Source organism: Silurus aristotelis (assembly GCF_946808225.1).
Source record: "Silurus aristotelis genome assembly, chromosome: 13".
In the NCBI taxonomy this organism is placed as follows: domain Eukaryota; kingdom Metazoa; phylum Chordata; class Actinopteri; order Siluriformes; family Siluridae; genus Silurus; species Silurus aristotelis.
The window spans coordinates 17,805,224-17,863,422 of NC_139586.1; the positions used below are offsets into that span (position 1 = coordinate 17,805,224).

The 58,199-nt window shown below is 38.1% G+C and overlaps 1 long non-coding RNA gene across 2 annotated transcripts; it reads left to right on the top strand.

Moving 5' to 3' along the window:
- The first annotated feature begins 40,295 nt into the window (after positions 1-40,295).
- Positions 40,296-56,230, top strand: LOC310736138. 2 transcript variants are annotated; one of them, XR_014536477.1, is made up of 3 exons: positions 40,296-40,708; positions 40,907-41,022; positions 55,060-56,230. It is a non-coding gene; the product is annotated as an uncharacterized lncRNA (long non-coding RNA). The 2 variants fall into 2 exon arrangements; XR_014536478.1 differs by lacking the exon at positions 55,060-56,230 and adding an exon at positions 42,482-42,578.
- Positions 56,231-58,199: the final 1,969 nt, after the last annotated feature.

Here is a 58,199-nt window from a genome sequence, read left to right on the forward strand (position 1 = left end):
CCATCCTCTTAAGCGCTGCTCTCACTTCATCCTTTCTAATCCTATCCACTTCCTGCTCCTTCCTTAATGTCCAACTTTTCATTCAGTTCCTCATATGCCTTTACCTTAGCCTTTGACACATCCCGCTTTACCTGCTGCCGCATCTCCTTGTATTCCTGCATACTTTTCTCATCTCTCTGTTGATCCTAATTCTGTTTTGCCAACCTCTTTCTCCTTATGCTGTCCTGCACTTCCTCATTCCACAACCATGTCTCTTTGTCTTCCTTTCTATTTACAGATGTCACACCAAGTACCTTTCTTGCTGTCTCCCTTATCACTTTTGCAGTAGTTGCCCAATCATCCAGCACCTATTCACCAACACCGAGCCCCTTTCTGACCCTGAATCTCACACTATAGTCTTCCTCCTTCAGTTTACACCATCTTATTTTTTTTTTTAGTCCTCTTACTAAACTTTTCCTTCAGGATCACCCTACACCATTTTACTTTCCATCCACACCATGAAAGCACAGTTTAAGTCACCTCCAATGTTCCTTACCTTACTCTATTTTCACTTGGTCTCCTGAACACACAACACATCTACCTCTCTCCAGTTACCAGTCATAGTACCAACATTTAAAGTACCAACACTAACCTCCACTCTCCTACACTTCTTCTTATATTGCTGTCTCTGTGAACGTCAATAGTAGTAGCCCAAATTCCACTGGTACCCTGTTGGCTAACAATACCTGTGGCGGTCGTTGGTAACCCGGGCCGCGACCGATCTGTTATGAAATTCTGATTCGTGATCCGCATTTTTGATTTGGCACATGTTTTACGCTGGATGCCCTTTCTAACGCAACCCTCCCCATTTACCCGGGCTTGGGACCGGTACTAAGATTATTATTATTATTATTTCGTAATGATTAAGAACTAATAAGAATTGGCAGTGTAATCTATTTATTTTTCAGTATAGCTTCATCCTGGTTAGGGTTACGGTTCAAGTCGATGCATGAACACATCCTGGATGGAATTACTGTAAGCCCAGGAGGACACAGGAAGAACCATGTATCAAAACCAGGGACTTTGGATCTGTGAGAAAGCAATGCTACCCACTGAAGCATAAGACATCAATGATATAGTATATTAATTAATTACATTTTTAGTAAAAAAAAAAAAAAGATAAATACTTGTGTGTCATCTGTAATCTACAATGAGATTTTTGTTTGGCATTAGAGTAAATGTTGTCTTGCTTCTAAATGAAGGCCCAGGTGATATAAGATCCTAGCTCATCACTATATGAGGCTTCACTCCAGGGGACCTAATGTTCCCAGAAAAAGCATGCATACCTGGCATTTCCTCTCATTTACTAGGGTAATTGCTCATGGGCATGGATTCCAAACTCTGTTACTGTTTACAAAACCAGTACCACTGCAACAACATTGAAAAACGTTTCTTTCTGTGAAAAATCCCCTTTTTTCAGTGATATGTGAAGACAAATACATCACAGCTGAGATACATCAGAGACTGAAAAACAGTTTAAACAGTTTTTCACTTTTGGAGTAACGCTTTCCTTCATTACTCACAATGGTACCTGACTACTTGATGATTCCTTGTGTGTGCTTTTCAACCTAAACCTGCCATCAAAATACCATCACATGCATCATCTTGTAGATCTTGTAAATATTTTTACAAACTAAAAAAAACTAAAATGAAGCTTATTTTTTTTATATTTGATAATTTAAATTAGATTATTTTTTTTTTCAATTAAAACATTGTTGTTTAACTATGCTTATTTCACTGAATCACGAACATTTAGCACCAGGCAAAAATTAGCAATAGAGGTGCTAAACATATCCAAAACAGTTTAATCTAAAATATTTAATGTTTTTTGTGCTGGAAAAGGAAATAAAAATGCTTTGCTTATGGCCAGGCCATATTACTAAGCCCATCCATATAGTAACTATTTTATAAATAATTCTAATACATTTTGAGATTGTGTCATTGCATTTCCTTAAATATACATAACTCCAAAAAGTATTGGATTTTAAAGGAAAGGAATCCTATGGGAAACTTCACATTTTTGTCTTTGGCACTAGAAATCTGAGGTAGCTTCAGACCATGTTCTACCAGGCATGAGCTTCAAAAACAGCCTCTCAACCACTGTGTTTTTTGTTCTGATACTTCCCTTTGCCTGAATCTGTTCTATGTATTACAATAGTTGCTTGCATAACTGCACATAGCAGAAGTCTATTTTATGGATTAGTTGCTTGATTACAATTGTGGAAGCAACAGCAAAAACACTTCTGAAGTTAAATATTTTAATTTGTTTCCAGTTTCTAATGTATCTAGATTATTGGTGTGCCATATAAGCCCGTATTAGGCAAAGCTGCAATGTCTGCTTAAAAAAAAAAGTTGAAAAAAAAAGTTCTATGTTCATAAGTTCATAAAAAAACTATGCCTATGTCATGCTGATATATAAAGTCATTTTTCATTCTTACTAAAAGGTGTGTTCATATTTAAAAGGAATGCCATTCAAGTCTGAAACCTCAGGCATGACTGTTGTTTTTCAGACTTGCTTGAGTTTGTTAGTGGATTTTTCAACCCGCTGGTATGCCAGTGTTATGGAGTTTGTAGCAACACCTGAAGATTAGTGCCACATTCCTGAGGGTCAGTATTCACAATGTGAAACTCTCATGCAGCCTTGTTCCAGCTAACGCTCCTGCTTTTTACCGCTGATCTGGGACCCAAGTCAAATTCAGTCCTTAAGCAATTTAGGAGAAACAACAAAACTGATCTTTGGCTTAAGGGGCACAAAAGACCTGCTCATGCTCAGCTGTTGTTGGGATGCAGTCACTTCTCGTTGGTCTTTGACTCTAGTAGAGCCTAAAACAGAAACAATCACTAACAGGGCGGCTATTTTGGGGCCAAGACTACACAGCTCACTAATCTGTTGGCATGAATGACTTCATCAGTCAGGAAGGCTGTGGTGCAAATGGGTGTTGAACACATATCATTAAAGAGGCTTAAATAAACGCATGGTGAGAATATGAAATGCTTTTAGGCTCTTAGGGGGATTTATGGAGCACTATGGAAATGTTTTCTTTTTAAGACATCATACTCAATGGCTAAATATTTTCACATTTCCATATTACACACAAAAAAAAGATATTTCAGTTTTTTTTTTCATATTTACAATAGTGCTAATGTCAAAATTGGATATATTAAAAGAAGAAAAAGAAACAATATTCATTCTACAATAACAACACTCATGAAAGGCATTTTGTTTATAGTGCCCTCATATTTTTGTTTTCCAAAGATCAGTTTGCCAAAGATCAGTTTTGTCATGAGATGTGTGTTGGCATACTCTATAGTTCTACTTTATACTTTTAATATACTTTTATACTTTTTATACTTGTATATTAAAAGTATAAAGTAGAACTATAGAGTATGCCAATGCACATCTCATGACAGCACTCCAAAAAGCATTGAAACTGATGCCATTCTGTATCAGGTATTAAATGCATGATTAGCAGCTAAAGAATGAGTACAAGGTAAATGCCCCTCTGTACACCAGCTATGGCATTTGTGTCCTCACCAAGGGCTGAGCTGTTCTTTGTCATGACATTCTTTCATCGCTTTCAATGTGTTTGTCAACGCTGGAGTAAGACACAAAGCCTTGGGCTCCAGGTCAGATATTTGTTGATGGACAAAATCATGAAATATGACAAACTCTCTAATACACACATCCCATTGCCAGTCAAAAAATTTGGACACATATTAATGATCCAGTTATGTGATAACTTGCTAATTTATAAAAAAATATATATATTTAATACATTAAAACAAAAGGGATTATATAGTGCTCAACAAAACAAAACTCTCTTAAAATTTAAATAATAATGTTCCCAATGAAACTTTGACACTCTTGGCATCTCTTCAACCAGATTCCCGAGAGTGCTTCAGCTGTACTGTAGGTTTTTCGTAAACAAATGGGCCCACAAATTTCCAGAAAGGCCTTCTCTTAAAAACAAAAGATATTCTGGTATAAGATAGTTTATTATTTTTTCATCTACTGTACAGCCGGTTTATAGTTATATTGCTGCTAGCAGGAAATAATTTCTAGATAAAGCAGACAATGCAGCAGCACCTTTAGTGTGTCCTACTCTCTCTACATTTGTACACTCTGCTTAAGTTCAGCTTACAAAGATTCAGATTTCAAGGTATCACTGACATAATTGTGCTTGTCATCTTGTAGATTGCATCACTTCACTATAACTACTCTAGATTTCCCATTTTTCCGATGTTGTACATTGCTAAAAAAAAAATGGTAAGTGAGACTTTGCTTATTATACTTTAAGTAAAAGCTGCCTGGATTATGTAAAATCGACTTGCATCAAATACGTTTTTCAGAAACACATTTATACAGGGCTTTTAACTTCATTTTTTGTTTAACCCTTAATTATTAACCAAGATCCCTGTAATTCAATGGAGAATAGACTTTCAATCTAGTGTGGTCAAACTGTTAGTGTCTATGAGCATGCAGAACAGACAATCAGGCTATGTGTCTACTGGCTACTTGAATGTTCAAAAGTTTATTTATATATATCAACTCCTGAGTTCTAGCTCATCAGGCAGAACAACGGGACAAGTAACATTTAGAGTATTTATTAACCAAGTGATCCATCTTCACTAACAGTGCCTCAGTGGAACTCTAATGATCAATATGTACACATGCCAATAACAAAGCTTTCCATCTGGCAAAAGAAAAATTATCCAATCGGGGAACAAATGCCTAGTTAATGGTGCTAATGAGATATTACTCAATGCTAATTACTTACAAGGGATTATATAATACATTTCTGGGTGTTCTATAAAAAGACATGACTTTCGTAAGGTTAAATTTTCCTCAACATGATGTATGATCATATGACCTGATTCATATACTTATGTTTAACATTTACATTTTATTGCGCCTAAATTAGAGCAAGAAATGTCCATTTCTATTTCATGAATTGCATTGTTGTGATTAATTAAGTTAATTTTTTTAAGCAAAACTCCCAGCTTTCAAAATTACTTTGCGACAACAACGAAAGCCACGAACAGAAAACAAATCATGTTGGGAAAGCACAGTTCCAATCCTATTGCAAGAAAGGTTTCTTTCTTTCTCTCAACCCTCTAATCAAGCTGGAGAGGACAGGCAGCAGCTGGGGAGCCGATATGAAAGGGGTCATTTCATGGAAAAGCAGGTGAAAACCATCTCCTAGTCTTTAATGATGAACGTTGACTACGAAAAACAAAACATGAACCGCTGTGTTATTTTCTCTTTCCAAGCATGATATACACCACCAGTATTTGCTGTATAATTCATGTGAACTGAGTGAATCTGACACACACATACCTCTTAATGTGGATTTTAAATTGGTGCAAATGCTGCGAAACTCAGGAAGTTCATTGATCCAACAAAGCAACAATGTTTTTTTTCTAAACCTACTCTTATTCAAGGATTTTGAATCTAAAGGTATTTCAATGCATCTCTTAATAGAGGTGTAGTTGAATTTCAACAGAATAATACATAAGAAGAATGCATCAAAACTTGTCGTGATGTTTATTGATCAACACTTATGCCTCACAGGGGGGTCTTAGAACGTAACCCCCACGAGTTCTGAAAATCTGTGAATTTTGGACGCACCCCCGCAGCTCCTATGGTATCTTAGTGAATTCATCTAGACATTGTCACTTTAATACAATAATGTGTTTTAAAACATTTAATGAAATTTGTTAGTGAAAACATAGCTTAAAATGTTCCTGAACAATCGAGTCCCACGAATTTTAAAATAATCTGCAACCTGCTTTGAGTTAGGTTCCTAAATTAAAACCCGAAATTTCGGTGGTTGACTGTATACCCAAAAAAAGTTTTTTTATTTTTTTAAACACCACCTGTTACCATAGAATTGTTATTGAAAACAGCTAAAGAAATACTGGGGCTTTGCCAATTTTCATATTTTTTTTAATTTTTATTTCAGCTCCATTGGTGTAACCTTTAGGTTTGACACCTGCAAAAACAGATTTGAGCTCTGTCTTTTCCAAGAATAGTGTCAAGTGGCATTCTTGCCCCAAAAACTCACACAAGTTTGACCTCAAAAACATAGTGCTATTAGCTGTATACAGTAGTATGGCTTTGGATGTCACTGAGTCATTTATCTAATCACTGATTTTCCACTCTCACTAAACAAACCATGATTTTTATCATCATTGATTCCCAAATATCTTCTTCCAAACCACCCTTTCAGTGGTTCTTCCAAACCACCCTTTCAGTCAGTAAAACCAGGATGTTATCCAACTAAGATGTAAGTCAAGTGAGCAAATCAAGAAACAGACCACTTCATGAACCAAATGTACATGTACCAAAAATTGAGAGGGTTGATTTTGTTGTCCACCTTGAACAAAATATGCTCAAAATTAATTTCATCAGTTACCCACATATGTGACTATGCTTCAGTGTGTGTTAGAGTACCAGCCCCAACAGCTCTAATGAGTGAATTTCAAAGATATGAGGAGGTCCATGAAGGCACACACACCAACAAGACAAACCTGTTACAAATCACATTTTACTTATCCTTCTTGAAACCATTGAGTTCCCTTCTATAGATGAGGGAGCTTCAGCTCATGCTCCCCTTAATTTAGAAGGTCAACCAGCATATACAATTAAAGAGATCCTCTATGTGTTAACAGCTTAGTGGCTGTTTCTTTTTAACATGAGCAAAAGAATAAAAGAGATTAGACAAACAATGGTTTGAGGACTGCACTGATCCCAATGTGTAAGTGTCTAAAAGATTTGGTTTGTCCATATGGTCTCACCTCTTCATTTGTTAGTGATAAGAAAATTCACCTAATTCATTTCAAGTTCTGTGCTTACCTTGTTGATTTTGTTTGCTGATTGCTTGTATGCCTTCTGTTTGCATTAGATTATTGAGTTTGCTCTGAACTTTCAACTTCTGCCTTGATCAAGCCAATAAGTTTCTGCATTTGCATCCAATCATGTCATGACATATTTCACTAACCATTTAAGTGACCTCTGCCTAACAATTCTGCCTTTCACTAGCAAATAATAATTTCACTCACAATGACTAAAATTTAGCTTATTAAAAACATTTACAGTACCTCACAAAAGTGAGTGCAACCTCTCATTTTAGCAATAATTTTAGTATACCTTCTCAAGGTACTATACTGTGGAAATGAAACGAAATGGATATATTTTAGAGTAGTCAGTGTGCAGCTTGTATAGCAATTCAGATATACTGTCCTCTGAAAATGACTCAACATACAGCATTTATTGTCAGAATAGCTGGGAACAAAAGTAAATACACCCTAAGTAATAACAGCTGTATGTTGTGTAACCATGCAAAGCCATATGTCCATATGCCATATATTTTTGGTCTGCTTACAAAATACAATACAAATTTGTTTATCTTGTATTAGAGCAGTTAAAGTAATTGCTTTGAGTACAATTCTCTTATACTGGCCACTGGATGTTCAACAAAGCACCTCATGGCAAAGATCTCTCTGAGGATTTGAGATTAGAAATGAAACAGGCCACGCTAGGGTCGATTAAAGAAGTTAAGTCCTCATGCTGTACATCAGGTGCAGAAGCTGGCTTTACAAAACAGAGTGCTAAGTCCTGCCAGCATTGCTTTTGACGTTGAAGAAGCAGATGATTCACTTGTCAGTGCTCAAACCCCATGGCGCACACTGCAACAAGTAGATTTGCATATCTGTCGTCCCAGAAGGAAGCCTCTTCTGAAACTGGTTCACAAGAAAGCCCACGAAGAGTTTGGTGAAGACAACCAAGAGCATGAATTTCTGGAACCATGTCCTGTGGTCTGATGAGACTCGGATAACCTTGTCTTGCCTAAAGTCAAGCATGGTGATAATAGTACCATGGTCTGGGGCTGCATGAGTGCAGCTGGTACTGGGGATCTGCGGTCATTGAGGGAAACATGAATTCCAACAAGTACTGTGAGGGCAAAACATGGTGCCCTTCCTTCAAAAACGGTAGTTTTCCAACATGAAAGCAACAACCTGTGCAGCTCTGGTGAATTCCATGCACAGAAGGATTAAGGCAGTGCTAGATAACAATATTGGCACTTTGGACACAGTTTTGACATTCACTTTTGGTGTACAGTAATCCCCCACTTTACCACGGTTTGAACCCCCCCACAGTCATCACATTATAAATCGTTGTCTACAGGGTGTCCTAAAAGTCAACATGCATAGAAGATAGTCTTTTCATACTTCAGATGCCGTTAATGTTTCAGATAATCTTTAAGAACGCTTTTGGCGAAGTGTTTTACAACATTATGCACTTAAAAAAAATTATATAGTTTGTATTTGTTTGTAAGTATTTTGTATGTATTTAATGTAATTTGGAAGGCAAGAAGGACTAAGATATTGAAGATTTAACCCAGAAAGGAATCAACAAAAAGTGTGGCATACAAAAGTGAGGGAGGGAGAGATAAATTAAGTTAGAAAGCTGACTGGTAAATGGATTGAATTGGCAAAGCAAAGCTGGATTCCTGAAGACCATCTCTTAGGCCAAAGTTTGGACTGGTTTGTGAGGGGAATACCAAGCAAGAGGTTCTGTTCCTGCACAACAATAGCGAGAGGGCACACTGCGCCAGCTCAGTTTTCAAAGTCTCTGAAAAAGTTCCTGTCTCATTTGCCCTGTGACAAACATCCCCTAGCACAGCACAAAGCCATATTGTAACGTTAACCATATCGATCATATAAACAAATGCATCAACAGCAACTACCGCCGTCCTGAACAATATGAGGTTGTTTGTTTGGACTGTTAGCAGGACTACAAAAAAGCCCTTGTTGAAAAAGAAAGACAGCCAAAGAAAGGCAGCACAGATGACTCAAATGTTTAGCCTTTAATTGAGGCAAAGCCATCTGTGAAAGACTATACTGAAATTAAGGACTTACCAGATCATTTGAATGTATAACCATAATCTATTACTGATGCAAATGTCTAAATTGCTTGCATATTTGTTGTCCCCGACATCTGCCATTTGTTTATGCTTCTTAGATTCTACTTGAAATAACTTAATAGAGAACATTTACATTTATTCCTAGATCCATTTTACTAAAGCATTAAAGTACTGCTGAGGCAATACCACACTTTAACAGCATGCTTTCTTCTACCAAATAGGGCTCTTGAGGGTGTTTGTTGAAATGTGCAAACTTACATGTTTATAAATATAAAGAATATTTCACATACTTTGGCTAGCATTTCATTTGGCAAAGGAAGTAAAGTGTACAGGGGAAAACAGTTATCTCAATATCTCAAGCTCCAAGTTCATTTTTGTTTTGACTTTTTAAACAAGGGATGAAAACATTTGCCATTTCAAGCAAAAAAGCAATATAAGTAGTTGCGATCACAATGCAAACTGAATACAACCAACAAAATCAAGCCACTCAGTTATTAACTTATGGAAATTCCAATGTGGCATTGGAGAGACTTGTCTACTATTTGAGAGATTACTTTAGCAATGGAGATTGCATGGGCAGTGGCATGTCTATTCTATAGTGATGTTCCCATTCTGGCACTGGAGAGACCCCTCTGGTGGTGGAAAATCCTCTTTAGAATTCAAGAGACTCCTCAAGAAGTAACAATTGCACTGTGACAGTGGAGACACCACTCTGTTGGCAGGGGACAATCTGCTCTGGCAATATAAATTCTCTTCTGGTTATAGAAAGACTACTTCACCAATACAAATACCATTTTGCTAGTAAAAAGATTGTTCTGCATAAGAACATTTACTATGCCATTCGACAGATGTTTCTAGCAGTTGAGAGTTACCTTTGGCAGTAGAGAAACTGCTCTGCAATTGATGACTGCCCTGATGCAGAATATGTTTTTACAATGAAGAAATCATTCAGGTGGTGAGCTTAATCTTTCTGGGTGTGAAGTTCCCTTTTTTGGCAATGGAGATAACAACCTGGCAGTAAAGATCCTGCTCTGGGAGTGGAAGTCTTTCTCTTTCAGTGGAACCTTGCTCATGCAGTTTGGAGTTATCTATGACACTCTTAAACTTACTTAGGTAGTGAAGAGGCTTCTCTGGCAGTGCTATCCCCACTCTGGCAGTAAAGAGGGTGTTCTGGCAGTGGAAAGACCGCTCAAGGCACAACAGCATCCACATGGGTGGTGATTCATTTGGTGCTGCTGCTGAAATCCAATTTGGCTGCAATCATGCTGCTGCTCTTTCCTACAGCACGCATACAGAATTAGCCCAAGAATACATTAGCATATTAAGCACCAAATCTTAACAAAAAAAATTTATAAATTGTGGCAAATAGTATAGTACTGCGTTCTGGTGTAAAAGAACCTAATTTGTGGATCATACATAGCAAGTAAAAAAAATTCAAATAGCCAGATCCAGGAGTGTGTATACATACTCAAATAATAGACAAACCTCTTCTTGGCCTCTGGAAGTGAAGGGTGGCTTCATTTCCATAAGAAGTGCACCAAAGCAAAAGCCATTGCACACCTATTGTTTCAGCTCTGCAGCTGTCATTTGCCTCACATTATGCATTCTTCATTCTGCCATGCTAATTTTTTGGAGGGACAATTTTTCTACAATAAGTGCTCCGGTGGCTAACAGAAAGCCTTTGATGGGCTGAACCCCAGGGAGCTGTAGGCCGCGCCAAGTCAAACAATGGCCTAACGCTGAGACAGAGCCTGTCTCTCCCAGTAACATGGCGTGAAGTTCACGGCAACCAGAGCTTTGGCCCACCACCTGGTCCCTTAGTCTGTCTGGCTATTAATCAAGATATCAATCAATATTGACAAAAATTAATGAGCAATTAATGGGCAAATTACTAACCAAAGGAACATAAGCTGACATTACTTGGAGCCTCTTTTTAGAACTGAGCTCAAGTATTGTTCTGTAACATTAGAGCACTTTGTGAATTCCCTGACCCCACCTGAGATCTCTCCCAGAGGGACGGCTTTTCCTTTTGAAGTGCAACTTTCTCACACTGCATTTAAAATGTTTTTTATTTTCTTTGATTAACATAATAGCATATACTGAAGACCTCTACACAGGACACAGACTGTGGAATTGCAAAATTATGCTCCAGCAAAATGACCATCATGATAAATGTAAATTAAACACCTCAGAGTCTTACAGATATTTAAAGACAAAGTATATAATACCTATGTATATATATTCTTTACAATATTCATGTCTATTTATATGTATTTTCTTTAACAGAGATGTAATTCTTGTGTAATTTATTGTTATATATCTTTGACCAAATGGCAAATGTGGGACACAGAGAAAAAAGACTGTTGAACTAGATTTGGTCATTAGAGAGTGTTTGAAATAAGAGCAGTGTGCTGGCTGAAGCATTGCGTTGGTACAGGAGGCTAATGTTTGATTTCATTGTACTCTGTAAAATTCTCTGCCTAGCCTGAGGGCTAGTCCTCTCTCAGCCCAGGAAAGTCAACTCAATTTGGGTTATTAGAGACCTGAGGCTCAGTCGACCACCGGGAGTCCAAAATTATGTGGCGGCTTTGCCTTGCCCAAAAATAGTCTTCTTTCAACCCTCAGTTTGGGACAGGGATTTGAAAGTCAGACATTTATCTCTTGCACTAGCCTTCCTTGTAAAAAATATTTTGGCCCGCTTTATATAATCTTCCTTGAGAAGAGGGATTAGTGGTGATATGTGGCATGAATCAACAAAACGAAAAAGTACTCACTATTACTGGGGGTAAAGTTGCAAATTTTGAAGGTTTAAAATTGTCTTTGGGTAAAACCAATATAACTAACTAGAGAGAGAGAGAGAGAGAGAGAGAGAGAGAAGAGAGAGAGAGAGAGAGAGAGAGAGAGAGAGAGAGAGAGAGAGAGAGAGAGAGAGAGAGAGAATATAAATGCAGTGTTTTAAAAGATGAAATAACAGCCTAAATTAATTCTAATCTTTAAAAAAACAATCTGTTTACTATACAGTATTTGTATTTTCCATTTATACACCTGAAAGATTTTATAAAAATACGGTAATTGTCTGTTGTGCCTTCATGTATTCACGTATATATATAATTTTAACATAATGAGACATAATTCGACCTTAAAATTAGCCAACTGCATTATGAATAGGTTTGATAAAAGGCAATAAATAGGTCAGCATTTTGTTTAGTTTACGATATATATATATTTCTGTAATAAGCAACACTGTGCAGTAGTAAACTGACCTTGGATTAGAATTCGTCATTACTTATACTGTATATGCACAATGTGCTTTCTATATTGATTTTCCTTTGAATCTTTATTTGGCACTTGTTTAATTAACAAGGCAAATATAAGGACAGAAATCCACAACCAGAAGATGAGAAACCAGGAAGCTAGAAATTAGAAAGTAAAAAGCACAGGAAACCACTTCTCTGAATTGCTGATTGACATTAGCATGACACTGCCAAAAACATTTACAAACAGGAGACTATACACACTCAAATACACACTCTAATAAGCTCTAACAAGACAAAACACGTCTAAAAAAATAGAGACAGGTGCAAATAATGATTTCAAAGGAATACAGTAAACAAGAATTATGGAAAACAAGAAAGAAGAAAACAAATCAGCAAAACAGGAAGTATAATAATATGTAAATAGAAGGCTTCTTCTTCTTCTTCTTCTTTCGGCTGCTCCCATTAGGGGTCGCCACAGCGGATCATCCGTCTCCATACCACCCTGTCCTCTATATCTGCCTCTTTTACACCAACTACCTGCATGTCTTCCCTCACCACATCCATGAACCTCCTCCTTGGCCTTCCTCTTTTCCTCCTACCTGGTGGCTCCATCTTCAGCATTTTTCTACCAATATAATTTATGTCCCTTCTCTGCACATGTCCAAACCATCTCAATCTCGCCTCCCTCACCTTGTCACCAAAACATCCTACATGTGCTGTCCCTCTAATAAACTCATTTCTAATCTTGTCCATCCTCGTCACTCCCAACGAAAACCTCAACATCTTCAGCTCTGCTACCTCCAGCTCCACCTCCTGTCTTTTACTCAATGCCACTGTCTCTAATCCATACAACATCGCAGGTCTCACCACAGTCCTATAAACTTTCCCTTTCATTCTTGCAGATACTCTTCTATCACAAATCACTCCTGTCACTCTTCTCCACCCACTCCACCCTGCCTGCACTCTTTTCTTTACTTCCATAACACACTCTCCATTACTTTGCACTGTTGACCCCAGGTACCTGAACTCCTTCACCTTCTTCACCTCTTCTCCCTGCAACCGCATCACTCCACTGCCCTCCCTCTCATTCACACACATGTACTCTGTCTTACTCCTACTGACTTTCATTCCCCTTCTCTCCAGCGCATATCTCCACCTCTCCAGGCTCTTCTCAACCTGCTCTCTACTCTCACCACAAATCACAATATCATCTGCAAACATCATAGTCCAGGGAGACTCCTGTCTGACCTCGTCCGTCAACCTGTCCATCACCACTGCAAACAGGAAAGGGCTCAGGGCCGATCCTTGATGCAGTCCAACCTTCACCCTGAACCAGTCTGTCGTACCTACTGCACACTTTACTGCCGTCACACTGTCCTCATACATGTCCTGCACCACCCTCACATACTTCTCTGACACACCTGACTTCCTCATACAATACCACAACTCCTCTCTCGGCACCCTGTCGTACGCTTTCTCTAAATCCACAAATACACAATGCAGCTCCTTCTGTCCTTCTCTAAACTTCTCCATTAACATCCTCAAAGCAAATAAGGCATCTGTGGTGCTCTTCCTCGGCATGAAACCATACTGTTGCTCACAGATGGTCACCTCTTCTCTCAGCCTGGCTTCCACTACTCTTTCCCATAACTTCATGGTGTGACTGATCAACTTAATTCCCCTGTAGTTACTGCAGGTCTGCACATCTCCCTTATGCTTAAAGATCGGTACCAGCACACTCCTTCTCCATTCCTCAGGCATCCTCTCCCCTTCCAGAATCCTGTTAAACAATCTGGTTAAAAACTCCACTGCCATCTCTCCTAAACATCTCCACGCTTCTACCGGTATGTCATCTGGTCCAACCGACTTTCCATTCTTCATCCTCTTAATCGCTGCTCTCACTTCCTCCTTACTAATCCTATCTACATCCTGCTTCACCAACTCCACATCCTCCAACCTTCTCTCTCTCTGATTTTCCTCATTCATCAGCTGCTCAAAATACTCCCTCCATCTTCTCAACACACTCTCCTCACTAGTCAATACATTTCCCTCTCCATCCTTCATTGCTCTAACTTGCAGTACATCCTTCCCAGCTCGGTCCCTCTGCTTGGCCAATTGGTATAAATCCTTTTCTCCTTCCTTAGTGTCCAACCTCTTATACAGTTCCTCATATGCCTTTTCCTTGGCTTTCGCCACATCCCTTTTAACCTGCTGCCGCATCTCCTTGTACTCCTGCCTACTTTTCTCATCACTCTGTCGATTCCACTTCTGTTTTGCCAATCTCTTTCCCCTAATGCTCTCCTGCACTTCCTCATTCCACCACCACGTCTCCTTGTCTTGCTTTCTATTTCCAGATGTCACACCAAGTACTTTTCTAGCTGCCTCCCTCATCACTCCTGCAGTAGTTGCCCAATCATCCGGCACCTCTTCACCACCACCAAGCCCCTGTCTGACCTCTTCCCTGAACCTCACACTACACTCTTCCTCCTTCAGTTTCCACCATCTTATTCTTCTTTCAAACCTTACTTTCCTCCTCTTCTTCTTCGCCTCCAAAACCATCCTACAGACCACCATCCGATGCTGTCTAGCTACACTGTCCCCCGCCAACACCTTACAGTCTCCAATCTCCTTCAGGTTGCATCTCCTACACAGAACATAATCCACCTGTGTGCACCTTCCTCCACTCTTATACGTCACCCTATGATCCTCCTTCTTCTTAAAATACGTGTTCACCACTGCCATTTCCATCCTTTTAGCAAAATCTACCACCATCTGCCCTTCCACATTCCTCTCCTTAAAACCATACCTACCCATCACCTCCTCATCACCTCTGTTCCCTTCACCTACATGCCCATTAAAGTCTGCCCCAATCACCAATCGTTCTTTCCTAGGTACACCATCTACCACTTCATCTAATTCACTCCAGAATCTTTCTTTCTCCTCCATCTAACAGCCAACTTGTGGAGCATAGGTACTGATGACATTTATCATCATCCCTTCAACTTCCACCTTCACGATCATCACCCTATCAGAAACTCTCTTCACCTCCACTACACTCTTACTGTACGCTTCCTTCAGAATCACCCCTACACCATTTCTCTTCCCATCCACACCATGATAAAACAGTTTAAACCCACCTCCAATGTTCCTGGCCTTACTCCCTTTCCACTTGGTCTCCTGAACACACAACACATCTACCTTTCTCCTCTCCATCATATCAGCTATCTCTCTTCCTTTACCCGTCATAGTACCAACATTTAAAGTACCAACCCGAACCTCTAATCTCCTACACTGCTCCTTTTCCTGCCGTCTCTGTAGACGCCTTCCTCCTCTCCTTCTCCTCCTTCGGCCAACAGTAGCCCAATTTCCACCGGTACCCTGTCGGCTAACGATACCTGTGGCGGTCGTTGTTAACCCGGGCCTCGACCGATCCGGTATGAAATTCTCATTTGTGATCCGCATATTTGATTTGGCACATGTTTTACGCTGGATGCCCTTCCTAACGCAACTCTCCCCATTTACCCGGGCTTGGGACCGGCACTAAGAGTACACTGGCTTGTGCCCCCCTAATGGCTGGGTTTGTAAATAGAAGGCTTATGTAATACAAATACACATCATGATCAGAGACAGACCACATGCGTTAAAACAAGAAGAGGTCATAGTTCAAACTTGTTCACTTTAACAGAAACTAAGATCTTTCTTTCATTCATCAGTACCAAGTTTATCCTACCCAGTGTCATGATGGACCTGGAACCTACCATATTAATACTTTGCAGTTTGTAGGAACAAACACTGGATAAGACACCAGGCCATTGCAGGGCATGCACATAGATGCACTTACAGATATGTTTTTGTGAGGACATTATAAACCCACTAGGGTTTCCCCCACTGTGTACAGGGTGGAAATGCAAATCTCCTCACAGGCATTATTAGAGAGCTTAGAACTGAACCGAAGCCCTGGAGCCATGACACAGCAAGGCTACACATTTATGCACGATTTGACACTACATTACATGATATATAAGAACTAGTTTCTCACCCACCTCTTTCATTGACATAAAAAAAACTAGTGCCGGGAAGAATTGTGTGTGTATGTGTGTGTTTGTATATAAGTATAAATAAATAAATACCCCACGTGTGTGTGTGTGTGTGTGTGTGTGTGTGTGTGTGTGTGTGTGTGTGTGTGTGTCAGGGGCATTTAGAGGACCACAATGATGGAGAGGAGGAGGGAGAGCATTAATGACAGAGCTCTGTGCCAGTGCAGAGTGAAAACCCTTTGGGAAGTCTTGCATGCTGCACCCCATGGTGCCTGTAATGCTCTTGGCTCAGCCAGATTTGAAGCAAGGGCCACAAGGTCAGAAGAGCCGTGAGCCTCCCTGCAGGCTCCAGACACGTCAAGTCAATCTGTGTCAGCCATGGTGGTCATACACATAAACTTGCACACCCTGGCTGCATTAAGGATTTAGCCATGCATACCAGGACACAATTGCTCTTATCACCCAGAACAATGCACCAAAATGATTGAATAAACAAATCCATGCCAGAGAAATTTAAACAACCTCTGGAGAGTTTGCAAACACTGCCACTTAGTGTTACATGCGAAATCTGAGATTATGATGATAATGGGCATTAATGTGAATCAGATGAGGAAGCACAGTAAGTTTATTCTTAAAAAACGAAATATATTTTAAACAGCAAGGATAGTTTAAAGAGATAAACACACACACACACACACACACACACACACACACACACACACACACACACACACACACACACACACACACACACACACACACATATGCCCTACCCACTTTTACCATTATGGTTCAGCTCCAATTTATAGGCCCTGGGGGTGCTGACAAGGGTATAATCTATCACTGGGGCACAGAGTGCTAAAAAGTTATGGAGGTAGGACTATACCACAGAGACTCTAATGGAGAACAACCACTGATTAACCCAAAGTAAAATAGCTCATTTAGAATGGCAACAGCCTACATGATATACTGTTTTATTAAACTATTTAAAGACAAAGTGATAGATTTATTAATAGATATAAAGATGCCTCTTCACAATGAATGCTAACCAGTGAGAAACCCTTATAACTGCAGAAAAAATGGTTTTTATTTTCAGCCACCATTTAAAAAGGGTTCTACACCTGAAAAAAATTATTTAAACTTAAATGACCTCATTGGGTGCAGACTGTATTGTTGATGTATTCTCAAACTCTTTCGCTTCCATAATAGGATGTGACAAATTCTCAAACAGCACTTGATTCAAGATATTGATTAGTTTTATTAATCCTAAAAAAAAATTCAAGGGGAAATAAAACACACATATAACATCAGTTTAAAAATAACAAAAACAAATTGTGATAAAGTGATAAAGACAAGCTATTAATAAAATAAGCATGTAATGTGTTTGTTTTATGGCTGTGAGTTTTATAGAGCCGTCCTTCTCCCCTTTCTCTAAAATAGTGAATGTATTACAAGCTAAAACTGCATTTTACGATTACGAGGCCAAGAGTCCCTTTGAGCTTTCCTTATTAATTTAGAACATTCAAGTAAGCAAATATGGCTCTTTCATTAAATTAAGGTATTTCAACTGATACATTGAAACTCTAACTTACACTTTATTGTTGCATTTTATCACAGCACAGCATGGTTACCAAAATCGATATGTTTGGTTGCGGGCTCTGGGTTGTGGTGTGGGAAAATCAATTTTTAAGACTCCAACAGTTCCAGGTTTCTTTTTAAAGCTGATTGTTAAAAATAAAAAAAAAACTTCGACTTGCAATCTGTTTTAGCCATTAGGCCCAGGATGCAGTTGAATATGTATTACACAGTTGGAAACACATCAAGATAAATACATTTGTGTTCACATCATAAATATTATTAAGCATTTAGCCCTGAGCCTGATTTTAAAAGTGATTTGAATGGTCAGACTACAATTACTATGTTTGCTATGCAGGTCAAAGAAGCTCAAAATAAAATTATTTTCTCATAGTAAAATATCAGGAGTATTCATGGATAAATACTGGTAGAAATTGCAAACTCAAATTTTAAATATTGCAGCTCCTCTTTATCTCCTTGCTATGTGTGGAAAACATACACTTTCAGCAACTTGCCACTCCGAGATGCTTTCCCTGTACAAACGCAGCAATGTTATTGGTTACTGAAAATTTGCCAGTCAAGCTGGCCAGAAGAATAGAAACATTAGTTAGAAGGCACTGAACACCCTTTTCATAGGACCAGAAGCCTCAAATATCTCTAGAGAGCTAAATGATTAAACTCTGATCGCCTGTTGTTCTGGATCCAAAAAGGCTGATGCACTGTTTCATCTGTACTCAACTCTGTGCCCTGAGAAAGGTATGTGAGTTTAAATCCCCAAACACTATTTGGCCCCTGAGCATTAACCACTTGTTTGTTTGTTTGTTTTTTTACTTAATTGTAAGTCACTTAGGATTGAATAAGACATTTGCAATAAGTTGTAAAAAATTGCAACATTAAATAATTGGTAGATTGCTAGCTTGTTATTTGAGACACAAGTTAATTAACTGATATCCAGTTTAATGCAAATAAATTAAGGGGTGCCACAAGGATCAGTTCTAGGACCCCTGCTTTTCACAATATACATGCTTGCCTTTGGAAATGTTATTAGAAGGCATGGGATTAGTTTCCACTGTTATGCTGATGATACCCAACTATATATTTCATCGAAACTAACATGAGCACTGGAATGTACGATTATAAGTAATGTCCTTTCTACAGTCTTATTCAGTCATTTGAGATTATGGAACCAGGAGCTACTAAGCAACTCATAAAATAGCTCAACATTTGCGATCATCATAGATCCAACACCAGCTTCTCCATGCCAGAGCCTTCAAACACTCAAAGAGGTCCAATGTCCAAACTCCACATGAGGTGAAATCCAAATGGCACTGGTACGTCTCTAGATAGTTCGGGATGTTTGCGGGGTTGGCATCTACTTCTTTAAAGGTCCATAATCTTCATGAGGTAGGATGTGACTAGAGCTGGCGCAACCTCAGGATGCCTCAGGATGGGTAAAGAGAGAAAAGCAGTGGAGAGGAATTATCATAGCTGCTGTTAATCAAGTCAAGTCAAGAGTCAAGAAGCTTTTATTGTCATTTCAACCATATATAGCTGATGCAGTACACAGTGAAATGAAACAACATTCCTCCAAAACCCCGGTGCTACATAAAACAACATAGAACAACAGTCACAGAACAGAAAAAAAAACACAGGGCCAAGAACTAAGTAGGAGATCCTTGCCACATAAAGTGCATGTGTGCAACTGGTGCAAACAGTGCAAAAGAACAAAGGACAGTGCAGGACAATACACAATACACAAAATAGCTCCGCCAGTAAACCTGTCTTAACAAATATGGTGCACAGTAGTAGAAAACTGTAAACAATATTGTGCAATTTGAACTAATAGCAGCAACCAAGATAAAGTGAACTGATATTCATGTTATTAGGTGTATCTTTCGATTTCGCGGGGCGCACTTCCGGTTCCGCGGGGCGCACTTCCGGTTCCGCGGGGCGCACTTCCGGTTCCGCGGGGCGCACTTCCGGGTCGGCGGCCATCTTGCTGGTTTTCCCGCGCCTCTTGGTATTTAAGGACAACCAAGACTTTTGCTCTCAACCAGATTATTTTACCGGCTATCTAGCCCCTGAGAGTTCTCTTGCCACCCTGCCGTCCCTGTTCCCTGTTCCGTGTTCCGCTCTGCCTCCCTAGTTAACTGGTTTGGACTCTGGACTGTTTTTTGGTTTGTGTTTATGCCTTGCCCCATTGCTCAGTGTGTTGCCTCATTAAACCCTGTTTTTAAAAATGCTCTACCACCTTTAGTGGACTTTGCTGTTTTAGGAACTACTAGAAGTCTGGAGTTTTGAGATTTTAAGGACCGTGACGGATTGTAGCATGTTAGAAGACTGGAAAGATACATGGGAGCCAAATTATTTAGTGTTTTAGTGTAACTAAGTAGCAGTAGTTTGTAGTAGATTTAAAACTTAACAGGTAGCCAGTGTAGGAATAAGATTGGGGTTATATGATCATATTTTCTAACACTCCAGTGTTCTGTATTGTTTAAAGACTATAATAACACTCTTGATATCATCCAAAAGAGGATGGGTTCCCCTTTTGAGTCTGGTTCTTTTCAAGGTTTCTTCCTCAAACCATCTAGGGAGTTTTTCTTTCCCACATTAGCCATTGCTTGCTCATCAGGGATAAATACGCATCGCTCACCTTAACTCCTAAATTATGTAAAGCTGCTTTGTGTGAATGTACTTTGTGAAAAGCGCTATAGAGATAAACTTGACTTGACTGGTGATGAAGTGTGGTACTAAAGATCTACCATATGTGTACATAGAGACAGTACAAAAAACTCATTTGCTATCACTTTTGATGAAATTGTTTTAAAAAATGCCATGCATCATTTTTTAAATAATTATAACAAACTCAAAATTCTTAGACAATATTGTTTCTTTTGCACCTTGGCTCTGCCTCTCTTTATTTAAACGACTTAATGGTTTTCTAATGAAGGGATCACATTCTGATATTCCATCAGAACCACTTAACACTGAATATATTAATGATTTAAAAGGAATATGGCATAATATGCTGTGGATTTTGTTTCCATCAGGACATTTTTTGATCAGAGTCTAATGCCCAGCCTCAAGATGTCTACAGAGACAGGAGGGAAAGGAGAAGTGGAGGAGAGTGGAGGTTAGAGTTGGTACCTTAAATGTTGCTACTATGACTGGTAAAGGGAGAAAGGTAGCTGATATGATGGAGAGGTGAAAGGTAGACATGTTGTGTGTTCAGGAGACCAAGTGGAATGGAGTAGGGCCAGAAACATTGGTGGGGGGTTTAAACTGTTGGTGTGGATGCAAAGTGAAATGGTGTAAGGGTGATCCTGAAGTAAGATTATAGTAAGAATGTAGTGGAGGTGAAAAGAGTTTCTGATAGTCTGAATGTCAAGCTGGAAGTTGAAGGGGTGTTGAAAAATGTCATCAGTGCCTATGCTGTGGTGATGGGTGAAGGGTAGGTATGGCTTTAAGGAAGGGCAGATGGTGGTAGATTTTGCTAAAAGGATGGAAATGGCAGTGGAGTATTTTAAGCAAAAGGAGGAGCATCAGGTATATATATGAGTGGAGGAAGGTGCACACAGGTGGACTATGTTCTATGTAGGAGGTGCAACCTGAAGGAGATTGAAGAATGTAAGGTGTTGGCAGGGGACAGTGTAGCTAGCCAGCATAGGATGGTGGTCTGTAGAATGGATTAGAGGTGAAGAAGAAAAGGAGGAGAGTGAGGACTGAAAGAAGAATTAGATAGTGTAAACTGAAGGAGGAAGACTGTATGGTAAGGTTCAGGGAAGAGGTCAGACCGGGGCGCTGTGGTGGTAAGAGGTGCTGGATGATTGGGCAATTACTACAGAATTGATAAAGGAGACAGCTAGGAAGATACTTGGTGTGACATCTGGAAATAGAAAGGAAACAGAGACGTGGTGGTGGAATGGGGATGCACAGCAAAGCATAAGGAAAAAGAGGTTGGCAAAACAGGATTGGGATCGGCAGAGAGATGAGAAAGGTAGGCAGGAATACAAGAAGATGCTGCAGCAGGTAAAGAGGGATGTAGCAAAAGCCAAAGAAAGGGCACATAAGGAGCTACATGAGAAGTTGGACACTAGGGAAGGAGAAAAGTATTTGTACTCATTGGCCAGGCAGAGGGACCGAGCTGGAAAGGATGTGCTGCAAGTTAGAGCAATAAAAGATGCAGATGGAAATGTGTTGACTAGTAAGAAGAGTGTGTTGATGGAGGGAGTATTTTGAGCAGCTGATGAATGAGGAAAATGAGAGAGAAGGTTGGATGATGTGGAGAATGTGAAGCAGGAAGTGGATAGGATTAGTAAGAAGGAAGTGAGAACAGCGATTTAGAGGATGAAGAGTAGAAAGTTGGTAGGACCATATAGATGAAATATAGATGACATACTGGTAGAAGCATGAAGATGTTTAGGAGAGTTGGCAGTGGAGATTTTAACCAGATTGTTTGACAAGATTCTGGAAAGTTAACTGGATGCCTGAGGAGTGGAGAAGGAGTGTGCTGGTACCGATTTTTAAGAATAAGGGAGCTGTCCAGACCTGCAGTAACTACAGAGGAACAAAGTTGATTAGTCACACCATGAAGTTATGGAAAAGAGTAGTGGAAGCCAGGATGAGAGAAGAGGTGACCATCTGTGAGCAACATTTCATGCCGAGGAAGAGCATTACAGACGCAATATTTGATTTGAGAATGTTGACCGAGAAGTATAGATAAGGTCAGAAGGAGTTACATTGTGGGTTTGTGGATTTAGAGAAAGCGTACAGCCGGGTGTTGCAGGGTGGAGTGGGTGGAGAAGAGTGGCAGGAGTAATTTGTGATAGAAGAGTATCTGCAAGAGTGAAAGGGAAAGTTTATAGGACTGTGGTGAGACCTGCAATGTTGTATGGTTTAGAGACAGTGGCATTGACTAAAATACATGTGGTGGAGCTGTAGGTAGCAGAGCTAAAGATGCTGAAATTATCTTTGGGAGTAACGACAATGGACAGGATTAGATGCATGTAGGACATTTTGGAGACAAGGTGAGCGAGGCGCGGTTGAAATGGTTTGGACATGTGCAGAGGAGGGACATGCAGTATACCAGTAGCAGAATGCTGAGGATGGAGCCCCCAGAAAGGAGGAAAAGAGGAAGGACAAGGAGGAGGTTTATAATTGTGGTGAGGGAAGACATGCAGGTAGTCGGTTTGAAAGAGGCAGATGTAGAGGACAGGGGTGTGGAGACGGATGATCTGCTGTGGCAACCCCTAATGGGAGAAGCAGAAAAAAGAAGAAGAAAACTTCTGATTAGAAGTTAGAAAAAAATCTCATCAGAAGTTAAAATTCCAGCCTACTAAGCTGCCACTTGGGACCCTTGAGCAAGGCCCTTAAACCGTAACTGCTCACTTGTATAAATATGATCATTGTGGATAAGGGTCTGCCAAATGCCATGAATATAAATGTCCTGGTTTTTGCCTGTTTTCTGAGTTTGCATCCAAAAGCATCTACTTCCACACTACCTTGTGTGTTTTCTGACAGATAAGAAATACTTAAAGAATAGAAACATAATTGATGATAAAACATTTATTAGAATTTTTGCTCTTGAGTTAAAAAGCTAGAAAAGCATGCGTTTAACATTTAATAATGTTAGTAACAAATATTAGTAATATAAGGGTTAGGGTTGTAATAACAATAAATAATTGTTAGAGTTCTAAGAAAGTATTTTAAAAGAATTAAATAATTAATAAATGAAACAGGGGGGAGTGGTGGCTCCAGCGGTTAAGGCGCTGGGTTGCCGATCGGAAGGTCTGGGGTTCAAGCCCCGGTATCGCCAAGCTGCCACTCTTGGGCCCTTGAGCAAGGCCCTTAACCCTCTATGCTCCGGGGGTCCCTTACGAAGGAAATATCAAGGTCCGTGACGTCGGAGTGACGTGGGGCCGCCTTCGCGTGGGCTCACCACCTGCAGGAGGGACTGTAAGGGACGGTGCTGTGAGCCTGCTTAGACTGCTGCCCCCGCGACCCGAATTACGGATAAGCGGGAGAAAATGAATGAATGAATAAATGAAACATGCATTTAATGAAATACATTATTATTATTATCACAATTCATAATAGCGGCATTTAATCTGGTATTCAGGTGGTAGTGAGCAAAAATAGCGAAATAATTTTTTGAATGCAGTTACATACCAAAGAAACTCTTGGGAATGGGTAGATCTTTTCATGACAGTTCATGATAAAGTTACTGTTTTATGTAGTAACTACATGACTGTTGGGATGTCTGTGTGCTTCAGGTTCAAGTTGCTTTACAAATAAACTAAATACACTAAAATATCAATTAAATGGGTAATTGAATTCATCCTCTAGGAATTGTCTATCCCAGGGGACTGCACACAACTAGTCAATTACAAGCCCATAGGTTGATGGAGATTCTATATGTTGTTCTATATTTACAAAGGCTGGCATTGTTCACCCAGTGAGGTGGGACTGGAGTGAAGAAGAAGAAGAAGAAGAAGGGGCCATGTGAGCAAAGGGGCAGCCCCTGCTCTGATTCCTGAAGGACAGACTGGAAAACATTAGTGCCCTTCAGAACAGAACAAAGGTCATGACTCTTTGCACAGCTTTTAGAGTCTCTCTCTCTTTCCATTTTCAGAGAGAACTCTTTTTTTACTTACTTACTGATTACAAAACAAAATCTCCCTTGAGAAATTGTAGCCGGCTGGGAGGTATCATTGTGGGATTTTGTTCCATGAATCTCAACCTAAAGACAGGATTAATGGTTTCACAGAGGTCCTCTCACTGCCAAATGCCACTGCTGCCTCCCACGGGCATAGCCAAAACTTTACAGATGGGAGATCAGGTTGGATCTAATGATTTTATTGTGTGGTCAAGAAAAGGTGCAAGAGAATTTATGCAAGTAATGGTAATTGTATTTGTGAAAGTCCAGCAAGTTTTTCAGATATTACAATGATATATTCATATTCATATCTATAATAATCTTTTAAGATCCTCTGAGATAAATGTGTACATTTATATATCAGGACATTAGGAGTTGAATGTTTCTGTTTTATGCAAACTAAGAGCCCATAAATGTACTGTAACAGGCAACCTCATGCAAACTCAAAGCGGGTCTCAAGGAAGTCATTTTGTGACATGTAATCAAGTAACACAGGTGAGATTAACTATCACTTACATGATGAACCCTAATCATAGATCACACATGTAAAAATATTAATCATTAATCATTAATGGGATATTAATCATCCCATTACCACCAAGCTGCTGCACCTGGGGCCATTGAGAAAGGCCCTTAACTCTCAACTGCTCAGTAGTAAATAAAATATTTGTCACATATATATATATATATATATATATATATATATATATATATATATATATATATATATATATATATATATATATATATATTGTGTGTCTGCCAAATAGAGTAAATGTAAATCTGTAACTTTACATATATAAATTGTCTGATAAATCACATGTAAAATATACATTTTCTGTAACAGATATCAGTGTATTTTTCACTGGTTACACAAATGTATAGCACAAATGTACTCATGATTCATAATACACATTTTTTTCATGATAAAATACAGCTTATTTTAAAATAAGAAGATAATATATTATGTTCTTATTGCCATTTAAGGAAAGCAAAAAGGGAAGACTAAAGATGTAAGAAATAAGGATCTGCTTATTCTCAAAAGTTTTCATTTAGCAAATAATAATAATAATAATAATAATAATAATAAAAATAAAAAAATCACACTTTTTTGCATTGCATTGCTTTACTAGGTTATATAGTCAAAGTGTTGCATAGGTGTGCTGAAACTTGCAACTGGCATCTCGTGCTTTGAATGTCCTGTTGGAAATAAATTGGTCATGGGGACAGACTTTGAGTTGATAACTGAAGTTCAGGATGAAACAAAGAGCAAAGCACTGTTATGATTACAGGGGACTGAGCTGTTACTGTGGTCTCTCTGAAGCCACTTAGTGAGTCTCTCAGAGTCAGTCAAGGCTGAATGTTGGATTTACCACAGATTAGTGTAAATAATGCTACATTTAAGTTGTTTGGGGTTTTGCTGACAGACGCCGTGAAGTACAACAACCACAAATGACTCTTTTGAAAGAAGAATGTCTTGTTGGCTTTGGCGTCGTGTTTTTGAACTTGAATCAGGCACTTAATTCTTTTCCTTCGCAATGGATTTTACAGAGATGATCCATGCGCCGTTTCGCTTGTGAGTGGGGAAAAAAGAAGATAAAAAAATGGGCTGAAGCACTTGTTTAGATTCAAAGCCCATTGACTGGCTGACAAGCCTAAGCAACTAGGGCCTCACAGGGTGAGAGAGCGAGAGCAGATGCAAGAGATTGAGGAGGCACAGAGCGATAAAAAGGACACATAGTCCAGCTTTACTGTAATCTATGCTTTTAAAAGCCATCTCCATTCTGCCTCCAGAGTGGCTGACTCACACAGACACTGAAAGGCTTTTACTGAGCTTTGCCAGCTCAGAGTGCTGAACCCCAGTATCTGATAGCCCTTTCCCCTTTCAGACACCCTCTCAAAGCCCTGAATGGCCATGGCTGCTTGCGTTAATGAACACAATACTCGCCTTCCTACATTTTGTATACCCACCTATATTGTACACATTCAGAGAAGGAGAAAGAAGGTTTTGTGAAGGTAAGATACACAACGTTAACCTTTAGGATTTCAGGGGGTCAAAACACAAAGCTGTTATAACATCCCAATCCCACAGGATGCATTTATTTGGCATGAATTAAAAAAATAGAAAAACAATCTTAGACTAATAAACTCATAGTGATGGCTTACATTGCCATATATATACTGTATATATATACTGTATATATATACTGTATATATATATATATATATATATATATAGATAGATAGATAGATAGATAGATAGATAGATAGATAGATAGATTTAATTATATATATATAATAATATTTAATTATATATAAATTATTTTGTATTTGATCGAGTGAAATAAGTATTTGATCCCCAACCATCCAGCAAGAATTCTGACTCCCAAAAAGCCAAATTAGTCTCTTTCGTCTTTCCCATGGTGGTTGAGAGGTTTGAATTGAAGAGGTTGATTCTGTAACTGGTGTCGTTTATACACATAATGAGTTGATATTAGGAGTACTATCCTAAAGGGACAACAACAACAACAACAACAACAACAAAAAAGGGACTAATTCGGGTCTGTGAGGGACTAATTCGGGTCTGTGAGAGTACAGGATCAAATACTTATTTCACTCGATCAAATAAAATTAATTTATAAATGTATATATTCTTTAATATTTTAGATTTATAAATATATATATATATTCAGTGTCTTTTAAAAGAAACCTACCAAAACACTCTAGACTGTCAATTTCTTTGTAAGGGGTAAACTCACAAAATCAGATCAAATAATTATTCCACCCCCTGTATTATTAGAATTCTAATATTCTGAAGTAGAATGCTACAAATTAATATACATATAAATCATTAGCAAAGCTGTTATCAAAACCTTGTCAAGACCAGGACAAGATGGAGTCTTTAAAGGGGTCGAGGCCTTATCGAAATCAATTCTGAAAGTCTGGTTAAAAGATCTATCTCTTTGATCCATCTCCTTGAACCATCACAAGTTTCTGTTTCAAATATATGCTAGCTTATTATATAAATGTATGTTAAATGTAGGTTAAATGGTGGAATGTATTTTGAATGATGAAAGGAATACTAAACTACCATGGCTGCTATTCAGTACTTCAATGACATGCAAATCTGTCTGGACTGTGGCTAATTGGACCAACTTCACCACACTACAAGACAATGACCTGAAGCATACATTCAACCTCTGTAAGTGGTCAACTAAAGTGTTATCTGTCAAGGAATGGCCTGACCAGTCATGAGTCCTAAGTCCTATTAACTGGCTCTCGGATGAACGCAAGGTCAAAAAGAAATACCCCACTAGCAAAGAACATCTTTGGCAAGTTTTACAAGACTTATGGTATAGGATAGTATTTTTCAATGAAAATAAAGTTGAACATTTTTACATATATGTTTGTTTGGTCAACTTAAATGTTCATGCCATTAAATTACCTTGTTTGTCACATATAAATAAATAAAAACATGCATGGGTCTCTCAAAAACAATAAAAGACTTGTGCTTTTGACAGGTACTGTAAATGATTCCTATTATCATTGTTCACACTAATTAGCGCTTTTCTTTCTTCTTATATGTTTAGGTATAAATGTATCACATATTACCCATTAAAGCTTTGCTATAAATGTATCTAAAATGTGTTTTATAGTATCTCACGCTCACCCAGATGGGGGAAAATTTCAGCAGTTCATAATCTGCAGTGGACTTACTGACTAATACAAGGCCATTTTATTGCATGTTCCCAGAACATTGCTATGACTTTGTATCTTTTGTCATGATATATTGTGTAGTGCAGTTAATGTTATCTATGGGGAGACATGCCATACGTCAGAACTACGTCAGGAAAAGAAACGTGTACATGGAAGTTATGTGTGGGCTTGAAGCAATACTGCAGGCGCAAAAACTCTGTTGTATTTAGTGGGAGGCAGATAAGAGTCAGGCAGCCAGACCAAACACAGATGGTTAATTCATTTGTTCTCAAGGTTTCTTGGAAATCTTGTCCACATTTCAACGTAATATTGTCCCAGTAGTGGATATTTCTTTGTGTTTCATGTAGTGTATGTGACCATGATTGACTTTAAAGCAGTTTTTCAATGGATAGTGTCAGTGGGTGTTGTATAGTGTTATTTCTTATTCAAATTATTGTTCATTGTTGTTTTTTCCTCCTGTTACTTTTCCTTGGACTTTTAAAACAGTTGTCATGGTCTTAAACTTGAGCATGTCTCTGCTGTGACTGTGAAAATGTCTGTGCAATTGTTTGAACGTAAATGTGACTTCCTTGGGGTGATAGTGCTTTATTGACCATCCTCCCTTTAGTCGCTTAAGTGTTGTATAAAACCTTAACAGTCCATTTTGTAGAGGCAAAGACAGGACGTATGCAGAGACAATGTGGTCAAAGGGAACATGGATAACGCCAGTGAGAGAATCCTGACACAGCAATGGCAAAGGTTAAAGAGTTAACATATTAAACAATATGCAGTTTCCTTAGAGACGGTATCTTCATTTCGTTGTTGGGCATTTCGAGTAAAATTTATTCCTGAATAAACTGCTATTGTCCACATTCACTGCACAAATTTTAACACTTATACATACACATGTGTGCAGAGGTTTGCACATCATTATAGGATAAAGAGCAGGGCATGCTGATATTAAATAAATAATGCACAAAGCAGGCTACATTCTTATAAGGTATGTTCTGACTACTAATAGCATATTAGGCCTTTTAATGATTTACAATAAAGCATAAATAATTAGTTATTAATACATTATTATAATAAAAAAAAACAGACAAGATGTTTTAAACAGATACAAATGCTAATATGTATGTTTTACACTGTATTTGATTTTTATGAAGCTTGCCTGAAAAGTCCTAATGCCATCTGGTTGACACTAGACTAGATTACACAGTTAAAGTGGTATTAACTGTCATTCAGATCAGCCATATGACATAAGCTTTTTGAATAAAAGAAAAAGACCACATTTAATTACATGAATGAATACTTTACAACATTAATTTATTCATCTTTCCTTGGTAACTGCATGGACAAGTTTATGGTGGATTAAACTAGGCTCTTAGTTTGTTTATATTTTGTGAAATAGTGCTAGGTTTGTTAGTTGTAAAATTACACCAGCAAATAAAAATAAAAATAAAAACTGATTTCTCCTGTTGATTATTAATAAATTTAATACAAATAAAAACATGACTGGTGGCAGTTTTAGGTCACTACCACTTTCGGTTTAAATGTAGATAGTGCACTGAACAGATACCAATATAGTTAGTACAGCTGAAATTGATTAATCCAAACTTGCAAAAAATTTAATAGCAATATATTTAAGGCATCTGTCAAACTGAATTACTTAGCAGCAGGTTTTAGCAAAGCCTTTCAGAACCTTTAAGTTGTTTTCCTTTATGCTCTTTTTAGTGTATGATTTAAGACTGTGTATTATGATACTTTTAGACAGATCACTGTTTCCTGCATTGGAGCAGATATCAATATGCATTTGGGGACCAGTTACACCAAAAATCCATGATGTACCCGCATCTTTACAGGTCCATACTGAATTCATTCAATTCTCAGATGGATTCAAAGAAAAAGCATGGCCTTCCCTTATCCATACTACAATACACACACTGATGAAGGGGGCTTTTTCTATGTTTAGGCTTGTCTATTGAAGCTCCGATGAATCAGTCCCCCATTAGGAGGCCAGTCACCATAATATGGCTTTGCAAGGGTTAGTCCACAGACCTGGTTATAATATCCCTGTAATGGCATGACCACACTTTTCCCACGATCCTACCATACACACCAATCCATTATGAGTATGCTTTATCTTTCTATTTGACTTCACCAAGGTTTAAGTTCTTCACAAGCAAATGAAAAGAGTCACAAATTATGGTGTTTATTGGAAGATGACCATGCCCTTGAGGTTAACCCATAATGCAACAAATTACAACAGAAACTTTCATAATGCTTACTTATTTTTAGAGTTGAACGGGTGTGAGGAATTATGCCGGATAGGTCCGCTCCTCATTACATCCATTTATTTGTAAGTAGAACAGCAACTGAATAAGGAACCAGATGTTCTCACACTAAATTTCTTAACAGAATATTTTATTTAAAAAAATTATAATTAAATGATCTACAACTGTCTTTGGGGGTTTCCAGGACCCATTAAATAATACAGACATACACTCACTGTCAACTTTATTAAGAACAACTTAAACATTCATGATTTATCCGGTCAGTCTATCAATTGACAGTAGTAAAATGCATAAAATTATACAAATACAGGTCAGAGTCAACAACTAGGCATTATATGCATTCTGAGAGGCATCTGGTCAGTTCAAAAAAGAAGAGCAAAAAGGAAAACAAAAGTGTGTTTGCCTGCTTCCCAATGCACCCCTCCCACCCTACCTCCTTGCCTCTTAGCCACGGCAACAGCGTGGCATGCATAGCTAACATAGTTGATTGTGCGCAGTCTTTTGTATAGGCCGCATGCACTGTGAGGTGCAACGCTTGGCATGCTACCCCATACATTTTTTGGAACACACCCCATGTACATCAACGACATGCATAATATGATATGCATTATTTGCACTCACAGGGTAAATTCATTTTAAACTGTTTATGCTGGTGAAACAATGACAACCAGTCATGCCCATTATCTGACAATTTATCAGGGAGGAAAAAATAAATAAACTGGCAGAAGCTGGTATTGACGGTCTGCTCAGAGAGAACGGATTTCTGGGATACTTGGCAAAGCCTGCAAGCTTCCGAGAGCACAGATGCGTTTAAAGCCCAATTGTTAACCAATTGATTTGCATTGTTTAAATAAACAAAAGTTCTATGAGTATAGGTGTATTTTAAATGTCCACTACTGGTTGCATTTTACCTTTTAAATGTGTATTGTCTGTGCTCTGACCACACTTAACATTAATTACTTTTTAGCAGTCAGTTTAAAAAGTATTTAGAAAAACAACCAATTGTCACTGAAGTATAAATCAGTCAAACAAGAGATGTGTCATGTCCTTATTTTGGCTCCAGAATAGTGATTGAGGCATGAATAAAAGAAATTATGTGTGAAGCAGGGATGAGTGGAGATGAATGGATGGACGAGACAAGAGGAGTGAGGGTTTTCATTCAGTGTTGTGCACTAAATGCATCCCCGATGGACGCCTATCAGCCTGTAGCAAAACAGCAATGTTATATGAGGACACTGACCAGACTCAACCCCTGTCAACATCGAACACACCATATGGCTCATACACTAGAGTGTGTGGACACACACACACACACACACACACACACACACACACACACACACACACACATATTGGCAAATCCTCTAATTAGACATCTTTACACAATCTCAGCTTGAACACAATCACATACATATACATAATTATCACACTACAAAACACCGTAATGAGCATCATAATCTGATAGCTCAAACCAAAATCTAAACCACCACCAATTCTATACTCTGAGTATAAACAGCTTTGGAAATACCCCCTTTTTTAGGGATAATAAACAGAACACTAAACCATTAAAGAAGGCTTTGCATTCTGATTTTACATTCAGTGTATCTCCTCGGACATATATTCATGTATGCATGTCTGTATATATCTGCATGCATGCTTTTTAGGTCCTCTCTTTATTGTGCCCACGTCCCAAGTCCACTTGCTCATCTCTGAGGCTCCCCGCTGTCTTTGCATCTTCACACATGACAAACTAACGCATTCATGTGGCAGCAAGCCCCGAAATCTTTTCAGTCATGTCCAAATCAGCACCCAATCTAACTCAATCTATTTCCTAACTTGATGCAATCTATGCTATTTATAAGGTGTAAAAAAAAAAGAAAACAACAAAACCTCCACCCATCCTCCACACAGAGTGCTAATTTGTACAGCAGCTATGATTTTTATGAGAGAAAAGAAAAAATTGTGAACATGGTGCTTGGTGAAAAGTTCGACACATTGCCTCTTCAGCAAGGAAAAAAATTATAACACATCTCCCACAGTGTGATTGTTTACCAGTCTATGCCATCTGTGCCCTTCTTTATGGATTGGCTAAAAGTGCTGAATACTCCAGTCGTGAATGAAATGGATAGGTCTGGTAATGATGACTAGGGGTTTCTGTAAGACCTGGGGCAAGTGGTGGTGTTGACAGAAACAAGCCAATTTACTGGCAGGTGCTAGTTCTAAGGAATTTCGGGTTTTGGGTACACCTTATACACGTATACAAAGTTTGATCATATTATTATGTAAAGTGTGCATCACATAATTGTAAGATTAGGTGAAGTTAGCTGACCTTGAATCATAACGGCTCTGGAGATCTTTGGGCAAAGACAATAGTAGTATTGCGGTAGCTAGAGCTAAAGAGGCTTTAGGAGAAGTTTTTTAATTCAGATCAATATGACTGCCTCATTTGTTTTGCTGTCAACTGGCAGTGATTTCTCACATTTTCCCTGGTCCATAATATTCCAACTGAACATCATTTTTCCCAAGAAAATAAAACCTTATGTTATTTCTCAGTGGATTCTAATGTTTATTGTAACAAAATGCCTCTATTAAGTTGAGGGTTGTGCCAAATACTCAAGGCATTGCTTTACTCTAAAGAGTGGTAATAAAAAAAGAGAAAGTGGACATCTGAGGTATTTATCAGAAAATTGCACAAAGACTGGTGGAAATTTCACCAGACACAGACAAGCATCTATGGAGCCAAGCCTTGATATTATAATAATTGGAGACAAAGGAAAAATGTCTGAAGTCGGAATCATTCCCAACCAGATATTACAACAATGACTAATACAACAATAGCTGTCATAGACACAGCCTCACAATGTGATCCTTTTCAGATGTCAGAAACCTGCAGGAAGCTTTAAAGAAAACACTACTCTGGAAAGTGTGTCATTTGTAGGACACACTGCATATTGATTAAACTGTGAAATGCCTCTGGTAAAATTTTCATGGCATCGAGTTATCAAAAATCTCAGTGACTTGATGAAAGACTAAGGAATTATAAAAAAAAACTTGATTTAATAATGTTCTGAAGTACCATTTGTTGTCAGTACTGTTTTACATCAGTGATCTAAATTGGGGACAAATAAAGCTGTAAAGTAAGCTTCCCTCAGCATAGTTCAATAGAAAGCAGAAGAGAAGAAATATTTGCTTATTTTTAGGCCAATGCCTAACAAACACATGTCTTGGCTCTGAGGAAACTAAAAGGATTTGAAAAACCATCTGTTGGCCAAAGCCTTCGGATGCAGACTAAGATGGACTTAGGATATTGCTCTCTGCAGGTGGGGTGAAAATGGCAGTGGCCTCTCAGCTCTTGTACTCTCAAAAGAGAGTAGTGGGGGAGGGATGAACAGCAAAGAGAAGTAGTTCGGGGGGGCAGGTAAAATTGTGCAAGATGCCATGGCTAATATCATGGCTATCATTACTATTCACTAAGCCATAAGTGAAAACGCAGTTCATAATGGCTGAAACAAGATGTTCAATTAAAACTATCAAACATCTAGTCTTAAACCAGGCAAATAATAACTGGTGTTTTATTTGTCAATGCTAATGTGGAATCTGTCCACTATTTTCTCTAAGACTTAGAAGATCTTATATATGTGTATCTGTGTGTATTTGGATGCAGCAAAGGCATTAGTCAACAATACAAAGATGATCTACTAAAATACAAAATCTGTAAAGAATGTATGTAGCAGTGGCAGTTCATGCATTTTACACCTAGGCCTTCAGGGGTGTACTATCTGTATCAATCCACCTTTTAATATCATTATGACACCACAGCTATAAAAGCCATCAATATAATATATTAATAAAACCAACTGCTGCACCACAGACTATAACAAGAAACCCAATGAGCAGAAGCATCAATATTAACCTTATAAAGATTACCCCCGGGTGTCTGTGCATTTTTGTGCATTTTGGTGCATTTTGTCTGTGCATTACGGTTTTCCTGGGGATATAAAATTAAGGCAAATTATTTGTTTTCGTGCAAATTCTACAGGAAATTCTACAGCTTTTCTTGAAAAGTCCGTCTTGTAAATATTCCTGTCAGTGTATATGTGACCAAATCAATTTCCTTCCCTCTGTCAGCCAATTTGAAATAAAAATAAAAAAAACAGCTATTTTATTCCCCAAAGATGTTTGAGGTTGTGCAGTTTGCTACAGATGAGGTTTGCTAGCACTGACTAGTGCACTCTTTGACCATCGAATCAAAGGACATGAAACACAGATGTTATTATACGCCTGCTAGATGGCCTCAGAGTGGCACTCGAGCTCTGTATGGTTAAAGCAACAGCCTTCAAGCAGCCTAAACTGTATACTAGCATCTAAAAATGTACCATCTGAGGGGGCTCAAGGCCCCCACAAAAAACAAAAAAGCCAAACTCATGGGGAAAGTTTGTCTGTTCATTGGACTACTCTTTGGAGTATCATTTGGTTCTGTTGTTTGATGCCTGATTATTTTTTGACCCTAGCCTGCTCTGCGTTTTTTTCCTGGTTTTATATTGTGTATTGGTATTGTCAATACAACTTTCCGGCATCTGGATCCTAAATCCTCTCAAGGACAACTTCTGAGAGCTCATGCTCACCAGCTACAGCATGTTTCCGCCTACATTGAGGCAGCACTGCCGCCTCCTGAACTCCAGAGGCATACGTGTGACACAGAGTGCAGACAATCGACCTTATAGTCAATAAACACAAGCCTTCTCTAGCCCGACCTAAAAAGTATAATGGGTTCCCATGTGCATACAAATGGTTGAGACCATAAGACATTTTCATGGTGCATTATATGTTAGATACAACGCTTTATTTCTTACACATTATAGATCATAGGAATATTTTCTCCAACAGGTGCACTTTCTTTACTGTTCCCCTTTTTTGTCCTTTCAAAGCTAATAGAAGGCAAGTATATTTTTAAAAGGATTATAAAAGTCTAAAACTTTTATATACTGGTACTGTAAATACACAGTAAACATTCTGACAAAGGTTTGGGCACACTATCTCCTTCAGTGTTTTTTCTTTATTTTTCTTTTTTGCATCATTGTATAGTAATGCTAAAGACATCTAAACTATGAAAGAGAATGTATGGTATTATGTAGTAATCAAAAAAGTATTAAACAACCCAGTATATGTTTTATATTTAAGATTGTCTGAAATAGCAATATTTAGCGTCGATGACAGCTTGGCACACATAGTATTCTCCTATCAGATTTATGAGATAGTCACCTGGTTTTTAATACACAGTTTTGCTGTTTCAAGAGTTAATTTGTGACATTTCTTGCCTTCCTAATGTGCTTTAAACCACCAGTTGCCTTGTGCAGAGGAAGGGTGGGTACAGAGCCAATAGCTCTATTTGTGTTACTTCAACTACCGTACAAATCCATACTATGGCAAGAAACACAGTAAAGTAAAGAGAAAGACTGAATTTGAAATGTATGCCCAAGTACAGTTTTCATCCCAGAAAAGAGAGTCAAAGAGCTCTTTGCTGGTGAGGATAAGTTTATTAGCATTACCAGCCTCAGAACCCAATTTACATAAATGCTTTTTTAAGTTCAAGTTCAAGTTCAAATTCAGGTTTATTTCCAATGCGCTTTTCACAATGGACATTGTCTCAAAACTGACAAACTCAGAACTTTAGAATTAAATTAAATTGTGTGTGTATATATCCCTGATGAGTAAGCCTGGAGTGACTGGGGAGACTGCGGCAACTGTGGCAAGGAAAAACTCCCTAGATAAATGAGGAAGAAACCTTAAGAGGAACCAGACTGAAAAGGGAAGCATTTCCTCATTTGGGTGATATCAAGGGTGGGATTATATTTCTTAAAACAATACAAAACACTAGGGAGTAAGAACTACCATCAGCACTGAAGTGTGTGTGATTATGAGTAATGTCAGTCTTATACAGTCCGTTTATGTTGTGGAAACAGGAGCTAATGAGAAACTCAAAAATTGTATAACATTTGAGATCATAGATCCAACACAAACTTCTCTTTGGCAGAGACTTTAAAAAGTGGCAGGCATATTTCATCATCCATTATTCAGTGGAGACTGTGTGAATCAGGCCTTAATGGTTGAATTGTGGCAAATAAACCATTACTTCAGAACAACAACAAGCAGAAGAGATTTCCTTGGGCTAAGAAATTTTGCTTCTAATTGCTGTCTTTGTTAAAGGCAGAAGCATTGAGAAGAGGTATGAAAGTGAGGGGGTGCTTTGTATGATTGTTTTGTCCTGGAAAGGAAGGTGATCTAGTTCTGCATCAGATGACCCTGCAATTACCCAATCTAAATCCAATTCAGATGGTTTGGGATGAGTTGGAACAGAGAGTGAAGTAATGCCAAGAATGTGCAAAGCTACTTTGAAAAAGGTGGCTACTTTGAAGAATCAATATAAAATGTTGAAAACAATTAAAAATAACAACAAAATAAGAAGGTGTGCCCAAACTTTTTACTGGTAGTGTACCTTTAGGTATAAGTAAAATGTTATTTCCTGAATTATTTCAGTTATATTAAGCAATTACGTCATAAAGTTTGTTCAAGTGTAAGCATTCAAAGCGTCAATTAAGTCATTTACTCCAAATGCAAAAAGGCCAAACTCGGAAAATGTTTTAAAAGACTTACTTATTTCTCATGTTATCAATAGCAAATTGGGGTTTTAATACAAGATATATGTTATTAATTAAGTTATTACAAGCAATAACTTATATGCTATAAGTTATATGGTTAAAATGGTGGAAGCTTGTACTGAGGGAAATAAAACATAATGTCACAACCACATTTATTTAAGAAAAAATATTTTGCGGTTTATAAAAAGATATTATAGCATATTGTAAAAAATAGAATAGGCATGTTTATTTTCATCACTGGTCTACAGCATATGGTGGAAATAACACTACATAAAGATTGATATTGCCAGGTTTTGTCCAGTGGGACTAATTTTCCAGCAATTTAACACATTGCACATTATTATCGATGTATTGCTAGTGGCAAGATGGATGGTTTGTGGTTTCAAAACCATTCATAATGATGAGAATGGTGTATTCAGTCCGGGATGTTCTCAGCTGTCTTGTGGTTTCTTTTGTTCAGAAAGATGACATTATGTTGAATGCTTGATCTATATCAGGCCACCAAAGTAGGAGACATCTGTATTTGTCCAAACACACCAGTCTGTATCAAATGTGATTGTTACAGAATAAGTTTTTTTTTTTGTTTTTAACACAAGGATATTTTATTCAATCATTGTTGGTGGGTCAATATGTCCTCTTATCATTAAATACTATTAATTACTAATGAATAATTGTAATATTTGTTATGCATATATATATATATATATATATATATATATATATATATATATATATATATATATATATATATATATATATATATATATATATATATGTATATACATACACACACATTAGTGATATATATATTTATATATATTCTTTTCTTTAATAATGTGTGTGTGTGTGTGTGTGTGTGTGTGTGTGTGTGTGTGTGTGTGTGTGTGTGTGTGTGTGTGAAACTACTAAGAAAGCATGATATTTTATTAATTTTCATATTTTGAGTAATTGTGTTTATATTTTTAATATTACTAAATGTTTACAGACCTATTACAGGATGCAAACAATATATCTTTTTCATCATATTTTAAAAGAAAATATGTGTTCCAGTGTTTCATATTTGTAGTTGTTTACAGTATGTCAAACTTAAAATAACCCATGAAAGGACATATATCGAGGGCTGAGATCAATGAAACCAGGGACTATCTTACAAGAGACCAATAAGACCAATAATTAGAACTGATGGATGTCTCTCATTACTGATACTCAGTGACATCTAACAGACACTTCCACTTGCCATATTTGGTCACTGTTTTGCTTTCAAGTTTATTGGTCTTGCTAAATCATTATCACATTCGCCTGTTTTAAGTTTCCGATTTCTGTAATGTCTGCGTTGGTCATGTGTTTTGCTTTATTCAAAATCACAGTCACAACACACTGTTTACTTCCTGTAGGCCTTTCTTTTAAATCTTTTGTTTGAAGGTTTGCTTTGTTAACCTACTTTTTTTTGTTACACTGTTTTTTTTTCAAGTTTTCATTTTGAAAATAATTAGCAATTTGTTAAATAAACTGTGCACTCTTCTTTCTGTATATTATCCCTTATACTTTTAACTGTGCACTTTGTTTACACTGATTGTCTTCTATATTGTAACCTCTGACCTTGACCCTAATACCAGGATTATTCAAGAAAAAGAATACAGCTTATCTTAAAAATGTTACAATGATTAGTGTATGTGATTGTGCTAAATCTTTGGTGAAGCACTGTTTAGTTTAGTATTCAAACTTAAATATGTTCGAATGCAAAAAAAAAAAACAAGGATTTGTTGGGGTTTGTTTTCCAAGCCTTGTGTTCACACCTCTTGCCCTGTCCTACCAAAAAACTTTTTATAACACCAGTTTGGGAAAATGTATGGAATTTCAGGTTGGTTATGACTGTCTGCTCAATGTTTCAAATGCCAGATCAATTAATGCAAACCTTAATTTTACCAAAATAAATATATGTATACAAAATATAATAAAGTGTACCACAAAGATGCATTTATCTAGTCTTGAAGAGATGTCGATTAAAGAAGAATGATAGAGAAATGTCAATTATACCAATAGTTTTGCATTTGATACTGATAATATACTTTAAGAAACGTAAACTAGTTTACTGTTCTACATAGTATCAAACATTTCTGTGACTTTTTGGCGCCATATATAAATAACAGGAAGTTTCCAATGAAACTTTTTGAATTATATAATGAACCATGTTTGCTTGATTCAAATGAATTTTCTCTGATATTCCTTTTATCATTATATAATATAATACAAGAAATAATCCAATACAATAGGAAGAAAAAAAAAGAGAAAAAAAGAAGGAATAGGAACAAAATAATAAAATATATTGAAATATTTGTAGCTTAAGTTGTAGCTTTTGTGTACACTTCAGATATACTTATGCATGGTACTTTTATAACACTTTTAAAATGTATCAGAAGTGCACAGAAATTTCAGTTAAATTGTACCAAAACCAAGATGTATCTAAATCCACCAGTATCAAAATATGATATTGGTTCGTAAAGTTTTTTCCCCCCTTTTTTAACAGCGTTAGCTTTGTTGTTTTGTTTATTAGTAAATACAGTATATAATCAGTTAAAAGTTCTGTGTTCCCACCATAAGACATTACAATTGCTAAAGGACAACCGATTCTCTTTTCTGCTTGACGACTAATTGATTATGTGCTTTAAAGGCAAAAGAAAATCAACACTATGGAAGTTCAAAAAGACTTTCAGGGAAACCCCAAGGAGCTTTCGAGTCACTCACCTTTCAACACTGCACTTATTTTACAATTTATCCCCTTTTCTCACACCCATGTGACAAGAAGACATCTGTTTTGTTAATGCATGGTAACAGTAAGCTGTGTAAAAAAAAAAAGGCACAGGCCATTTCAACACTCCGAACTGCTCACTGTAGTGTTATGATTAGCTTTGTAGGATGTGACGCTGAAGTCATTACAGAAGCTTTTTTGACAGTGTGGTGGAAAAGCTGACTTGAATTAAGCATGCTTTTAAGATGTACACAGGGACACACAAAAATAATCATTTGATGTGACAGGATGTAGAAAGGCGGTTACACTATGATAAGAAAATGCACACACACACACACACACACACACACACACACACACACACACACACACACACACACACACACACACACACACACACACACAGACATGGCATGCCATCATAACGGCACTGATGTGGCATTGTGTTACCTGCATGGATTCACTTTGAAGTGAGATTGCTTTCACAGACTAGAGAGCAGGCAACAAAAACAGGGGCACTAGACACCTTTCCTACCACATGCGCTCCGACTGTAAGCAGCTTTGTCCATTGTGAGCGGCACACAATCGAACACTTTGTGATGGAACGATTGATACAGAGAAATTTAATCACTTTCTCTGGCTGAAGCTTTTAACTGTATCTGTGGCAGCATTGAGTGCAGTGGGACAGTTGACAATGGAAAGCTCTGTGGATGAGGGTTTGCGGCTCTAAGGCCCGGACACCAGATACCCGCCTTTGCAATATAGTTCGCTCCAGGACACGATTTACTCCTGACAAGACATCAATTTAGCAGAACAGAGGGTAAGTGGTGCAGTCAGAATAAAATAATGATGATATTATTTCATTAAGTATCAATCCGTTGGTTTTATATGAGTTATGAAGACACCAGGGACATGGCCACTGCTGGATTGAGATATATCAGATTTTTTATTTCTGTTCTTGATTTTTGTTTCTGCACTTCCTCATCAAATAAAGTATGTTCTCTTCTTTTGGTCCAAGGGGCTATACCTCAATTCCTGCATTTCAAAGCCTTATTGAGGTCTGTACAACGTCGCACCGTACAGCTTGGCTCAACTTCCACACGGACCCCCACTGACTCTGCAGCCCTGTTAATGGTAATAAAATCTTTTACATTTCCTTGCATGGCAGTTAAAGTTTACTGCGCCCTGCCCTTTCAAAGCCACTGCAGGTCCATTACTGTTGTAAAAAAAAAAGAGAAAGAAAGAAAGAAAGAAAGACAGACAGAAAAAAACAACAACAACAAAAAAAAGCCTAGTCTTTCTCTGCTGCCTCGCCCCCCTTCTACAGTTACCCCTAATCCGTTACCAAAAGAAAATAATAAAAAAACACTATTATCATATGGAGCTTAAAGAGTCAACTAGGTTTCACCTTTTCATATTGTGATAGCTGATATTTTAGCTTTTAAGAGGAAGAAAAGTGTGGAGTTTATTTATGCTGAATTGCCTTTAGGCGGCATGCTCAGAGGCTCCTTTGACATTTGAGAGCGGTGCAAAACGTTAAACATTTAGCGCTTGTGTTGGTGTTTACTCTGTGCTGCCGCCAGAGGATTCCAGCTTTCCTATTCCCTTCATTGCATGCTGGGAGTTTCTTGGCCTGTAACAACGTCATGATATCTATAGGAACTAGGTGCAGATTAGGTCAAAATGATTCGTAGTTAGTTTCCTAAAATAAAAAATAAATAAAAACACTGGACCTTTATTCATCATAAAGCTTCATTATCATAAGCTTTGCATAATTATTTGATACATCAATGCTTGTGGATTTATGGCTTGCATTGATGTTAGGGTGGCTGCATCATAACACTAGAACTCCTGGTCGGAATCCTTTGCCCAGGTTATTGTCTGTATTTTGTATGTGTTCTCCCCAGGTTTCCATCCACTATGCAAAGACAAACTTTGTTTAAGCTTTTATACATTAGGTCACATGTGCCCGGTATTTATTGTGTATTGTCACTTCCAGAATTTTAGGAATAGCAACCATGATAGGATAAAGTGAACAGAAGATGTATGAGATGATAGAAAATCTATTTACAGTTTTGCATTCAAGTGCCCATCAGTTGATAACACCAAAATAAACCTCAAATTATAAGACTATTATAATATGTTATAGTTTTAAAAATAGACTTTTTAAAACAAATTTCCTGGTTACACAATTTTGACTAAAAAAGTTAAAATACAATCAAACAGAATAAATGTATGAATATATATATTTTTAATTATTTGTTATTTATAGTTCATAGTGTATTTTAATGTAATATACACTATTATACATGTAATGCAGTTAATCTTATGTAAAGTGTGAATAAAAACTCAGATCTTTGACGTCATCATTGCAGAATCTAAGTATTTAACACCTGCACTAATATAATACAATAAGGCACAGAGGTACATTTTCCAACTTCAAGCACTGCCTTTACATGAAAGAAAGAAAAAAAAATTTAGAGTCCTCCCTTGTCATCATGAATTGACAGTAGGTTGAAATGTGAAGTTAAAGGTTTGTTTTTACTAACAGCCCATTCATGAATCTATTCATCTGTCATCTTATGTGGTGAAGGTCCAAGGAAGTAAGAACTCAACAGACCAAAGATGTGATTGTCCTATGATCTTGGTGATGCAAGTCTTCTTTTATGTCGTATTATATAGATTTGAACATGCAGCCTTGATTGCTGAACAGATGCATGCAGTATGTTCTGTAGGTGTATTACTGAAAAAAAGTTTATATAATAAAGCTTCTAAATACAAAAATCGAACTAAAATGCGGGTGAAATGTTTTGGCAATGTCCATCATGTTTGCTACATTGGTGACAGAGTGACCCAAAATTCTCCATAAATAGTGGAAAGTATGGGTGTAACAGTACACAAAAAATTCACAGTTCGGTATGTACTGTACATCGGTTTATTATTTTGAACATTTGTGTGCATTAACATTTTACATTTTCAAAACAATTTTAAATTAAATACTTGGTTAAATAATATATGAAATATTATTTTCTTTTTATTTAAAAAAATTAAATAGAATAAATAAAATTAATTTCATACACTTTTTATTACATTGAATAAACTGAGTAATCAATTAAATTGGGAAATTGGATTTTTAAAAAAAGATTTAAGTTACATTAAGGTATATTTGTTAGACCCTATTTGGGTAATGCATATGTGTATGTAGGTGTGTATGTTCTGTTAGTGTGGGTGTGTGTGTGAGTGCATACTTTAACAAATGTCTTGATTCCTTTCATTATTTATTATTTACTTCCCTGTGGAATTGTCAGGAGAAATTCTTGAAGCTGGACATAAAAAGCTAAAGAATCCATAGCACTAGCGATAGCCGTTAGCCACTTTCGGGTTAGTGGCTAACGCTAGCACTATGGATTCTTTAACATTTTCATGGCATGTGCAAAAACAAATCTTATTTCTGTGACGAAGTGATTAGCCACAGTAACTACAGTTTCTTTTTATAACCCCGGCATTGTTGTCTATGTTTTCAAGTTGAATAATAATAATAATAAAATGCACTAGAAGTGAGAGACAGAGACTAAACAAACTTGCCACAATACATTCCTGAGGGAAATTTAGATGTTACACATGTAAAATGGATTGCATTGGAAAGCCCTGTACTGAAACTTTTTGGTACAAAATACGTGTACCTTACAGCCCGAGTGGAAAGTAAAAATTTTTATTCAAATGTAAATTTATTTTATATTATATTTTATATAATTTCCCAGATATATTTCCCAGATATAGCAGGTAGATATACGTATTTTGTTGTTGTTGTTGTTTTTTCTTTTACGTTATGGGTAAAAAAAACTTTTTTCCCCCTTAGACACTAGTTGCAATTCCTCCAAGCTCCATACAACTAGACATTTTATTACAGCACCATGCAGTGCTTTGCTCACAGAAAGCCTTTCCATAATTAAAAGAAAAGTGTCAGTGAACTTCCTCACCTGATGAAAAGCAAAAGGCGTCTGATAAATCACACACAGCTTTTGTTAATTTCCTGTGCACACTTCACACACACCCAGACAAAGTGAGAGCACTGATATACACAATTAACCATATCCAATTTGTTGGTTCAAGCAGAACTGGACTGTAGCTGAGCACAACGTGTTTAAGGACTGATTCGCTAACTGCACACTCCAGGAGTCGTGCATCTGGACATGGCCACTTTTATTGCTGCTTTGCTGAGGTGTTACTTTCACACCGACAAGTCCTTGAATAACATATACCTGCCGGCATGACTTTTGAGGAAACCATTAAAGCCCTCATATAGCGTGGCAATAGGTATGTTTTTCCCAACTTTTAAGTACTTTTCCAAAATGCTTGCTTTGAAAATTGGGAATAATTAACAGCTTTACAAAAATCTGGTCACATCTTAAATTAATTAGCGCACAAAATTTTTCACTGTACCCAGGCATATATATGTGACTAATAACAGTCATATTTTTTTTTAATTATCTGGACGTTTTATTATAATCTGGTTTACCAGATTAATTGTGTAATATTTTCACTCTTATTCTTCACCAGTCTGGAAGTGTGAGGAATAACACACTTGTCAGCAAACTGTCTAATTGTCAAATTATTCAAATTGCATAATATAAGGTGCTTCATTTTGATTACAATAATTAATGGCTATAACTCTAATGACAAATTTTTATTAGTATTATTAGTTTATATATTTGATAAAATTATTTATCATTATATAGCTGACTAGCAAACATGTACAATGGTGTGTGCTGTTATAGAAATACAATCAATGATGAGGTGGTGTGATGCAGACTGTGGCATTACTGATATCAATGAGAAGTGTTAAATTCTTCTGATACTACAGCAACTTTCCACAGGTATCAGGTTTTATTAGTTCAAGAATAACAAGCTGTGCGTTTATTATATTTGTAGGTACATGCAATGTTTTGAACATCCACAAAATGAATAAAAAGCTTACAGTGTTTTCAACTCCAAACAAATAATGTAGCTTGTTAGATAGAAACCAGGGGATGTTTCTTGAAAATTATTGTGCTAAATCAAGGCAAGTCTGTTGCACAGGCAGACACTTTATTAGTATAAAAAAATCCAAACAGGGGCACTGTGTTAACATTTAAAATATAAAAGACTAAAATATAATAAAAGACATACATTTATACAGATCTGACATTAGAATAGTTGAATACTGCACTTATGCCATGTTTAAAAAAAAAAATATTTTGTTTAGGCAAGATGTGAATGTGCTTTACCACCAGTATCTTTTTTTTTTTTTTTTTTTACATAAGGGAATGCTTCCACAGTTACCCTGTTAAACAGTTTCCTGAATCATGTAAACAACAGATTCAGTTGTTTGTGTTTCCAACATGTCATGGCCTGTCCTGGAAATCCTGTGTCATACATGTAAACCCCATAAAGGAAGATGAACATCGCATGATTCATATGGACATTTTATTACCTTACAAATTTCATGCCTCAACACAGTTGAGTGCAGTTGAGTAGAGATTAGAGGTTATGTTGTGAATAATGAAGAGGATTGACTAAAAGTAAGAAACCGAAAGCTGCAGGCTATACAATGTAAAAATTATACAGGGAAGAAAACAGCTGGACAGAAGACAGATGAGAAAGAGATGCATTTGCTGCTTTTTGTGACAGTGATGGGAATCTGTGTTGATATTTGAACTGATTATTTAATATTTAATTTAATTCAAATCAGATTTATTTGTATAGCAATTGACAATTGATTATCCCAAAGCAGCTTATATGAAATATTCAATTATATGCTAGTGCCGATATGTTTAATGCCTTTACCTAAAGTTTACCCCTTAAAAGTTTATCCCTAATGACCAAGACAGTGTCAAGAAAAAACTTTCTGAGATGGTAAGAGGAAGAAACCTTGAGAGGTTCATGTGGAACCATCCTCATTTAGACAGAGTGGTCTCCAATTGAAGAAAAGCCCATCCAGAGGTAGGGTGTTGGGATGAGTCAGGCAGATCCGAAAGAAGAAAGGACAAGATCACTAGTTACTGATATCTATCTATCTATCTATCTATCTATCTATCTATCTATCTATCTATCTATCTATCTATCTATCTATCTATCTATCTATCTATATATATATATATATATATATATAGAGAGAGAGAGAGAGAGAGAGAGAGAGAGAGAGAGAGAGAGAGAGAGAACGGCAGGGAAATAGAAACATGGATTATTAAAGATCCTTATTATTATTATATAAAAGTAAGAGACGCTGTACAGCATAATCAGGGTCATAATCAGACTAGTTATAGCAGCATAACTAAGGGAGAGACAAAACGGGAACACTGACATGAGGGATCTCTGGGATAAGAAATTACCCGACACCCCACTGTCAACAAACCTGAGTGGATAGGTAAGAGTGGGGAGACGGCAGCATCCAAACATCCCGGTTCACCAAAATACTCCAATACCCGTGATCGCCTTTTCCTAAGAAAAACCTACTGACAAAAGGCTTGACAATCAATTATTTTCAAGCTAGACTTGAACACTGAGACTGTGTCTGAATCCAGAACATTAATTGGAAGGCTGTTGCATAACTGGGGGTCTTTGTTAGAGAAAGCTTTGCCCCCTGCTGTAGTCTTAATTATTTGCGGTACCAACAAATAGCTTGCACCTTTTGATTGATGTAGGCATGGTGGATCATAAAGGAACAAAAGATACTGCAGCGTAAGACCATTAAGTCATTTTTATAATCAATGCGAAATTAAATTGGAAAATTGAAATAAAAAAAGACAGGGGTGATGTGATCATACTTTCTGGTTGCTGCTGCAACCTGGACTGACTGAAGCTTACTTATGCATTCATTAGAACATTAAAACTGTATGCCATTACAATAGTCCCATCTAGATGTACCAAACACATTGGTAAACAAGTTTTTCTGCACCATGTGATAACATCATGTTTCCTATTTTAGCAAAATTTCTGAATTGAAATGAAATAATATCAGTGACTATAGCTCAGGCCTGGTGCAGATATCAAATAAAATGTTAAAAATTTTAACATGTAATTAAATGTATCAAATAATTAAATGGAATTTTGTCCTGTATGTGTCTGAAACAGGATTCCAGTTGCTCAAAAGTTCTGGGTGTCCTTTGTTGTGTTTTTTGTTACATGATACTCCAATTATTTTTCAAATGGTAAAATGTCTACTGCATGCAGGCCAGTTTCATGAAATCATGCTATTGTAATAGATCCAGTATGCAGTTAGCATTGTCTTGTTTAAATATGCAAGGCCTTCACTGAAAGAAATGTTTTATGGATGGAAGCACTTGTTGCTCTAAAACCTGTATATTCTATTTAGCATTGATGGAGCCTTTCCAAAGGTGCTAACTGCCCATTCCACAAGCACTAATGAACTCCAATACCATCAAAGATATGGATATGGATTATTTAACTGAGCACTAATAATAAATGAGATCCAGGGACACTCGCTGGGACGGGGCTTGGACAATCACCCTCCAAATCAGCTTATTCCACCGCAAGGAGATACGGTTCCTGGTATTAGAGAACTCAACAGTGAGCTTGATTCTGTGTCGCCTCTGGCTTACCATGTACTCCCCAAGGTGTTCCTGGGACCCCTGTGATATCCTCAAATAGAGTCATGCCATACAGTCTGTTCATCTCCCCTGCAGTTTTCCAGAACTTCATGAACGAGGTATTTTGACACTTTCTCCATAAGTTTGTAATTGTATACATAGATGACCTTATCTTTTCTTTTACGCCACAGGAACATCATGACCATGTGGCTCGGGTCTTAGAACTGTTGCAAAAACATCACCTCTACCACAATCTCCCCAAGTGTGAGATTCATCGCTCAGAGGTACAGTTCTTAGGCTATGTCATCAACGCGGCAGGGATCCGGATGGATGAGAGGAAGGTGGTGAAGGTGGTACGGGATTGGCCACTCCCCACCTCCGTAAAGTAACTCCAGCGATTTCTGTGGTTTGCAAACTTTTACCACCAGTTCATCCAGGGTTTTAGCCTGGTTACTTCCCTGCTCACATCCCTCCTCAGAGGGAAGGCCAAGATGCTCTCATGGACCCCTGAGGCCTAGGTGGCCTTTAATAAACTGCGGAAAAGATTCTGCGTTGCTCCCCTCCTACGACACCCGGATCCCCAGCTCCCATTTGTGGTGGAGGTGAACGCTTCTTCCACCAGCGTAGCGGCCGCTCTGTCCCAGCAATCAGGGAATCCATCTCGGCTCCGACCCTCTGTGCTTTCTTCTTTATGAAGCTATCTCAGGCTGAATGGGAAGGCGGACTCTCTATCCCACATCTATGGCCCGGACGAGCCCACCAACCCTGACAAACTCTCCTCCTGGCTCAATCATATTGGTGGCCCGTAATGAGCAGGTAGATTGCTCGTTATGTCCAGGGTTGCACAGTCTGTTCCATGTTGAAGACCCCACGAGACCTGCCTGTGGGCAAGCTGGTCCCTCTGCCAGTCCCGCAGTGGCCCTGGTCTCACCTAGGGATTGACTTTGTAAAGGATTTACCACGATTGGAGGGTTACACCTGCATTCACATGGTAGTAGACCAGTTCCCTAAGGCCTGTTGCTTTATCCCCCTCCAGTAGTTACCTACCACTCTGGAGACCGCCGAGGCATTGTTTAATCATGTGTCGGTCTCCCGGGGGAGATTGTATGGGACCACGGATCCCAATTCACGTCCCATGTGTGGAGAGCTTTCTTTCAACTACTTGGAGTGACCGTCAACCTGTCCTCCAGGTACCATCCAACGATGGTATTTAAGTTCCTATTGTCACCAGGAACAGACAGAGTGGGCCGAATATGCGCAGAACTTCTTGCGCCAGGACACCACCGGTCTCACACCCTTCCAGTCTGTGCTGGGGTTTCAACCTCCCCTGTTCCCGTGGTCGGACAAACCATCCCACGTTTCCGCAGTCGACCTCAGAGACATGCAGAGGTATGCGGATGCTCATCGGCTGGAGGCCCCGTCCTACCAACCTGGGGATCAGGTGTGGTTGTCCACCAGGGACCTAAAGCTTCGGCTCCCGTGCAGGAAGCTAAGGCCACATTTCATCGGGCCCTTTAGGATCGTACGGCAGGTCAATGAGGTGGCCTACTGTCTTGACCTGCCCCTCCGGTATCGTATACACCCAACCTTCCACGTGTCGCTCCTGAAACCATTCACGCCTTCTACCACTTGTCGCCTGGGGGAGGCGATAGATCCTCCTCTGCTGGAGATGCTGGATAAACCCTCTGTATACTCTGTGCAGGAGGTGCTGGACACACGTCGGAGGGGTATAATACTGTAATACCTGGTCGATTGGGAAGTATATGGACCGGAGGAGCGGTCTTGTGTGGCCAGACAGGACGTGTTGGACCCGGCACTCTTGGAGGAGTTCCATGCCAGCCATCCCCTTCGTCCAGCACCCCGGGGTCGGGGTCGACCCAGGCGCCGGGTCTGGGGGTTGATGTCAGGGGACCACCAGCCACACCTTCCCTCAACACACCGCACGCTCGCAGCACCTCTCCTACATACTAAACTACCTGCACCTGGTGCTCATCGTCGCACCCTCTATTTAAGGCCCGCATATACTGTATAAGCACTCTCTATTTCTGACCCCTCGTCCGTTCTACAGTGTACAGTTTACACCTTCTTGGAACCTTACCCATTCTATGGACTTTGCCTTTCTATGGACTTCGCCGATTTAATGGACTTTGTCAGTTCTGTGGATATTACCTGGTTCTTCGGTGATATAACAAATTATACTCTTTTCCCGGTATGGCTGCTTTCCTGCCTTGTGGATGTATGTGCTTAAACCATTAAACCTTGTTTTGTGACTTCAGTTTCCGCCTACGTTTATCCGGCCTGACACCTCTTTTTATCCGGAGGACATGATGTTCATAGTTTCCAAAAATACATTTTGTGTCTGGCCATAGAACAGTTTTACACTTTACCTCAGTACATTTTAAATGAGCTTTGGCTCAGAAAAGATGCCGGCATTTCTGGATCATGTTAATGCATGCCTTCTTCTTTGCATGATCAAAATTTACCCTGCATTTGTGGATGATATGGCAAACTGTGTTCACAAAAACAGTTAGCAGTGCCACCTGAGGGCCCAAAGGTCACAGACGTTCCAACTTTTTCTAGACTTTTTTTGCCCGTTCCCAATTTTTATGGATGGATGTCTCACTCTAGATTCCTTGGTATTCAAATGACATCTCTTAATTGTTTTACTTTTCTCTTAGCTGCTTGTTTCAATGTTACTGTTTCTGCACACTGTTGCAAGTCATTGCATCACATCACAAATTGTTAAAACTTCAAGGTTTACAGAGGTTAAAATGAATATCTAAATAATTTTTTTTTTGTTCTATTGTTTTCTATAATTAAAGCAAACGCATTCTCAAGAGATCTCAGTTTTGGTAAAGATAGAAAAATTTTAAATGGTTACAATTATATTATTTAGAATTTATTTGTTTAACTTACCTTAGAGTGGGGGGTGTCTCACTTGCCCAATTAGGTCTTTGGGGGCTGGGGATGTAAACTTAAATATTCCCAGAGACAGGACACTTCCAGAATTCAGTGGTTGTTTCACAAATCTAGGTGAATTAGGTGTTGTGGAATGGATTGCATCAATGAAATCTGCTTTCCATGTAATCAGCAAAAGGCCACATGGCATTGACAAAACAATGAAGACTAAAGATCTAAACATATCTATGAACATCTAACACTTCTATGAACATAAGAAAAGAGAATACATTCATATGCATATGATCTACAAGAGAGACTCAGGCGAGTTCTGTGCAGAAAGCCAAATAGAGTTCCAGACACTGAAAGTGGGCTTAAGGAGTGCAAGCCTGATCAGATTGTTGTCTGTCAGGAAGAACTTCATCAGACTTTGCACAGTAAAAGCATGGTATGACTTACAGAATTGTCCAAAAAGAGAACCCTTGAAAGACAATGATGACAGATACATCTGTTATTCATACGGTGAACTGGGGCATACAAACCTAAGTGCAAGAGAAGCTGATAAGTCTCAACCTCTGAAAGGATGAATGAATATAAAATATGTTTCAGCAAGTAAAGCGTAAAGCACAAACAAGCACTAAGCCATCAATGATAAGAAGTCACACTGCCAAATGAACTGGCAAATTGACATAAACCTTGTAAGATGGCACATTTGGAGATTGTCTGACTTCAGTTAAAGTCTATTGAAGTTAGAATAGCCGGTGTCAAAACAAACAGCTTATTGGATACAGGCTCAGAAGCATCCAGTATTGCAGAGCCACACTTGAGAAAGCACTTCATAGAGCAGGAAATGAAATTGTTATCTGCTCACTGGATTAAACTTAATGCAAGCTAATAGGCTTGGAATTCCAGTCCTAGGAAGTTTGCAGGCTGATTTGGAGTGTATAGGGAAAGTTCTTCATGGAAAGTACATCTTCATGGTGACATACACCAGTGCAGAGGCAAAGGAAATATAGGGACTCTCTGGAAATGTCAGAATCATTATTATCAGTGAGCATAAGTTGATGTTCCTAACAAGAGAAGGCATAAGGAAAACCAACAAGTATGGACAATGCAAAAAAAGAAGAGTGCTAGTAAGTGTCAAGAAGACTAAAAATTTGGTTTGTCAAAGTTAAAGAAAAGCAGGCCATAACCATTCCCCCTTTAAGTGAAAAGGTGTTTGAAGTTTGTTGCAGGGTGCCACCAAAAGTGAAGCACCAAGTATTAATTGAGCCTACAGCTATGGCAAGTTTGCCAAAGGGTATCCTGGTAGCTAATGTGCTAATAATAAGGTAGTAAAGAGGTGGTGAAGCCTTTGTCCACATAATGAATTTGAGTGAGTGAACCATAATACTTAACCCAAGATTCAAGGTAGAAGGAGTATAATAGCCATGGGTGTTTCTTCCTGAGAATATGCTAGAGTTTGAAGAATAGGAAGAAATCCTGACAAACCTTTAGTACCATTCCAGGTGAACTACGAAAAGCACACACCCACACAGTGCAAGAATCAGTTCTTGGTAAAATCAAAAGACATTTTCAATAAGTGACAGTGACCGTTTATACACTCAAGCGGTGACACATGACATCCACACTAGTGAAGCTTTAACAATAAAATAGAGATACTCCCTAGTTTGGACAAAATTGTTTAAGCAATGCAAATAAACATCACCAACAGATGTCGCAAGCTGTCTTTAGGTAGTGCGGGTATCTTTAGAGAAAACTTCTGTTGTGATTACAGAACATTGAATCAAGTCACATGCAAGGATGCATACCCACATCTTAGAAAAAATGTGCTGGGGAACACTGAACATTCCTCTCCTCCACCCTAGACCTAGTGACTGGGTATTTCCATGTAGAAGGTAGTGTGATCGTGAAAAGACAGCTATCACTCCCCCTTTCAGAATGTTTGTTTCTATACAGATGCCATTTGGCCTATACAATGAGCCAACCACCTTTCAGCGCCAAAAATAGGTAGTGCTTGGTGACTTAACTTGTTCTCTTAGTATATAAACAATATTATAATTTTTCATATCCAAATCTTCAGGAGCCACTGTGAAAGACTAGGGTTTCTTCAAGTCTTCAATCGACTGCAGTTTAAACCAAGCAAACACTTCCTTAGGAGGTTTTCTCTGAAGGAATAAGAGATGACAGTGAAAATGTGGGACTTTAGATATATAGCCGTTCCCTAAAAGTGTGAATGAAGAGAAGCTGGTTAGGTTCATGAACCATAACAGGCGGTTTGTACCAAAGTTTGCTCATATAGCAAAATCATTGCATTGCACTAATAAGCCTGATGCCACCACCTGTTCTTGCTTATCCTAACTTTGGCTTTCCAAATACTCTCAAAAAGGAATTTTTGCCAGGGCCTTAGAGTCATATTGCGTCAGAAGCAATATTTTGCTAGTTTGAGGGTTTCAATTTAGCGGTAATGTATTATGTGTTACCAGCCGGAGCAGCCCCTTTAAGAAGGTAGCAGATGTGGGTAAGACATGTGACTGAGGCAAGCATCTTGACTTGCATCAAGAGTGAGTCATAGTCGGACGTGGCAGAGAGAATCCGGTAATTTTCCAAAATAAAACATCGTTCACAATCAGATAATAAATAAAACAAAAATAATGTGTTATGTATTCTTTCCCTGTGGCCCGGTACCAAATGACCCACGGACCAGTGCCGGTCCACGGCCTGGGGGTTTTGGGGACTACAGGTCTAGCACATAAAATTGGTAAAACAATTTGAAACAAACATCCACTTGAAGATAAATTTTTTTCAGCTTAAATTGTACATTTTTGTTGCTTTAAAGTAATATGTAAGTTTTCCTAGCCACTTTAATACGCAAAACTTGCCTTGACAAATGAAGTTAGGGAAATCAGTTCACATAACTTAATGGGACTCATGTTTTATAATGCATCATAATGCTGTGATCAGATAGTCAAGGAAACTTGTGTGATAGTAAAAGTAAGCAACTATTTTTTTAAAGGTTGAAAACAGATGTGTTTAAAATTTCCAGAAGTGTTGTAAAAATTAGATGAAAAAAATAAAATAAAAAAATAAGTGAGCAGTCCAGACACCCTACTGATAGTGAAGAGGTGACTCCTGTCATTGCATCTAAGGTGCAATTGTCTAAGACCTGCAATTCTTGACCAGCAATGATTCTTGGTCCTCTTAAAATGTGCTACACACTGTATATAAAGGTTTCTTTGTTGTTGACTAAATGGCTGTAATAGGTATTCTCAGGAATGTAGCTAATTTCTACAGACACTGCTTGATTTATGAAGGTCAGCCAAATTTTCTCTTATTTAATTTATGTGCTTGCTGCCTTTCCTCATGTTAATTAATCATTTTGGCTTCTCACTAAGTTGACAGTTTATTTTTTAATAGTACATTTGGATTTTGGATCAGTCTGAGTAGTGAATGATTGCTAAACTCCACAATGTCTTTTTAGTTCCCGTTTCAGAGACACTTGGCTAATGAATGAATATATATGTGTGTGTGTGTGTGTGTGTGTGTGTGTGTGTGTGTGTGTGTGTGTGTGTGTGTGTGTGTGTGTGTGTGTGTGTGTGTGTCTGTGTGTGTTAATTTTTCACATGTAGATTTTACATGCAATTTCCTCTTATAATATGAAATCTGTGTGGTTTTTGTCTGTAAGGGTTTATAAAACTCAGTTATTGGATCAGTAATCACTGAATGGCTAGCTTCCTTAAATTATTTTGCAACAATAATTTGACAAATAATGATATTGGCAAACATTAAGTAAAAATGAGTTAACGTTAAACAATTATTTACATGCATTTGAATAAGAGACCTTTTAAATAAAGCAATTTGTTAAAGCAGTGTTCATTGAGACCATATGGTTAGACTGTGCAATCTGAAATTAAGAACATCGATATCTTTGAAATTTCAGATTAGAACTCTGTGGTAATTAGGGAAAATACTTATTTCTATATTTATTTTCTCTCACTGAACATATACTGTAACTAAAAGGTAAATTCTCCATCATTTTAAGTATACGCTGAAACTGATCTTTACTGATAATTAGTGCCTGGAGGGCACTGTGCCTGTTCCCAAGCACTGGAGTGTTGAATACATGCTTATCCAAACTAAGCACTTATTCCCAGAACACCCAGAACTTCCATAAACACAGGTTACATAAGAGGGGTAAAGGATTGTCACCTTTGGTTTGTACTGCAGTAAAACTCATCAAATCCATCTGTCCTATTGAGGCAGGGCCCTTAACATCAACACACTGTGAGCTCTCAGTAAAACAGTTCTATTAAAATGAATTACATACCCACCCACGTACACTGACACACACACAGAAATCCTTGGCCTGTTAATAGCCTCTACATTATAACACTGCATTGTGCTTTTCACTGTCACTAAACAAGATCTACCGACTGTGTGTGTGTGTGTGTGTGTGTGTGTGTGTGTGTGTGTGTGTGTGTGTGTGTGTGTGTGTGTGTGTGTGTGTGTAAAGCTGTGTTAATTTAAAATTTAAGCCTCTTCCTGACCACTGGTTTAAGAGCTGCTACATGACAACAGGCAATGACAGGAATATATGCAGCTTTTTACAGAAGAAAGGGTAAGAAAAATGATGAGAAAATTAGAAAAAATTATATCAAGAAGATATCATATCTTTTTTCCTCAGAATCCATCAGAATAGCTGGCATCAGAAAACGTTTGGACAAGAAAATAGAGAAGACATCAAGAGTAGTCACTTTTAAGCCCATCATGTTTATAAAGAAAACGTTTAAAAATATTTGATTCTTAACATTCTTATCTCTCGCATTCATGTCCCACACATAGCACTAAAAGACTGAGTGTACCATTTCTGGCTATCAGTGCACTTCCCTTACTTCCTTTAAAGGTTATTATGGTGGAAACCATTATTTACGCTACTGTCAACATTACGACAGATCCTAACGGCATGCATCTTGACGCTTTCCGAACAGTTCCCATGCCTTCAATGCTCTTTTTAGTGACTTGATCCAGGATGGCTGGACTTAAGAAATGAAAAGAGACCACAAACATGCAAACAAACATATAATGAGAATCGTGTGGCTTCCAGGCAACACTGCCACCTCCCTCCCCTCTTTACTGGCAGTTCTCTCTCAGAGAATGCAAACAGCATAGCTAGGAAGAGGTGAGCCAAGGTCAAGAGCAGGTCAGCAGGATTGTGTCAGGCCATGTGTCAGGTATTTATTAAGCCTGTAGAATTTCAGACACAGTGAGACACCCCGAAAATACATCAGCATCGGCATCCATCTTTTAAAAAAAGGGACCTGGATATCGTCACATCGCTCGGAGAGTGTACACAGGAAAGCAGGCATCCATTAGACAAAACGAACTTGAGGTGGAACTGTGTGTGTTAAGGTGAAAGGTCAAGCGGATCTGGAGTGGTCAAGAGAAGCGCCAGAGATGTCCTGATAACCTCCAGTGTTATGTGTGCATAGTCTGTGCATGTGTGTTTGCGTGAGAGAGGCCACTGTTTTAGGCCTTGATTCCCTTCAGATACGGCTGCGTGCCCAAGGTCATCGCTCTCCAGTTACACACGGTGCACTATCAACCCCCTTAAACCAACACAAAATTCCACGCACCCTCTCAGCTCTATTGTATACTTGGACATGGACTTGAGAATGGCCTTGCCATCGACTGTGTCACTGGATGGAAATAAGAAAACTAAAGCACCCAAAAGATAGAAAGCCGTTTATTCCAACACATTGCAATTTATAAACAAACTGCATGTGATTCAAATCCTAAATATGCTGATAGTTTTCCTATACAAAACCACTCAACTCTCTCAGTGTTACTCGGTCAACATGATGCAATATCCCATATTTTGGGACTGAGGTGTTTCCTTTTTTTTAAATCAAGAAATCTAATTGTATGCTTTTTGTCACGTACAGTATGTACTGCTTTGTTTTTTCTAGAATAAAATAATCCTACAAATGTTTGAATTTCAAATGACCTTCAAAGTACTTTTTTTCATGTAAAAATTTTATGAGTTTTTAGAATTCATCAAATCTGTTAAGTTTAGTTTTAAATTAGGTCATTTAACTAGTAAGCTAGCTCATGGAATTTGTTAATCAATATGTCAAACTATCTAGCCAGTTAAGCTTTGTTTTTGATGCAAATGTTATAGCTTTTATTCTAACACTGCTATGGAACATAAGCTAACCAGTTTTTTTAAGCAAACGTAATTGTTTTCCTTAGGACTACTTGCATAGAAAACGAACTAGTCATGCAGAGCTAGAATAATCATCTCTTTTCTTCAGTAAAAAATATTTATATTCTGTAACTTACGTGAGTAGTAACACTTCTGAGTTGGATTTTGAAAAATAATGAATTACTTTTTTTGCTTACAGTTTCTTGGTACTTTTTCCAGCTCCGGTAAAAGCAGTGTGATTTAGCAACTCCTAGACTGTTACTCACAAGACAAATGACTGGCCTCTGCGGTGTCAACCTATAGCCCTAACTATTATACTCAAATGCGACCTTTAAAGGTGCCCTTCCAGTCTATGGAATGAAAAATGTCAATGGACTCTCTTACAAGGCCTCAATACAAACAAAGATGACAGATCTAACCACAAGTGCATTAGTATAACACAGCACAAAGAAAATGTATTGTGCTCAACCGCAATGTAATAGCGGTGGAAGGGGGAAGGGAAATTGTGTGCCACAGATTTTTATGCCATTTCATGTGAAAACGGAGCAGTGCCTCTGGTCATCAGGCGCATCTGTCTAAATGAAAGAGAGAGAGAGAGATAGAGAGAAAGAAAGAAGAGTGCAGCATCTGCGGTGTGACTTCAAAGCAGTGTGAGGGAGGGAGGAGAGGGTCTGGTTCAACACTCAAGTTCCAAGTTGAGGGATTGCGGGGGAGGACAAAAGGGAACCTGCTGACCTCAGACACAAGTTTCATTCATACACACTCGCGCACACGCTTATATTTGCACGCAGGATGAGCAAGAGCCCTTCAACAGCATCCGTCTGGCTTTTACAACATTTATGACTTTTGATTTGAGCCAAGCACATTTGGTGTAGATTATTATTTTCTGTTATTTGTTGCAAACAAACCCTTATTTTTTTCAGGTTATTTGCTTTTCTCTGAGCTATGGCCATTAAAAAAGGGAACTTATTTAGCAAATCTGTTCTGACCTGGCAGAATTCTAATTTATCGCCGATGCTGGACCATATAAATATAAAAATATAAATATAATTGCTATAAATATGATGAACTATAATTGTTATATATAATTGCAATATATATATATATATATATATATATATATATATATATATATATATATATATATATATATATATATGTATGCTTTCACACAATAAAATATTAGAAATCATACAAGGCTACTTATCCAGCTTTTATTATGTAAATATAATGCAAATGTTTCTTTGTCACATTCTCTCTCCCTCTCATCAACATCCAGAAATAAAGCATCTCCACCATGTCCTATCTGTGAGGAAATGTCAGACATTCAAGCGTCTTGCTGTGCTCTATTTTCCAAAGCCTACAGGAGTCTCATTTCCTCTGATCACACTCTTGCTGTTCTGGCAAAGTGTTCATGGGGGCTAAAAAAGTAACTAGTGTGCCAACGTTTGGTGCAAAACACGCCGCTTGGCCTTTGTCAGATATCATTTATACTAAACAGGTGGTTGAGGTTTCTGCTGGACTGGACAGGAAATCGTTTGTTCATCTGGTTTTGTGTGAAGTTTGAATGTCTGGAGAAAACATAAAGACCGGACAGAGAGACTGAAACTTCTTTTTGTCTT